Source organism: Spea bombifrons, chromosome 3 (assembly GCF_027358695.1).
Source record: "Spea bombifrons isolate aSpeBom1 chromosome 3, aSpeBom1.2.pri, whole genome shotgun sequence".
NCBI classification, from domain to species: Eukaryota; Metazoa; Chordata; class Amphibia; order Anura; family Pelobatidae; genus Spea; species Spea bombifrons.
The window spans coordinates 96353730-96425818 of record NC_071089.1 but is presented as its reverse complement, the minus strand read 5'-3'; the positions used below and the strand labels follow the sequence as shown (position 1 = coordinate 96425818).

The 72089-nt window shown below is 38.4% G+C and overlaps 1 protein-coding gene and 1 long non-coding RNA gene across 2 annotated transcripts; one reads left to right on the top strand and one right to left on the bottom strand.

The window, feature by feature from the left end:
* The first annotated feature begins 37526 nt into the window (after positions 1-37526).
* LOC128482715 (uncharacterized) lies at positions 37527-37718 on the top strand. Its single transcript, XR_008351010.1, has 2 exons — positions 37527-37617; positions 37649-37718. It is a non-coding gene; the product is annotated as an uncharacterized LOC128482715 (long non-coding RNA).
* Positions 37719-39108: 1390 nt separating this feature from the next.
* Positions 39109-70842, bottom strand: DIPK2A (divergent protein kinase domain 2A). Its single transcript, XM_053458594.1, has 3 exons — positions 69968-70842; positions 41616-41919; positions 39109-40151 (listed from the first exon to the last, which is right to left on the bottom strand). The coding sequence occupies exons 1-3, from the start codon at positions 70619-70621 to the stop codon at positions 39820-39822; spliced, it is 1290 nt and encodes a 429-aa protein (XP_053314569.1). The 5' UTR covers positions 70622-70842; the 3' UTR covers positions 39109-39819.
* Positions 70843-72089: the final 1247 nt, after the last annotated feature.

The window sequence follows — 72089 nt, the reverse complement described above, 5'->3', positions numbered from 1 at the left end:
CAGTAGCTGACACTTTTACAATTTTGATATCATACAATCTTTTGTTCTTGTATATAATCTTTATTTTTGTATTATATTTTTAAACACATTCTCTACTTCTATTTTTACATTTTAAAAATTTATATTTTGCATTGCATTTATTCTCAGAATTATCTTAACTATAATGAATATTGCAAAGAAAAACATTGCTAATACTTGAACCGAACTCACATTATTGGATCATGCATCTACACACACGTTTGCGTGCATTATAATACTATGATATTACTTGCATTACATGGGTCATGGCAGAGATGAGGTATAGTTAACATCCTAAAACATGCATTGTTTGGATCCAAAACAGGGAAACAGTTTTATATACAGTGCCATGAAAAAGGGTATTCACTCCTTTCCAGTTTCTTCTATTTTTGTACAACTGTCACACGTAAGTGTTTCAGATCATCAAACTAATTTTAATATTAAACAAAGATAAACCGATAAAAATAAAATGCAGGTTTTTTTCATGCATAGAAGGAAAGTTATTCAATCCCACTTGGCCCCTATGTGAAAAAGTAATTAACCCCTTAGTTACTAAATCAACTAATTAACCAAATGTTATTGATAATTTGGTCCAATCCAGGCATGATTACTGCCAGTCCTGTTTGAATTTAAATATTAAATAAATTGAACCTTGCCAAGTGAAGTAGGCTAAAAGGTCTCAAAAAGCAGCACACAATGCTGTGATCTAATGAAATTCAAGAACAAAGTCATTGACATCTATCAATCTGGAAAGGGTTACAAAGCCATTTCTAAGGACCTGGGACCTCAGCAAACCATGTTGACAGCCATTATCTACAAATGGAGAAAGCTTAGAACAGTGGTGAGCCTTCTTAGGAGTGGCTGGCCGACCAAAGTTCCTCCAAGAGCGCATCAATGACTAATTCAGGAGGTCACAAATGCAACCAGACTAGCAAGTTAAGAACTACAGGACTCACTTTCCTCAGTTAAGGTCAGTGTTTATGATCCCACATTTTGCTTCAATCCATTCCTGGATTTCCTTTTGCTCTGTTCTGATTTTCCATTCCTTGCTTCTTCTTCAGCTCTGTTTCCTTTATAAGGTGTGCCCCACCCGTGTGTTCTGTTTGTCTCAGTCTGCACTCTAAAGGTATGTCTCAGTGCTATGTGTTTGGTTTGCATGTTTGGTTTGTTTCGTACCACTGTCAGCAGGGATTAGCGTTAGGACCCACCGTCATTGGAGTACTTTGGCGTAGTGGTGGGCTAAGCATGCTATGGCCATATCATGTGACGGAATCTCCATATCATGTGACGGAATCTCACATCACAGACTGACACACATAAATACAGGAACTAGCCTAGGATGTGTCCTGTATCCCCAGTAGAGGGGTGTCCTGTCTTGTATCTCAGGCAGTGGGGTGTCCTGTCCTGTATCCCCAGTAGAAGGGTGTCCTGTCTTGTATCTCAGGCAGTGGGGTGTCCTGTCCTGTATCCCCGGTAGAGGGGTGTTCTGTCTTGTTCCATGTAGTGCCCTGTATTATGCATATCTTGTCTGGTTATGTTTATTCCTTGTCTTGTGCCCTGTATCATGTATATCTTATATGTTATGTTTCTTGCCTGGTCTCCCTATCCCTTGCTTGTTATGTTTCTTTTATAAACTCTGCTTAGCTTCCACTCTCCCAGCCTGCAGCATCCCGCACATGAGTCTTGTGCAATGTCTCATGCCTGTTCTAGGGTGCTTGCAGGATTTATCTTCGCTCTGGACTACATCCGCTGCTAAAGCAGGGCGCTGGTATCTGGCTGCGCAATCCTAGATGCTCAACACCTGGGTGAGTGCAGTCGTCCCGCACCATGCCCTGTCCTGAGACTCCGCTACTGCATGCCGAACTCCTGAACTCCATCATTGGGCGCACTGGGTCATTACAGTCGTCCGTATGGACCCAGTTTCCTGACACACAACTACCTAGCATGAGTGAATTTGTGCTTTAAGGCACATTTGTACTCCTTTCAGAGATGAGTAAGTGGCAATTTCTAAGAGCCAAGCAGTACTTACACCAAATTAGTGAACTTTGCTAGGATTTGCAGGACCAGAAACATGCATGGGGTAGTTTGTGCTACGCAACAATGTTTATTTTATTTATTGTACTAACTTGCAGTAAAGAATACATTTTCCCACATATATTTTATTGAAGCGAGAGATGCACTTGGTTGGAATTTATTTACTAAACAGTTAGCTGTACATAAAGTAACATTTGTTCAAAAGTTAAAGAAAGAAAAACTTAGTTAACGTTAACTGAATGCTTAGCTTTTATTAAACATATCGTCTACCGAGGGGAGATTTTGGTTTAAATGGATTCTCCCCATGTATCTCATAATACATATAAAAATAAATATATACCCCTTAGTTACAGAGAGAATTAACAAAAGAAAACAAAATAAAAAAAGGCAATCCAATGTAGAATAAAATAAACTGATCCAAAAAATATATAAAATGCATGCAATAAAAACAGGCAGCACAATATGTTCATTTTTATTCTATTTATCTCTGGGGTAAAGCTGACCCATATAAATGTCTCATCGAAGATATTTCACTTTCATTATGGTCATTTATTTTGTTTGCTTAACCACATTGTGAAAAGCTGATTCAGACTTATAAACTGTTTCATAATGCATAAACTACAAAGAATGAAAGATTTATAACTCTTTCACTGAATATTTTTTTAACACATCCAGTACCAATATGACATCCAGTGCATTGACACGCCAGATTTTAAGGCGTTCTATGGAAGCATAATGATTTTTTGTCTTGACATTCATGTATCGTACACAATTCTGTAACAAATGGACAACAGGCACCCCTTGTTATAATTTTAAATATCTGTTAGGTTTCTTTTTTCTTGGAAGTAGTAGGCAAACAAATTTTGCAAGTCTGCACAATTTAAATGGATATAGAAGCTCCTCTTTTGTTCCATATTGGAATCTAGGGAACTGAACTTTCAGACTCATTATAGAAGAAAATGTGTTTTACAGGTTGCATTATAGTGAAAAGAAGATCAGCACTGATCACCTCTTGAATGTTATCACAAATTGCAAACTTTCCTCCTTCTGAATCGGATTGTACCCAGCAGCAGTATCATTTGCATGTTTTATATCTCTGGTTTCTCTAAGTAAGACCTTCCTAGACGGTTGTCATTTGATAAAAGGCATTAAGAAAATGCAACACTCATTACTCCGGTACACAGCTGCTACACTGGCCACATTTAGAATAAGGTCTTCTGCATGTGTATCAGACCATGGCTAATCTCATAAAAAGCCTTGTTAAACAAATTTGCTACAGTATTTCTATCACACTGCATTAAAAGCCTATTGGGACCATAGACTCTAGGGGGCTGTAAGTAAATCAAAGATTAAAAACAGTATAGGATTATAGTGTAGAAAATAGTATGGGCAGATGTTCTGTTTCAAAGCATTTGAGACAAGTACAAATATGCATGCTTCTTTTGATGATTTTAGACAATGTTTTCTTATTGATCCTAGTTTTTCATAAATAGTAGAAAGTTATTATTAAACTATTTCTTATTAGCTTATATTTTAAATCAAAACCCATGAACATTTCCAATGTACGCTTGGCTCAGGTTGCTTCCCAATTATGTTCAGACGAGACGATTGATAGATGTTTGCTTGTAGATTATTGTCATGCCTCATGTTTTGGCAAAAGGGAGTCAACTACACTCGATATTCTGTTTTTAACAAGGGTTACATTCAGATGTTCTGAATGCTACTGAGATGAATGTCACATTGTAGACCATACAACCTCATCCCTGTTTAATCTAGTTACATTAGAAAACACTAACTAACTATGACATAATTGTGCAACATATCTCATAATGCATCAACGTCTTTCTGCATGGTGATAGTTTTATAAATATGAGTTTAAGTGTACTCTGTATATTGGTTTGTATATGCATGCAGTTTTAAGCACAGCATAAAGTAGGAAGTGCAAAGGCTGGTCATTTCATCTACACTGTTTTGACTATTGTTCTATACTGCTAACCAGTGTATGTACAGGGATTTTGTTTTGCTGTTAGTGTGCAAATAATTGTTTCATATTCTCTGTTGGTCAGTAGTATGTAAAATATAAAAGTTCTGGGAAAATGGCAAGTGTGGTCACCCTAGTTGTATTGACCGTCTTGTGGTGGTGTTACACTACTTCAACATACATAGAACGCAAATCTCAAAAGATTTCATAATGCCACATTATCCACAGTTAGACAAATTGTGCAAGATGAATGCAAGGGCACAACACAGGATGCTCAATGGGGTAAAAAAGAACCCTAAAGGCTTGAAGGAATCACTGGAACTGGTTAACATCTCTGTTCATGAATCTGCCATACAAAAACATTGAACAGCCTTCCACGGCAGGACACCAAGGAGGAAGCCGCTGCTCTTGAAGTTTGCCAAAGAGCACCTTGACACTCCACAATGTTACTGGGAAAACTGATGAAAATAACGTTGAATTGTTCGGGAAGAGCACTAAGCACTGCATATGGCATAAAAAGTGCACTTCATACTAACATGAAAATATCATTGCAACGGTAAAGTATGGTGGAGAGAGAATAATGATTTATGGCTGATTTGCTGGCACAGGGCCTGAACAGCTTGCCATCATCGAGGGGACATCCTAGGGATATGGCTGAACTTAAGCAGTTCTGTAAGGTAGAATGGTCTAAAATTCCCCTGAACATTGTGCAGATCTGATCTGCAGCTGCTGGAATCGCTTGTTTGAGGTTATTGCTGCCAAACAAAGTTGGACCCGTTATTAAATCTAAGGGTTCACTCACTTTCTCCACCAGCACTGTGAATGTTTAATGAGTGTGTTCAATAAAGACATGAAAGATTATCATTGTCTGTGTGTTATTAGCTTAAGCGCATTTTGTTTGCAACTTGGATGTAGATTAGATCACGTTTTATGAACAATAAATGCAGAAAAACAAATTCTTGTTACTGTATATATTTATGAAGTTGCTAGCTGCCTAAATTTGAGCATTTTGGAAACTATCTTTTTATACTTCACAGGGGAAGCCACAATAGCATCTAGCCTTTCCAAACCGTGTAAAATCATGTATTAAGAAAATCTCCTCTTTTTGTTGTTTTGATGGTTCCTTTCCATTGAAGAAAAGGAAAACAGATGTTAAAAGGCTGAAAAGAAGGTATGTCTGATAAGTGGGTCTGTTTCTCTTTATTTCTCCTTTCTATCTCTCCCCTTTCTTTTTATGTTTCTCTGTTCGCTTTATCTTCTAACCCTTTGCTCTTTCTCTCTCTATCTCTTTACCTCGTGCTTTTCCCTGTCTCTCTCTTCCTATTTCCCTTCATCTCTCCCTTTTCTCTTAAACTCGCTTCTTTCACTATGATTTCTTTATCTCTATCTCTCTTCTTTATCTATCCCTTTTGTCCCCATCTGTTCTCCTTCTCCATATATCTTCCTTTTCTCTCTATTATCGTCCCCCTATTCTCTCTTATTTTGTTTTCACAATCTCTCCTGTTTTATCCCTATCTCCCCTCCTCCTCAATATCTTCTCATTCTCTCTGTCTGCCCCTGTATCTTTCTCCTTATTTATTTTCTTACCATCTATTCTATATCTGTCGCTCCCATTGCTCCTCATCATTAACCTTCCTGTGGCCTCCTCTTTGCAGGCCTCCTCTTTGCAGGCCTCATGCCTCTAATTGGAGCTCCCACCCGAGATATGACATTGTATACCAGCAAACAGCATTAATCACAGGCAGCATCACAAAAGAGTTGCGAAATGCAAAGCCAGTCCCAGTTCTTAGGCTAGGTGTCCTAAAATTCCCTATATCGCATAAAAAGGCAGTGGCTAGTAAATTTAAAAAAAACTGCCCGAAAGGACTGAAAGTGTCTGGTGCAGGTGTGTTTTAAAAAAAACTGTGCCTCTGCTTCACAGTGTAAATTCTCATACACACACGCAGACTCTGGTCAAATTTGGGTACAACCAGAGAAACACCCCGAGGCTTCGTAACACTTTCAGCCATGCACTTGCAGATACACAGTACTACAAATACTGCTTGTGAGCCCCAGAAACAAGCTAATGGTTGGGACAGAGGCCAGTCATATTTTTAAAATACTTGAGGCATTTTCGTTTTTACTGCTCAGACTCTTGGATCATATATGGTCTAAAATGATATCTAAAGTAAAATGTAGCCAGGTGAAAATTTTAAAGAATACTGGATGCTTTCAGTGGGTGTATTAGACAAGAATGGTGTAAAGGATTTTTTACAATCACTCTTTGGGTTAAGCCCATTTATTATTATTTTGAATTATTTCAGGGTTATCCATGAAGAGGAACTGTGGATTCTATGGGTAGCAACGATTGAAGCCTTCATTATTACTGTTTTGCTAGATTATTGGGCCATTTGGAGTCATACTTCATACCCTTCGCATTACAAAGGTGCTTTCTTAGTAGCCTTTTCAGTTCTGTGTTTTAACTGACCAGTTTTGCCATGGAGTTCAAAATGACTTTTGACATTTAATTTTCTTCCGCAACCTCACTTTATTAGTTAATTAGTTAACTGTTTTATTTAATGATTGCGTTTCAACCTAACTATTAAATTGGTGATCATTACCACTTATTTGGTATAATTATTTAGTCATACACCTAACTATATGCCTACAAAATCCCTGACTTTCTGTATTTGTACCTAGAAGAACTGATGCTGTTTTGAAGACAAAGTGGTCACCCCAAATATTAATTTGATTTACATTTTTCTTTTGTACTTTACAAAAAAAATTCACACCTGCCTAAACGTTTGCACAGTACTGTGTGTGTGTATATTGTGTGCATATATATATATATATGTATATGTATATATGTATATGTATATATGTATATGTATATATATATATGTATATGTATATGTATATGTATATATATATATATATATATATATATATATATATATATATATATATATATATATATATATATACACACATCTGTTGGAGGTCAAATGCAAAAAGGACAACACGGAAATAAGTAAGGATAAAATAACTGAATATTTATTTTAGTTAAGTACTCCATTCAAGAGACACATACTGTAAGCACAAGACATACAAAAATTAACAAGAAGAAGCAATTATGGGGGTTTGATAAAAGGGTTTGAGTGGGAGATGGGGGCACATTCAATTATCTCCACATGACTCAAACATTCAATAGTTAGAATCCGTTGGGATTCAGACTCATAAAGCTTCCATTGTTCCACCTTGCAGTGCATTCCTTTGATGTGACGGAATGTTAATAATTATCACCGTGGAAGTAAATAAATAACATTTACGCGCTTCGAGGAAATAATGATACAAGATAAGATAGGCCCTGATTAATTTTAAGATACTTTTGCTGATTATCTGCAGATTTAGAAGCAGTTATCAGTATTTTTATCAAGCTGTGTATTGCAATTAAGCTGCTATCCATTTTCCCCTTAGGCAATAATATGAACCACACTTCATTAGCTACATGACCTGCATTCCATTTCAAAACCTTTAGCACGACAAACCATTCCTTCCTTCAGTACAAGAAGAGTTGCTAATGATAATTAATAAGACTTGGAACTATTTTCCCATATAGATGAAGAGAGGGCCCGCTGTGAGTCTTTGTGTACAGAGGAAGCATGTGTTCCCCGCAACTCAGAACTGACAGATCAGATAATATGGAAAACAATGTTCGTCTGCAAATACCGCTTTTTTCTTTTTTGAACATTTTCAATATGCCCCATGGCGTAATATGTATACAACTTAATAGAGAATAAAGTATTTAACTTTCCTGTGGCATGATATATAATTTATATGCATCTGAAAACAGGTGCTCATTTTACAAGAAATCTGATTTTATTAATTGCAATTAGCACAGCATATGCTGTGATCACTATGTAAGCTATAATGCTCTTTGATTATTATTCAGGGTGCTATTTTAAAGGCCAGAGTAGCCATATGGCACATAAAAATATGCTTCCATGCATATTAATGTGTAAAGACTAAGTTCATAGCAACGGTAAAAACAGTGAAAAATGACATTGGGTTGAGGCATGTATAACTGATGGCATTACCAAAGTAGAGTGGGCGATACAAACCGATGATAGATAGGTAAATGCGTAACCCTTTGAAGTGATACACAGTGCTCACACTTTGTATGCTATCAAACACAGACATTATTCTTTGGCATGCTTAAGGAACCTGTGTGGGAGGTAGAAGGTGTTAATGTGCAAGGGAACATATTGCTTTAATTCATCAGAACCACAACTGGTTCCTATATTTAATCCTACTTTCTTTACAGCATGCACTGCAGGAGTCTTGGACATTTGCAAAATAAAATGGAATTTGCTTATAACAAAGCAGGGGTGTTGATACTCTCGTATTAGATCTAAAGCTTTAGTCTAATGGAAGATTCAACAACGCTGTATCGTGCCAGGTCCTCTATAATGAGCAAATTTGGTGCAAAGTACCAAATGTTTAACTGACAGCAAGAGCACTGCACTTGTTTGCATAGTGATTGCCTTGCATTTCGACATTTGTCTCAACAGTGCTCTTTATACATGATCATATATAGAGTATATTCATGCAATAATTGTAAACCTTGTATAAATGTGCCGCACTTCCCTAAAACGCATACTCTGGACTTACCTCTTCTTCCATATACTTGATCTGCCTACTTCAAGGCTTTTACTTACACTAAAATTTTAATCTTGCCCTCTCCCTGGAAAACACCCTACAAAGTGAATGCAAAGCCCACAACTTGCACAGGCAATAATAATTCTTAGTCCCTGACAGTTTAAAAATCCGAGCTAGAAGAGGCTAGCAGGCCCAACGGCTGGGAGGAAGGGATATCTATGGGTGAAAAGAAAACACAATTTGTGCACAACCAGGTAGACATGGGCCCCTAGCAGTTTTCAGTGCTTTTATTACAGAATGAGAATGTAGGGAAAAACCTATGAGTGGCAAGATTAGCTTAATGTAAATAAAGTGAGTACATATATTTAATTCCTTAGCTTGTGTGTGATTACAGCCATCTGTAAGCGATGTGGCCTCTAAAAACCTAGATACCGATGGATATACCAATATTTCCCTGATCTGTAGAACTTCTTGGACAAAGTGCTGAATGTGGAGAGCAGGTCGCACAAAAGAAAGTGCATGTTACCAATAACAAATACATTCTAGTCCATAACTACAGATATTTTTCAATGGCCATTTTGCATCTAGATTGTAAGCTCATTTGAGCAGGGCCCTCCTCACCTGTTGTCTCTGTAAGTCAATGTGTTATGTTATATACTACTTGTTATGTCCTGTCTATCAATTGTACAGTGCTATGGAATTTGATGGCGCTATACAAAACAATAAATAATAATAATAATTGACTCCATTGCATTTTACATCATGTGTCTGTTTCATTTTCCTCCTGCCCTGCCTGATCCTAGTAATGCACCCCCTAAGCAAATGTATGCTTGCATTAATATACATGATGTAAAATGCATTAGAACCCATGCAACAAAAGAATACAATACCATCTTACATGTCAACAGCTAAAAGGTTCTCCACGGTTGCTAAAAACATATGATTATTGACTATAAATGTTTATAATTGGTTGCATAGTTAAATATTCCATCATTAATCATGTTCCAACTCCCAACACTTATAAAACAAGAATTTCATTAAAAAAATATATTATTTGTCCATTTGTTATCACAACAAAGCAAACAAACATTGCAGTTTGCCGATTCATTGGACTGAGATCTTGTTATACCACTGGACTAACACAGCCATCCTCAACACCATTATGTATTCAAAAGTTTAGGATGCGTTAGTATAGAGTAGTACTATTTCGATTGTTTTTTTTTAGATTATTATTTTTTTTATAAAACTTTAGTAAAATGATCACAGCAATCCACATAAATTGCATTCACTGTCTTTGTTTAACTTTTAAGAGGCATTGTATGAAAACTAAATTATAAAGGTACGGCTGAGCAGCAAGTGGTTCTCAAGTCATTATTCTCAGGTATCTCCGAAGACATCCCAAAAAGTATGACTGAAGCATCAACTGATTGATTAATGCACATGCTGATCAGTTTATGGAGCGCTGTATACATTGAGCACATAATAGAGAGGTGGTAAAACAGTCTGACAGACTAGACATCAACATAATGTATACAACAAACTAGAATTATGGTATGTCAGTAATTTGATATGTTTGAATAATTTGTGCAATCCACCATTCTCCATAGATTAGTTGATTTATTTCTATGGCCACTCACAAGAAACAAAAATAACTCAATTCCTTCTGCAAAGCAAATCCGCCAAGGAACACAGTCTCATATTTGTGGTCTACTAAGTACGTGCATAGACTCGTATATATAAGTCAAAAACTAGATCAGTAATTCTGAAAAAAATACTTACTAGATCACAGTCTTATGAGTTTATGTGTTTAGTCGTTAACACATAAAGCCATTTATTTTCTACTAACACACTGACAAAAACTAACAAACACACAAACATTACACACGCTTACTAACACATACACTGACACACTAACATATTTACATACAGGAACATACACACATACTAGTAAACACACTAATATACTTTCTTACACACAGTAACATGCTTATACATGTATACTAACACACTAACACACATAGTAACATGCTTACTAACACACAGTAACATGCTTACACACATATACTTACACATATACAGTGTAAGGCACTTACCTCTGGGAATCAGGGCTCCCAGCCAGCACAGCCACATCAAGAATAGTTATCAGGCAGACTGCATCCTTGACTTGGCAGCGTGGCTATGGCACCAGGAAGTGATTTTATGTCTTCATGGTGACCTAATGCTTGATGTTTGTTGAGCCCTGACATAAGGAAACAATGATATCCCAAAAATGGATAACCTAGCCCCCACAGAACAATAATATCCACATCAGTATCAGATTGAACACATAATTGAGAACTCCTCCCCCCAAAAAAGGCATTACTAGTATCAGATTAAAAATTAGTCCTAGTTTTTGCATAATATGTTTTTAGGAAGCTGCATATTAGCCATTTGTATGTGTTGTACATATGTTATTCTAGTCCAATCTACTAGACAAACACTGATTCCTAGTCATACTCCCTTGTGGTAATCAATAAAATAGCACAGCCTTAATCAACCAGACACTCTAATTAAAGTCTATGGAGGAATAAACAGACTTCTATAGAAGTCCCTTAAAGAATCAACCCACTATTGTGTTTCAGCAGAAAAAGTCACCAAAACCTAAGGACAGAATTTATTAGGGCAAAATGAAATAAAACCAGATTTTCGTCAGTGCTTACCTACTTTATTTTATACTCAATGAGAAAAATATTTTATTCACTGGAAATTGTCATTTAAGAATCCCCAAGCATTCATTCAACGTTCCTTCGTGGCTCTGTATACACCAGTTGGAAAGCCCTGCTAGAGGATATTTAGTATTAACGAACAAGGGCCTTTTTTTGCCAGGGACTCAGGAGCAGAGACTCAGGAGTCAGATAATAAGACATTTCGTCAGCATACGCTTATTATCTCAGTCTTCAATTTTGTAGACATTTTTGAGAATTGATCACATGCGGCAACCTCTCACCGGAAGATCTTCACTCCCTTACTATTTATTAGGAATAACTATTATATACTTCCCAGTTAAGGTACTGCAGTCATAACTTACCTCAAGACCCCTACAGCCCGATCCAGCGCTGCACTCTCCATAATCGAGTTCCAGTTTTCCCCACTTCCAGCAAGGGGCCTTCATCGTTGCTCACGCCTGGTTGGCGGACATGCATGATGGTGCATTCATCTCATCGGCCTCCCCAGTACTGTCTCTGAAGGGGTTCAGGAAGATATTGGGCAGCAGCTGGTATGCACACGTTACCTGGCTACACTTCTTACAACAAAGGTACAAGGGATTATTGTATTTTTGGCTTCTATATGGTATTCAAGTCTGCCCCTTGCCATCTGACCTCTGCCTTGTATTTTCCATTGACTGCCTTCTGATCTCTCAACAGTTACCAACCACTCTATACCTTGATCCTCCTGCTATCACTCCTACTTGAGTGATCATTTGGGTCAGTGGTGTTTACAAGTTGGCCTACCTATCTACTAGCGCCATCCTTAAACCTTACAACTGATTATGTTGATGTATCCACATATCAATTTGATATCTGTACAAGTGTGAATAAAGAAGAATTCCAGAGAAGGATACAGCACTTCCTATCAGTCTGAGTTTTAAAACTGTCAAATGTAAGTTGCATACTTGTGTGCCTTGATAGTGGTATGATGGAGGTGCTCAGTGTAATCCTAATGAACTAAGAAATTGCAAGTACAGTGCCATGAAAGAGTATTTGCCTCCTTCTTGATTTCTCCTATTTTTACTTATTTGTCACATTTAAATGTTTTGGATCACTCAGCTAACTTTAATATAAGACAAAGACAATATGAATACATAATGCAGCTTTTTGCGATATGTTTGCGATAACTACCAATGAGACTATTACATCAATGTAGAGAAATGTTGGCCCATTCTTCTCGGCAGATTTTTTTTTAAATGTTTTAATTAAGCCACACTTTTTAAAAGTCATGCAACAACATCTCAATCACATTCAAGTCAGGACTTTAAGTAGGCAATTCTTTCTTTTGAGCCATGCAGAGGTGGACTTGCTTGTGTGCTTTGGATCATTGTCCTGCTACCTAACCCAACTGCGTTTGAGCCTTAGGTCACAGACGGATGGCCGGACATTCTACTTCAGAAATTTGCTCTCTTGGATTAATTTTGGCAGGCTGGCCACTCCTGGGAAGGTTCACCACTGTTCCACGTTTTATCCATTTATAGATTATTGCTCTCACCATGGTTCCCTGGTGTCCCACAGCCTTCGAAATGCCTTTATAACCCTTCCCAGACTGATAGATGACTGTGATTTTCTTTCTCATCTGTTCTTGAATTTCTTTAGATTGCAGCATCGTGTGCTGCCTTTTAAGACCTTTTAGCCTACAACACTTTGCAATTTATTTCATTTAGGGCTGCAACTAACAATTATTTTCATAATCGAAGAAAAAAACATTTTTGTTTGTTTATTTAAAATAATTTCATGGGAACCGGGAAAGTTAATGATGGCAACTGGGAACCAAATCAGACCGTAGGGTGGGAGGGGGTTAATGAGAGGAACCGGGAAGCTAATGATGGGATGAGAGAAAGATAGACTGGGAACCTGATCAGACTGAAAGATAAGGGGGAGCTAATACATGCCTCACAGCAGCCATCAGTCTGGTGCATCTTTAAAACATGCATGCTGCACCCAGACCAACTAATTGAACCGCCAACTAATCGATAATGAAAATCGTTAATGACTATTTTCATTATCGATTATTATCAATTTAGTTGATTAGTTTTTTCAGCCCTAATTTCATTGATGCTTAGATTCAACAGGGCTAGAAGTAACCATGCCTGTGTCTAGTGAAATTAAAGCCAATTATCAATTACATTTGGTCAATTGGCTGATTTAGTAACTATGGTGGCTATTTTTTTTCACATGGGGCCAGGCAGGACTGGATAGTTTTTTCTTCTATACATTACATCATGAATTAAAATCTGCCTTTTGGCCTTTTGGGTTATCTTTCTCTAATATTAAAATTAGTTTGATCATCTGAAATATTTAAGTGTGACAAATATGCAGCAATAGAAGAAATTGTGAAAGGGCAAATATTTTTTCACAGCACTGTAGAAAAGAGCATAGGCAAAACAAGAGTGATTCTTGTTAGTATGAAAGCAAGTACAATGTTCCTTTGTGGACATTTACCCCATTCTGAAACAAATATCCCTTCTACTTACAATCTGGTATAATTCAGCGCTCCATGTCAAGAACGCATATAATGGTACCTGCCTTTGCCACCGTAATTCCTAATAAAAAATCCCTAAGAGCCTATGATAAAAATTGTCAATGTACCCTTCTCTTGCTATAGTTGAAAATAAATAATGGTGGCAACCATGTTCTCAAAGACTACAAAGGCCATGGGATTTTAGGATTCATGTAGTAAAAAGCTATATAAGAAAACACAGCTATGCATATCTTTATACATCATTGTTCACTGTCATTTGAGAACTTTGGCCATATTTTGGGGATCACATTTCTCTTTACAATCTGAATCTACATCAGGGAGAAAAGTGTACTTATTATAAAAAGGCATGACTGATGATTGGATATCTCTGAATAGACTCATTACTTTACTATAATGGGTTTGTGAAATGGCTTCCTGTCATTATAATTTAATTGCCGGTTCATAACAGCTGTATCCTCTAAAGAGAAGCACGTCTACAAGCGTAAACTTTTTTTTAACCTTCTTGTTGATAAATACCAGTCTAAATTATTTCATTGGCAGATGTTAAATACTCAAGCTGTCTTAAATAAAGTTAACACTATATCATCGAGTTAGGGACACCTTAAATCAAGCCGGTTTAATAAAATCCATTTTTGAATGGCTGAGATGGTCACATTTTAAAAGCATAGTGTAATACAACTTTTAGGCCTCTTTAAGTTCCATGTTTTAGATTCTGAGCAAGTAAACGTTTTGCCAGGACATTGGGTAAATTCCCCAGGGTCAGCATTTACAAAATTTGGAGCATAGTACTAAAGTGTGATTAATATTATCTTTTATTTATACAGCGCCAACAATTTACGCAGCGCTTAATACAATACATATGTTCAAAGGGTATGACAAGACGAGAATTGATGGACTTAGACAAACCGATACATTAGGTGGAGAGAGCCCCTGATCTTGATTCCTCCTCTTTACCCAGCTTTTCTTTTCAACCGTTTCTTGTTTTCTCAAATCCTATTTATCCCCTCTGCTCCCTTATCATATTCAAGAGTGCCTATGAATTTTATTTACCCTTTGTATCTGCTTGCCATTTCCCCTTCTCACTAATCTTAAATCACAGCAGGTAGAAACATAGGGCAGTGGTCGATTCATTTGTTTTGGTAGCCGGCCAAAAAATGGAGGAGACATTGCTTTCTAATTGAATCATGTTTTTAATTTATTTAAAGATCCGGTCATATCTCCCCTCTCCCTTCTAAGGTGATGCTCCACCATCATATGTCCCCTTAATATAAAATATTAACAATAATATTATACTCTGACATCCACACACACACGCTAACACCAAATACTAACACTCTCATGCTAACACCATACACTTACATAATATAAACACCACACCAGAAGTAACAGACCCATGCTAACATCCTTTGCACAGACGCACAAAAACACACATGCTAACACCATATGTTAATACACATACTCCGACAATATATGCTGACATACACATTGATGCTAATGTCATAGGATAACACAATATGCTTTTACACGCTAACACTACACTGCTATACACAACATTCAGCAGTGTCCTCTGTGGTGCCATGCCATGGACTCCACGCATGTTCAATGTTTTGCTTATGATAGATTCATGAACAGAGATGTTAAACAGTTTCACTATTACTTCAAGCATTTAGCTGTTACTCTAGGGTACTTTTTTACCTAATTGAGCATTCTGCATCATGCCCTTGGAGTAATTTCCTATGGACAGTAGCCACTGAACTAAATCATTTTCATTTAAAAACAATTTGTGGATTGATGAATATGTAAACTCTTTGTAACACTTTATAGCTTTATGCAAAACAACAATTCTTGATTGTAGTTCTTCTGAGATTTCTTTTTTTGAGGCATGATTTACATCAGCAAATGCTTCTTGAGAATAGCAAACTCAAAATGTTTTTTTTTTGTTTGTTTTTTTAAATGGTATCTTAAAGTAGCTCTAAAACATGCCTCCAATCCTGTTTCATTAATTTGACTCCAGGTTTGCTAACTTCTGACTCCAATTAGCTTTTGTTGAAGTTATTAGCCTAGGGGTTCACATACTTTTTCAACCCACACTGAATTTTTGGATAATGTATACAATATGGATAAGAACAATTCAATAATTTGTGTGTTATTAGATGATACAGATTGTGTTTGTTATTGTAACTTAGATGAAAATCATATCAAATGTACACATAAATGCTGGTACTTCCAACTGGTTACTTATTCTTGCCACTTTATACACTGAATCTGGCACTACAATACTGGCACTATACACTTATACACACTGACTCTACCATTATACTTATACAAACTGATTCAGCACTACAGTACAGTACACACATATACATTGTCTTTGACACTTCAGTATACAAATACACTAACACCTCCCCCCTCACCTCGCGGAGACCTGTCTTCTATCTTAGAGTCACATAATGCACGTTGCATAACCAACTGGGTGCCTTGCAGCACCTGCTTCACTGCAGCCAAGCGGAGGGGCAGATTCCCTATGGTGGCTGGCTCTGTTCAGTGCTACCTACTTATCCTGCAATGCCCTGGGGCACCAGGAAGTGATTCCTAGTTGCCATGGCGATCTAGCACCCGGGTAATGTCGAGCCCTGCTGTAGGGGACCGTTTCTCTGCAGTAATATCCCAGTGCCCTACCTGGGAACTTCTCTATATTGGTGGGAAGCTATGGCCACTCATACAAGGGAGCAGAGCTAGTCTATAATTACTGTGAAAGGAGGCAGGGATGGGCAGTTCCTGGGTGTGGAGTGGGTCGGGCCAAACACCAGTTACCTGCTCTGATACCTTCAGACCAAACTTCTTCTAAAGGCCAGTTATTTACAATTATTGGTAGCAGGGCACAAAGTGTAGTGAGTGTTGATGTCAACCCAGGCAATGCAGCAGATCACTACCTGATTTATTCTATGCTACGGTTTTTAAAGCAAAAAATAAAAGCACAGTACTGCCAAGGAAGGTGTGTCTCAGCAATGAAAGTCCTCTGTAAGAGACACCCTTCATTTGAAACCAAATGTACCGCAAACGCCAGGTGCAGATTAGTGAGGCATGGCCCTTGATGCTTCGATTAAGTTGCTAGGGAGGAAAAGTATCCCATAGCAACCACCCAGTTTACACAAAGGAATTGGCCTAATTTAAATAGTCTTTCCTCATGAGTGAAGCACACCAAGGTTTCCTTTGTTATCTCAGTTGGATAAGATCCACACTGCGGCTCCTTCACCAAACTGGTGCCAAGCACACACACACACACTCCCATCCTGTGTAGGTTTTCTTTGTGTGTTTTCAAACTTGGAAGCATCATAAAAGGATATTGCTGTTATAATTTCAATAAACATATTAATGCATCTAATATGTTCCTTGCTATTTGCACTCCAAAACAATTACTTTTTATAGTTCTTTTCAAGCAAATTTAATATGCTTTCCTGAGAGAAGGATATGGTACAATGTGACTTGCCTTTTTAACATTTTGATATACCTTCCCACAATAGCAATGCTTTCCCACACATTGTAATATGGTCTTATATTTATATATATATATATATATATATATATATATTATAGTCTTATTTAATAAGAAAGTGGTTGTACTGATTAAAATAATTTTTGACCATCCTCGCACGGTGCCGTTTCACCGATTTGCTGTGGCAAGGGTTTAGGTTAGGTGGGATATAATGAGATGCCAATGGTTAATATGCATAGGGTGGGATACATTGAAGGAATGAAGAGGGATATGCAATAAACTGTTTTGTTTCATTCAACATTAATTATTCTTTATACGCATTCATGTGGAAAAAATGTTGGGCACACGACAATGCATGTAACACATTCCTTAATGCTAAATCATGAGTTGGTATCTAAAATATAAAGCCTCTGTTCTCACATGGATGGGATCTAGCAAGGTTAAAGCAGCTATCCAACATTTTTTTTACTGAAGTACTGAAACTCAGGAATTAGAAAAATTAAGGTAAAAATCCCTGGCCTATACAATTCCAACTCTGTTCACTCTCAAAGTGACATACTTCCTAGTGTCCCCTAATGTCCATTTTATAAGAGCTCAGATTGCCTGCAATGGATGAATTTATCACAGTGTTCTCCAGCCCTAAAAGTATTTCCATTCTATAAATGTTTTGTTTTTCACAAAGCTACCAGAATGCATCATATTGATATAGTGTAGTACAGTGCAAAACCATATGGTTTATACAGATTAATCTCATGGATTTTATCCATGGTAAATGAATGTTCCATGTGTCATGATTATTGAAAAGTTGTGTTTACACAGAAGAAGGAGAGATCATAATTATTCAAATCAAGATAAAAGATAAGCGATGATGAAAACCACAGATGACATATCGAAAATCCATAGTGACAAGATGACACCTTCTTAGTGCCTGGAGCTGACACATCATTTGCAAGAACTGCAAAATTACAAAAAGTGATGACAGTCTGCAGTCATGTTATTGAGTTTCAGCTGCTTTTTAGTGCAGGTAAAGGGACGATCCTTGCCATCAGTTACAGCTGCCACATATTTTTAGACAATCATTACGACAGCATATATATCACTGGACCTTAGCAATCCATTCTGCATAAGCATGAAATTACCTTATACATAATAGACATTACTTTTTTCAAGCATGCCTAGAACAACAAAATAGTATGTTATGTATCAAGCAGTTCTGGTGCTAACAATAGGAACCTTCCACAGCTGTATTCCTATATTTCTGCAGTTTAAAACAGTAAGCTTTCCCTTACATATTGAAAGCCTGAACATCATTGGGTTCATGGATGGAAATCGGTTAAAGATCAATGTTATCCATAAGGAAACATGCATAGAAAGTGATTGCATTATCTATTGTGCTGTGTTTTATCTTCCAACGTTTATAGATCAGCTTTAAACTGTTCCCAGTAGATTAGAACATTATTATTGAGAATTGAAACAGACAGGTGGTGCAGGGGCTCTGTCTGAGACTTGTTCAGAATACTGCAGAGTTTGCCTACAGCTAAGAATCTCTCAGCGAGTGAGCTAAAAAAAAAACAAAAAAAAAACAGCTATCCATACAAAAGTATTGTGTGCGTAAAACAGGAAAGCAGACATGTTTAACAATGTTGTTTGGACGAAGGATAATTGATATGCTAATTTTCCAACCATGTATATAGAAATTATTCTCTTGTAAATCTGTCAAAGTTTTTAGTCCCCGGTGGATATCAGCGCTAGTAAAGGTTTGGGTAAACTTCAGGGTAAACTCATTAAGATGTGAATGTTCTGCAGCAATAATTCCTTATGTTTCATCAGAACCACTATTTAAACATTTATATTAAATATAATGGCTTTAGATTTTCTATTTCTGATTAGGAGAACCCAAGTTCTATGCTTCCTGTAGCACTATATGATGTTTTATTTTTACCAGGACCAGGCTTCTTACTAGGCAGATTCAACATTTGCCTAGACCACTGTTTTTCTAGAGGGATTTCTGGAGTTAAGGGGCAACTTTACAGTAACCCAGTCCACATCCATCCATACCATGTCGATACTGAATAATATTAAACAGCATCTGTGTGCAATCTCCAACAGAGCTATTTGTTAATAAGCGAGAGTCTTTGTGCCTCTGTAGGTCATATCTGTGGAACATGGTCTTACATGAGAAAAAAACAAAGGATCCTCACCCATGCTCTGGCTGACACAAGGTGGCAAACACTGTAGCCCAACAAAGAAAAGCCAACTAGGTCCTGATGCTGGGTTCATATATTCATCATTTTTGTTTTCAGAAACCACGTTGACCACCTTAGTTTTATTTAAAAGAAACACAACTTTTGTTTGGTTAAATTGCCTGAAAACAGTAAAAATAAAGAGTCCGTTAGCCAATATTACTCTAAGCCCGATTTATGTAACATGCTAAAAACAAACATTTTTTGCTGTCCCTTCAGGTATGGGAAAGGTTAATACATCCTAAAAGTGTATGTTGCTAAACTTAATCCATGCATGAAGAAATAGTTTGTTGTGCCCATTGATAGTTAAAACTGGAGCATTGACGAATTGAAACTGTGTAACCAAACTCTAAACTGTCGTTTCCGACGCCTGAATGTTTTTATATAGCAGGCATGAAATTTATATTATATATAAATTTCTCTCATTACCCACCATCTCTATTAGGGTCTAGCAGACCATGAAATAGACTTTGTAAGATCAAGAAATATTCAGTTTTAAAAGGCTTGGAAAACATTATTCAGGCTTCCGGCTTTTGAAATTCTGGAAGGAACGAAGCACTGTATCAGAGTTTGAAGAATAAACTCTATAAAGTGCTCCAGCTCTGAGCATCACTCGTTTGAAGCTCTTATTAGGTAGAATATGCTCTGTATTGTGCATGATGCCTTTTTAACATCTTATTGTACTAAGCTTAGCTCTCTATAGAACATTTCTCAACATGAAAAGATATAACTTGAGGATTCTTTGGAGGTAGAATAGCGACACGGCTCCTTGTCATATACCTGTTACTGAATATCTTCTTGTTTGGCAAAACTGGAATATAACAGAGTTTGAACTAGATATTCTCACTATGTAAATGACCCAGTTTTGAGGGCCCGGGAGGATTTGCTATGTAAGAAAATGAGTCAGTCATCTTTAAATAGTCCCCAGTGGAATCCCATTAATGGATTAAAAAAAAAAGAAGATCAGTGCAGTGGATATTCACTGCTGACCAGTGCATAATATCCAGCAGGATGCTTTGAATTCCTGTGAAGCATAGCAGAGCTGTCAATCTGGACCCCCGGTTCTGGATTTCCCATTCAAATTTTTTAATGAGTGCACCATTTGTATACAATGCAGGGATAACAAAACACAATGCTAAATAGAATGCTAATGAAGACTGTTGTATCAAAGGTGCGTTAATGCAGATGATTGAATTAAATGTGTTACATCACATAATCCAGTACATTTAAAGCAAAGGCCATTTCTTTTAACATAATCCAGATATACTGCACATTACCTTATCTAACACATAAACATCTGTACCCACGGATTTAAAGGGGACCTGTAATTAAGTCATAACAGAATCCAGCATAAAAAATTTTTGTGCTATTACATGTTTAAATTATCCAGATTTATATTTTCCTGCTGCGACATCACATCAGCCTCCTACCAAAGGCATAGCTAGACAATTTAATACAAATTTCACCCCTCATTTCCCATTATTCTTCAGAGAAGACTGCAGAGGAATTAAATCATGTAATTTTACCCCCTTAAGGATGACAAATTTTTCTATACTTGAGGACTCGAGCATTCTATGAATGTTTTTGTCTTGAGAGAGAGACCTTTTGAAGTCTCATCACCCATTAAGTTATGCATCATGCAGGGCCAATTCAACCCTTCTAGCTGGGGGGGTCTGCCAGTGTTTGCCCCTTGTAATGAATAGTGAAGTGAATAGGATAGCTGCACTTGTTTAGGCAATGCCCTTTTGCACAGGCTTTGTTGAGAGCCCTGGAGCTTGAACTCTAGGACTCTAACGAGAGAAAGAACCAGTCCTACTGCTCTGTACTTTATAGACATTTTTGAAGAATACACAGGGACCACCACTGAGGGAGCCTGGTGCCTAATGTGCTGTGTAAACATTTATGGTTTGCCAGGAAAAGCCTGGTGTTGAAGAGCAAGCAAGTTTCAGTCCAAGACTGTCACAGGCTCATCCAGACCCTACTGAAGAACTTCTTTATTATGGACAGCCTAGAGGAGGAGGGCTAGTCGCACTACTCTCCTGGACCACACTGCTCATTCGTCTTATTTAGTGCCACCCTGCCCCAAACCCACACCCTGCACCTATCCGAGTCACACCACCACCATTTCCGCAGGTCCTTTTCCAGTGAGTTGAACCATATGTAACATTTCTGGAATTGTGGTTGTCAACTGCTGAGCTTTCTGTAAATTTGAGTTTGTGCTTTACCTGAGTGCTTAAAAATGTATGTTCTTATGTTCTACTGATTTAATGTCTTGTTTGATAAACATATATATGATTTATAATTGAAATGAATAAATCAAACATAGTTTAGCTAAGTGACATTTACAAATCCATCGCAGCACTTTCTCCAGCTCATCAACTAGACAGGCAAATGTTGACCCTCACAAAGGAATTATCAGTTGCCACCTAAAGTGCATGTGATTTGCTCTGAGAGAAGACATGCGCATGTTGAAGTGACCTTGTAATCAACAACAAAAAAACACCATGGTACTTAATATTTACATTTAAATACTTATCAACAAATTCAAGATCCAAAACAGCATTTTAAAACAGCAGAGACAGATTGTACTTGTGTTGATGGCAATTTGACTATGCTATTCACATTTATTCAGTGACTTTGCTCCCGGAGGTGTCTTCACTATTGTATCATGCATTGCGTTATACAATAATAAATGGTTCTATACTAGAAATCACTACATCTATTTTGTTAAAGTACCTACATTATACCAGCAGATTGGCGGATACAGACAATATACACAGTACTTTCTGGTGCTGAAAAGGAATATTAAAAGCACAAAGCAAAATGGCCAATAGTTTAGACAGCTTTGAATTTCTAGGGGAAGCAGCAGTACAGAAAAAAACTTACCTTTTTGTTGGACTTATAAATTGGCAAATGATCAACTAACCAAATGTAAGTAAGTTTCTACCAGTATGAACATTGCAGAATTCGCGAGGGAAGAGGAAGCAAAAGCAATTTGGAGAAATGCTGGTAAGATTTTCTTTTACGGTGAAAGAAAACTGCGAACGCTTTGAAGTTTAATCTCAAATATTGGCAGCCCACATAAATGAAACAGGGGCTGTATTTGAATTCAGATGAGAACATAAAACACAGTTTTTTTCAAGGTAATATTTAGAGTTCAGCCAAGGAAAATTGTAATTCCTATTGATAGAAAGCATGTGCAACAAAAAAAAACTGGGTGATAAAACAAAGTTTATTAGAATATAAAAAGAAGGCAATAAAAGTAATTGAACATTTAATGGTATTATATATTTAGGTTCCTCAGCTTGGTACTTCATTAAACAAAAGGGACAGAGAAATTCAGTAGAACATTGTGACTAGGGATGGGGACACGGGGCACAGGGCCCAGGACAGACAGAAAAATAAATGCGGCTAATAATAGATCTATTCCTAAGTGTATTATTTTCTTGAACAAGGTCTTTAAATGTCAGTATTAACCAGCATCAGTAAGCAATGAAGTCACTTTAACGAATCCTGCACTTCTAATGAATTAGCCCAATCTAGAGTAAGTACATAAGGGAGAAGCCTCCTGATGGACTTGTCCTGATTAGCTGCTTTCCTTTACTAAAAGTAGGTCACACATATGTCTATTAAACAACTATTTTATTAATTGGGATATATTTAATGGAGCTTCCTCTTTTTTAGATCCCTTTATCTTATCATTGGGGTATTAAGAAAGGAGTCTGCAGAGTAGAACAGAAAACAAAGTTTTTTTAAATACAGGCAAGCAAGCACATAATTTTGGGTAGTCCATCATGTGCGAATGCAGGTTTGGAACCAATTGTGTTTGAGCAAAATATACACAAATTCATGTATCTTGATGGCCCATCAGTTCATCATCTATGATTTAGATACCGAAGCAGAGCTTTATTACAGAGGCTGCCTCTTAGCCCAAGAAATGGGGGTACAAAATATAGATCAGTATAATGTGGCCAGTCATGTATGCTCCATTGGATATCTCATCTTTTTCTGTTAGTCATTTTATGTAGATAAGCCAGTTCCATTTTTAGTTTTTTAAGGACTCTGTAGAAGAGCAGGGACATTGGTAAAGTAATAAAGATACGGTATATGATGATGGTGAAACAGACATCATGGACGTATCTATCCAATGAAGCCAGGTAAGATTTACTTTGCAGAGAGCTAAAACTGGCTTGTTCAAGAAATACATGTTAACTTAGGGAGGCAGCAGGGAAATGAAAGAAATGCATGCCCTAAACTGGGGGAATTTAGACAGATGCAATGTTTCATCTTAACTATCGTTGTGAAAAAGCTTAGAGGGCTGGGCAGGCAACATTCAATGTTATCTTTTCACCAGGATAAATCTGAATGAGACTTGAACAGTTCAAAGCTCCTCTGCAGGAAGGGATAGCTAAATCAGTGAGGAGAGTTTTAAGAATTCTCCCATTTCACATGGCCAAGTCCTGCCCAAGTCCTGCAGGAGATGCTTACTGGGGTTTGCACTTTAGAATGAACAAGAAGCTGAGTTTGTGAGCTTATAGTCTACTTGGAGGTCGAGAGGTAACGAGACAGAAGGTGAGAGACTCCTTGGGTTATTTGATTGTAACAAGAGTCATGTAGAAAGGTCATTGGTGGTGGTGGGGACAACATATGGTTCATTTCAGAATGCAGGTTGTGGATACCAGAGGAGAAAGATTGGTTGTATGCTACTCTAAATAATGGTGAGCATTTAAAATTAGAATAGGTAGAGGAGGTTTGGACAGAACACGGTATGTAATTCCAGAAAATGGTAACAGCACTTTCAAAATTCTGGAGACACCACTGAGAGGGGAGATATCAGATATAATGGTTAGGAGAGTATTGGGGTTTTCTTGTCCAACACATAGTGAAGACCTACATAGTTAACTTATAGAGTAAGCACAGAAAAATGCTGTCTGAACTCCTTGGTGCTCTAGATCCACAGAGCCCCTGAGGAAGTTAAGTTTTAACAAAATATTACACTATTTTTGGTTTTTTTGTCTTTTCTTGCATATGTCCACCCATTCCGGCTTTACAAAGAGAACTATTTTTGTTGAGATATTCTGGTTTTTACAGGCTATATTTCTTGGAATTTGAGAAGTCTTGCAGATATCCATTTTAACCCCTTAACGACAATCCCCGTACATGTACGGGGTTGCTGTGCAACGTGTTAACGACAATGCCCGTACATGTACGGGCTGCCGTTAAATAGCTGCATCGCCGGGAAGGGCACCCCTCGGCAGCCCTCCCCGGAAGAAAAATGGACGCCGCCATTTTTCTTCCGGCTAAAACTGCTTAGGAAGCAATCGGAATCAGTATCGAGGCATGTAGCAACACAACCCCCCCGACCCCCGATCGCCTTGTGATTGCTCCGAGGAGCAACCACAAGTGCCATCCTGTAAATGACATTGCCGTCATTCACAGGATGGCATTAACAATAGATCTGAGTTCACAGAGGGTCTATCCAGACCCTCTTGAGAACTCTCGAGCTCCTCCTGCAGGTTGAATGCAGGTACTGCATCCAACCATGCAAGGTCAATGGAGCCCAGCTCACTAATGAGAGTGACTAGTAAAAAAAAATAAAAAAAAAAAAATGGTCAAAAACGTTTAAAACAAATGTAAAAAAAAAATATGGTAACATGTAAAAATCCCCACTGTCACCAAAAAAAAAAAGTTTTTAATAAGCAAGTCCTAAAAATTTTTATCTTTACAAAAATTCCATCATGGAAAGAGTTAAAATATTGGCATTACAAATGCCAATAGGGTGTCTAGTATTAAAAAATATATGATTTGATGGGGTAAATTGAATTGGCCGGGTTCAAAGATGTCCCAAATATGGGACATGGGGCAGATGTGTAAATGGCAAAAAAATACACACCTCACAAAGGCGGCCTTTTACCTCCCAAATAACCCTACAAACCCATGCATGGGGGGTATTGCTGCGCTCAGGAGATATTACTGAACACATATTGGGGTGCTGTGTGACATGGACATATACCAGGAGCGATAAATTTATACCTGAAGCACAACATGTGTGAAAAAAATACAAAAAGAATTACTACCATAAAGTTTCACAAAGGGTGGTGGTAAAATTAGTGCATTGAAAGGGTTAAAATACCAGCATTTCAAATACCTTGGGGTGTCTAGTTTTTAAAAATATATGATTTGATGGGGTGAATTTCATTGGCCAGCTTCAAAGATACCCGAAATGGCACATGGGGGGAAGAATTACCAGATTTGGAAAAAAAGGTTTTGAAATGGCAAAACGCTACCTGTACTTATTGCCCCATAACGTGCAGAAAAAAGCAAAAAAACATAAAAACATTGGGTATTTCTAAACTCTGGACAAATAGTAGAATCTATTTAGCAGTTTTTTCATTAGTTTTTGCAGATGAGTAAAAGTTTCTGTTTAAAAAGTGAGAAAAAGTAATTTTTTAACAAAAAATTCCCATATTTTATCATTTTTTTTTATAGTAAATTAGATGATATGATAAAATGAATGGTATCTAAAGAAAGTCCTGTTTGTCCTGAAAAAAACAATATATAATATGTGTGGGAGCATGAAATGAGAGAGAAGAAAATCACAGCTAAACAGTAACACTGAAAAACGTTAAAAGAGCCATTGTCCCGCAATATACTACGAGTAATAACCCCTATTGTCCTTAAGGGGTTAAGGAGAGCATCTTGGTCTATTTTTTGCATATACTAAATGCCTAGATTCTCCTACAATCTGGTTATTAAATAATAACTCCCACTAGGGTTGCAATTTACCATGAATTTATACGAGAACATCTATTTTATGGGTGGAGGCCTCTCCCGATTTCATGAAAAGCTGAAATGCCTGTAAGTCTTTTTTTAATGGTTAAGAACACATTTTATGAAATATCTGATAGTCTTAGCTGTCTAATTGAGCTTAGTACCCTGAAGTAATTTTCTTAATGCTTCTAGGAAATGTCTGTGCTTTGTTGGGTTTCACAGTCAATTTTTTGTATTGGCCTCTTAGGTTTTAATCTTTTCAAGAAATATTAGTGACAAGAAGGGTGTGATACCATATTTCACCAAACTGGACACTGAAAGAATACATTTACTTGAAGTTTTAAGAAGCATGTGTGTAGGGGTTTATTACATTACACATAAGCTTGCTTGAGAGCTTTAGTTTCAATTCTCTCACTTCACCATGCATTATAAACAGGCAGCACCAAGGGACATGTTTCACATGGAAACTGCCCCTACATAAGTCATAACCCAAAGAGGAGCCTTTCAAGAAATCTTACTAGGATAACTGCATTATACAGAGCTAATAAAGCTCTTCTTGCAGAAGAAGCTCACTTGGACTGATCCTTCATAACACAGCGAGTTAACAACAATAACTGTCCTTGAAATCCCCACATTCATGTACCTATGTACCTAGTCTAGTAGGTAGGCAAGGTAACAAGCAGGCAAGGTAATCAACTGTGTCAAGACCATTGCCTTAAACTAGGAACATAGTTTGCAGTTATTGGGAACTAGCCACTTTACATTAAAATCATCAAGCAGCCAAACATTTATATAATTTTTAATGTTATTTTGGGTAGTAGTTTTTTTTTTTTTTTTTTTTTTTTTTAAACGGGTTATGTCTGGTGGAGGCTGTGCAGGTAGACTAGGTGGACGATAGATGCCTGCGATGACTGGTTTTGAAAATGGATTTTAACAGTAATACGTTCTTGGGTGGAGGAGGCAGGAAAGCAATTTGAGCATGCTGTTTATCGATTCTATGTAGATGGATCATGCCTCAACCTTTCTTTCCCGGACAAAAGTATATCTGAGATTGCAATGGCAGCATCTGGTATTTCATCACTGTTTTATATCAGCTCTACCCTAACATTTCAATCTAATTTTATAATCAATGATTCAAGGACAAGTGTTGAATGCAACCAAACAACCCAAATTAATTTTGTAGCAGTAAAATTCCTAGTGCAAGATACTTAGCCCCTTATGTACTTTAGAAAAGTATCTTCTACAGCAATTCTGTCCCTATGGTGGTCCCCTACTAGATCAGCACATTAAAATGCTAGACATTAGCATATGCATCATTAGTAAAGTAACTTAAAAGGGGAATATTGCGGGACTGCAATTTTCAAGACCAGTTTAAAGCACAGTCGGCAAAAAAGTTGAAAAAAGTGCCAGCAAGCAGTGATATAGGAGTCATACTATAACATTTTAAAATGCAATTAGTGCTGCATGCAAATAAATAGCTCTATTATGAATGTAATATGTAAATGTTAATAAAGATCCATGCGTAAGCACTATACTGCTATCAGATAAGTACACGTTGAATGGTTATAGAAATTCAAGCCAGACACATAAACCGAGAATGCAGTGTATTTTGGGGGCTCTATCATACATTTATGGGCAAACCAGGAGACACTCTGATTTCACCCAGCAGCTTTCAACTTCAGAGCTGATACCTGGGCCTCCAGGTCAGTGTGTTTAATCTCTGCAGTGTTTGCCAAAGCCCACTCTCAATCAATAGGAGTATGTTACTGTCACTGACTGGCGGCTTGAGCAGCCAATCAGTGGCAGTATTGCGACCCCACTAAAATCAACGGGAAGACTTTACACATTCACACAGTAGTCAGCGCCGGGAACTGACCGGAGGGGAATACATCATATGCAGGAGCCGCATCGGCCGACTACATCTTCAGCAGGGCATTTAGCTTGGGGGGTGGGTAAGTGGCCAAATGCATTTTGGAGGACTCTGCAGATACATTAAGGTGCATATGATGGAAACAAAGTGTCAAAATTGAGTATGGTTACACTGCAAAATAAGTATATTCAATGCTCTTATATTGTAGTAGAATGCGGGGAAGGTTCTTCCACTTTACAGATCACTGGCCAAATCTCACCTAGAGTACTGTGTACACTTTTGGAGGCCCCATCTTCAGAATGGGATACCAGTGTCATAATGTCACATAACACGACACTTACGTCACAACAATTTAGGAAATAAATGTGCAGTGTTGATTTCTCACTTTGTAACCCATATGTACATCAAGTTCACAGCCAAAATAAGGACATTGGTTAAAGTGCAATTAAACTTTAAAAATGTTAAGGTTTTACGTGGCATCTTTTAATCGGAGGCAAAAACAGGTGAACGGCATTACATGGGCAGTGAGAGGAAAAGGTGCTTGCGTTACTTCCTGTTTCAGCTGATTGGTCGGAGCATGCATTGGCCAATAGTTTCAGTTCGGAGGAAATGAGAGCCCTTCGGGAAAAGCCAAGTTATTCTTAAAGTTTAATGTCACATTAAGGTTATAGCAAAAGAGATTTCCTGTTCAGAGTACCATGGATTTTGCAGCAGGAACGTAGAATGTGGAAGGCTCTCTAAAATGATTTTGTTTTGGTAGATTAAGTCTATATATATATATATATATATATATATATATATACATACATACATATATATATATATATATATACATATATATATACATATACATATATATTGTAGCAGGATGGCCCGATCAAAACAAGAAACTTTTTATAAAGTCTGAGGGCCTCTGGCTTGACTGCCTCTCTCCCTGTTTCCAGACAACTAATGCCTCTAACGGCCGCCCTTTAAACACCTGAGTGCAGGTTAATTGGCTCCACCTTGCTGACCTCCAGCAATTAACCCCCTCATGCTGGGAATAATGAGCGTTCCACTTATGTAGACAGACTCCATTACCTTGCCACATATATATATATATATATATTTACAGAAAATATTAAGGATTAGACACAATAGCATTTAACACATAGAATGCTGATCACCAGGCAAAAAAAACATTTACAGCAATTTCCCTTTAATTATTCCTAACACTAGTTTATTGCATTTGGCTTGCTTGCTTCTTCAGCCCACGTTTTACAGGTTAAAATAATGTTAGTGGGAAACAGAAAAAATACATTCCAGATATTTTGAACCACAATTGCTGGGAGCATGAATTCAAGGTTTGGCAGATGGCTTACTTTTCGAAAAATGATGTGTTCAAAAGTTCAGTTACATAAAAAATAGCATGTCAATTTAGAATTGGGCAGATGGCATTTCTAAAGAAATTGATCCCAGGCCAAGGCCAATTAAGAGAGCAGTCTCTCTACCAAAAAAGGCTATGCATGTATACCATGAATGCAAAAAACAACATGAAGGAAAAATTGTAAGCCCAAGACTAAAATTACATGCCAGGAAATAGAAATATTCTAAGAAATATGATCAGTATTACAAGAAACACACACGTTTTAGTATTTATATGCAATATGAAAAAAAGAAGCTAGGATACGTAAAAGTGCTAGAAATTAAAGGGACAGTAAAAACTGACATAAGGCCAGTATTGAATGGTTATATTGTTACACATACAATTAGTCATTTTTGAGATTTGGGGAAACTAAATACTAGAAAGTATACTATAATATATACATATAGTAAAAATACTACAATTAAACAAGGGATTTTGCACTTTTTAAACCGCATTGTCGATTGGTTAAGTAAATACCTTTTTAAACAAGGTGTTATGATAATAAAGGTCCAAATTATTGATCTATATCACATATTGATGCTCTTTGAAGTTAAAATGCCCAGGAAATAAATATATATATATACATATATATATATATACATATATATATATATATATATATATATATATATATATACACACACACATACTTTATATGCTCATAATGTACATGCATACACACACTAGCGTTGAAACTTTTGGTAGCTTTGCTGTCTTCATGGAAAACAAGGAGATTTCTAGCTGTGTAACATAATTGCAAATGTTTTTCTAATGAACATTTAGCCTTTAAACTTGGATTAGAGAACACAATGTGCCATTGGAACACAGGAGTGATTGGAGTTATAAAGGACCTCTGTACGTCTATGAAGATATTCCATTAAAAATCAGCCATTTGCAGCTACACTAGTCTTTTGCAACATTAACAATGTCTACACTATATTTGTTATGCAATCAATGTTGTTTTAATGGACATTTGCTTTTCTATAGAATGGAAAATTTGATTCAAACTGCATTAAAAGTTGCAATGTAAAAATGTGATATGAATATGAATTGTGAATGTCATTCTTATTGCTATAGACATGGCCATGAATGATCAGGAAACATGTCTAGATTTATAACTAGTGGGAGCAAACTAGCCTGTGTGTACTAACAATGGGGAAAGAAAGAAGATGTGAGTGTGATGGTGACAAATGCATTGTCAGGGTTACATATATTAAAACGTTTTAAACCAGTATTAGCATTTCAAAAACCTTTCCAATAGACCAGAAGGTCCCTGCACAGCAAACATTAATTATGAAATAAAAAGTACATTCAAGTAGAAGGTGACCAAGCTTAATCCACCATATGGAGCCCTGCAGGAGTAGAGACAGTAAATTGGGTAGTCCTGCAGCATAAATTTGTATAATGCAACTATCTTATTTTTTTATATAGAATTAATACTAGTCAGAAACCATCAATATACACCTCATCAAATATTCACAAAAAATGTATAGAAAAAAGAATGTATATTAAAGTCACTTGGGTCCAAAAACAGTTTATAGTCAAATTGCCTATAACAGAAAAAAAAAAGTGAAGTGAAGAATTCCACACGAACATTCTAATTGTTAAACAGCTGATGAAGTATTGTTCTAAACGACATATGAAGTATTGTTCTATCTCAATGCTGTTACTTTCCTTAAATCAGACCCTGTGATTATACAGCATTAAAAAAAAAAAACGCTCCAATGATTTAATGATGGTTTGGCACTACCATGAAGTTTATTGGGCCAACAGATGACCCATAAGTATTACGAGCTTGGTTAAGCAGGAGCAATATAATTAAGGGTTTTACTCTTGATTACCGTCACAAATTTAACACTCAGGTGATAATGTAAGGAGTGCGTTTCTGTTTATAACTCCAATTTTAAACAAGCATATCATGTCTCACAAAAAGAGAGAACTCGGTAGAAATATCACATTATGTAAAAAATTGATTGTATCAAACATTTAGTAGGAAAGCTAATGTTAAAGGGTAGGCTCAATATGATTTCATATGGGATTTATCCATAAAAAAAAATAATGTGAGCTCCTGTCAGACTCTCGGCATCCTCAAATTGGCTTTTAAAATAGGACATTCACAGCTTATTTACCGTAATAGATTACAACTGACCGGAATGTTACATATAGGGTTCCTACCCATCATAGATTTCATGGGACAAAGAGGGGCAAACCCGTTTCAAGTTAGACAATACTTAAATCATAATATCCACCCATTCAAGTGTATAACACTCATTTATGGTGAGTTAGGAGAGGGCTTCAAGTCACAGTTAATTGTTTTTATAGTTTTATTTGGCTACATGAAGTTTCAGGACTCACCATAGGTCATCTGCACTGATTGTAGGGGACATTATGCAGTCACAGTGACCAAGTGGTGCCTCCCCTTATTATGCTCCCTGAGTGATCACACACTCATGGATGACTCTGTCATCTGTGTGGCTCGTGTACGAGTGTCTTTGGTAATTTAGTGTGGTTCTTCTGACACATCAATAAGCCACAGCAAACATCAAGTATAAATAATAATGTCTATGAACAATTCTGTGTACCCATACATCAATGTTTGGACAGGCAGCAGCATTTTAATAACAGACTCAATAACTGGACTAGATATGGGAAGTTCTCCAGCCCAATTATTTTTTTTATAAATAATGTTTAACGTCTTTAAATGTTTTACTTTGCTTACCTTTGCATTTAACATGCATATTCACCTACCCTCAATCCTTTGGATCTCTCCTACCTCTGCCCTCATGACCTAGAAGCCTCTTGGAGCTCAGGAACACTGCAGTGTTGGTATAACACGCAACATAGCATGCAATGTAATAGGGTAAATACAAAGGCTGCAAAGATATCCCATATGCAACGACATATTGTAAAAAAATGCCTTATTTTCAGTGAGATTTAGCTTCATGCATTGGTCATCTGTCCTGTATGGCCCAAATTGTGGTGGGGTAGGTACCAACTAACTGCTTTACCTAATACCTACCTACTAAGAACACACTACTAGGTACCCTACTGACTACACAACTATACATAAAAAAAAAAAAAAGTTAAAAGTGAGAGTTGTCCTTTAAGATAAGTGCAGCGTGCCTTCTCCAAGAAACAGGAGACAACCAAGTCACGATGTAATAACTTTTTAAGACACTGTTAAAATGACAGACATGATGAGGACATTTTTAAGATGTATATCTACTTTGCAATATTGATCCAGTTTTTTCTGCTAAAGGCAATGCTCTTACAAAATGCTGCTTTGGCCACTTTCTAACTGAGCGTGTCAGTTGGGACAATTGGGTATCATTGATGGCTCTACAAAGCACCGCTGGAGTACCATTTCCAGCCATCCCGGCCAGACCAAGCACCAGAGAAAGGCCCTTATGTGGCCCGGGTGTGTCCATGGGACCCAGGTGGCACTTTGACATGGCAACAATTTGTATTAGCATGGCTGGATCTAGGGGGGTGGCAACTGGCAAACCCCCAAAAAAGTGAACTCCTTACCTGGGATTGTTTTACCTTGCTTATCATCCGGTAGCACACAGGGAGATATAGCTTCCCCCTCTACCTAGGCAGGGCAGAAACAACACTTAAATACCCCTTACATTCCCTTTGAAATAACAAAGCCTGACAATTGCAAGGGAAAGTTTATTGCATGGAAACCAATTTATATATTTATGGTACCAGATGATAAGCAAGGACACATAGGTAGAGATATAGAAAAGATTAGGGAGAGTAAGAAACAGTCTGAATTTTCAGAGGACAGGGATGACAACTGGTAATGTCTGGTTAAGGGCCTGAAACTATTCCACATTGCAGTGTTACAAATAGTACTAGGCAGATGTCTGCCAATTCAGCCCAGGAAGTGGAAACAGTGGAGTGAGCCTTGAGACCAAGGAGAGGATCAAGACCAGCTGATATATACGCCTCTCTTATAGCAAAGACAATGGTAACTTTAGAGACCTGTAGACCTCTTCTGGCAACCAAGAAAGAAACAAACAGGACAGAAGATCTACTACAGGAATTGGATCTCTCTTGACATCCAAAAAACACATTCTTCCTTACTGTTAGCCAGATGAGGGCAGAAGGTGAGCAAATAATTATCTTGATTCAGGTCAAATGAAGACAACATCTTTGGTCTAACGTAGGGAAACACTATCATCATGAAACCCCAGAATCCGCTAGGACATTGAAAGAGCCGTCTCTATGGGTGGCGGCCAAGAATGGCGTCTTCAAGGTGAGGAAGCAAAGGGAGACATCCTGGAGAGGTTTAAACAGAGCAAACATCATCTGGGACAAAACATACAGATCTCAAGCAACAAAGCTCAGCAACCTCTGAGGCCAAATAATCGTGACTAGAATAAATAGGCAATGCTTCTTAAATATACTCAGGTCAAGTCCTACCTTGGCAGTGGAGCCATTCCGGACACCATAAAGGAAAGATCTCAGGGTTCTTGGTGTACTTAATAGAAGTCAATCTTACATCTCTGTAGAAGGGTGTTAATTACACTGGAAGAAAAACTATGACCAGTTAAGCAATCTCCACTCAGCATCCAAAAAAGCGTAGATCTCTCCTAACTGGTAGTTTAAACGGTTTGGCCACTGACATTCTTATCAGATCAGAACACAAGAGTTATCTGGGCCAATCTGGGGTAATAAGCCACTAGGTCTCCCACTGGAAGCAAGGAGATAAAACAAGGAACTTTTCTGTTTGAGCTGGAAGCCATCAGGTCTGAACTGCTGAGTTATCAGAAGAAAGACTTCCAGATTTAAATTCTGTGATGACTGCTAAAACGTGCCTGGATGTTGAAAAACCTTTTTTCATCATTGTCACCTATGTAACTAAGGTAACATGCTAAGGAATCTGTTGGTGTTACCTATACACACATTTGTAAGTTTGTATGGAATGGCAGAGTTAAAAAGTACGAAAGAGACTGAATATAAAAAAAGAAGAAGAAAAAAAGCGTTCACTGGGTTCCTCACATTGATGCCAGGTTCAGTATCAAGCCCGGTGAATCTATAAAGTGCTGTGGGAGACTTAAGAGTGCTTAGCGTAAACACAGTGGTACCTCTATATCATCATGGCACGTGTTCATGCACACATTAGTTTTTTTTATATAGTGTCATTATGTTCTGCATCTCTATACAATCTTCAGTCTTTTTCAATTTGTAGTTTCCAACTCTTTATTTTTGACAATGTAAATTTAAGTAAGAATAAAAAAAACCCCACTGCTCTCCATACTATAAGTTTGGTTCATTTGCATACTTAGAGCAGGATCTGGCATGCAAAACCAATTTTTTATGCATGAAAATTTTCCATGAAGAAACAGAAAAAATGATGCGAAATACATGGCAATCCAACTGCTCTGGAAGGCACTTGGCTGCAAACAAAACAGGGCAATAACTCGACAAACCATGCAACCCATAATCATATCAGTTAGAAACTCAAGCCCTTCACAACCAATAATGCACCAGGTACATCATAAAAAGATGATCATTCAGGATCTATGACGTACATGGTATGTCATCTGTTAAACGGATACAATCAGATGGTACAATCTGATGGATACAATCAGCTGGTGAAGGCATGGTAAAGGCATTGTCTGTTCTCCACCTCTCTCCTGCTCACTGGGATTGTGAAAGAATGAGAGCAGCAAGAAAACCGTTTCCCTTGACTCAAAGGTTTTTTTTTTTTTTTTTTGTTTTTTTTTTTAAGAGTTTTTTTAATATTTACAATTTTAGTTTGTGTGGTGAAAGTAACCGAGGGATTATTAAGATCAGGTTTAGAGTTAGTGTGTGTGTGGGGGGGATTTGGTTTACAACAAAAAATACCTAAATAATGGTTGAAGAAAAAGACCATAGAAAATATTGCCCTGAAAGGTTGCATTTCCATGACTACACAACTCAACAATCATATGGACCAGTTCACACAAAACAAAATTACAAAGAAAGGATTCTCAAAGTATTCTTTCTTTATTAAATCAACTGCATTAGGGGCTGCAGAAACAGCTTTCTGTTCATATAAAGGCACAGGAAGGCAGGTCTGATAAAATATTGAAATTAAAACAAAATAATTTACATCACAAAAAGACAATGTTCCAGCACATACACATCCTCAAACTGGTCACTGAAAAACTAAAAAAATGAATATATTTGCCTTATACAATAAACTAGACATAATTCTGGAGCAAACCTGAACAAAATACTTATTGCTCTTCCGTAAAAGTTTCTCCATTTGTTCTGCTTTTATTACAATGCTTGAATGTACAGTATGGCGTACAAATGGAATCCAGCAGGAGAGTTGTGGGGCTTGGAACAGTAATAAGAGCTGGCAGCGTTTCCTCTTCTGTGGTTTAGCCATCATAAAAAAAATGTCAAACCTGCTCAGAAAAGGCGCATGTAATTTCCAATCAACTCCTGTGATAAAACAAGACCTTCCAAGCATGATCACATTAGGAGACCAGACTTGCAATACATTTTGCAACAAGAATATTCAGCTGCACTTGCTTTTTTTTTGGTTTAATATATATTTTTTATTTCATCAAAAGAACACAGCTGTGATATTTCCAAAAGATTAATTGCCACAAAAACTGTGGCAAGCAATACAAAAAGCTACGTGTTGCCACGGCAACTAATTTGACATCCTGCATTCAAGGCTAATTAAGTCAATTAAAATGGTTAACCCCATTTTAGAGCTTAAAGATTTAAGCTTGTTGGCTCTTTGAGCACCATCCTGTTCACTGGAGCCTCTTGCATGCAACACAAAAAAAAAACGATAAGATGTCAAACATAAAATGCGTGCGTGACTATAATGCGGCAATTAGAGCCATATACACTTCCCGCCTGATCGCAAGACCTTGTTGTAAGAGCCTTATGATCGTTTTACATTTTTTTCACGCACAAAGCATAGCTACGTAGAAAACCATGCTCAAGGAAACTACGAAGCTGTACCTGGTACCAGTGGAATGCTGTAGCAGGTTATTTACATAGACGGTTCGAGTTACCTGCTCAGCCGACTAGCTATTCTTTAATATACATTTCATATGGGATGAGCCAGTCCAATACTGCATACATATAAGCGTGTGTGTGTGTGTGTGTGTGTATATAATGATACATACTAGCATTCAAAAGTTTTGGGTCACACAGCTGTTTTCATGGAAAACAAGGAACTATGTAGCTGTGCCACCCCAATTGCTAAAAAGTGTAATGATCAATTAGCATTTTAAACTTAAATTACTGAACACAACAAGCCATTGGAATACAGGATGGGAGTACAGGAAAGGGCTTCTGTACACCTATTAAAAAAAAAAAGAAAAAAAAAGACTGCTTTACAATCAGCCGTTTACAGCTACAAATAGTCATTTACCACATTAACAAGGTCTATACTGATCCAATTTTGTCCACCAACAAAGTTTAGGGTTTGTGACTCCAAACTTTTGAACTGTAGTGTGTGTGTGTGTGTTCACGTAAACAGATTTAAGGAGATTTTACTGCATTAAGTGTAATTAATTGTATTTATTGTAATTTGCATTTATTGTATAGCATCACAGCCTCACACGAGGTGTGAGAAAAAAAAAAACAGTAATGTAAGGATCATAGTTTTTCCAGCTGTAGTCAGAGATGCTACTGGAATTAAAAAAAAAAAATGTATAGCCTTAGATTTGTGAAAGCATGGTTTGTAGAATATCACAAAATCTAAGGAGGAACACATTAGTTTTTTTTTTGTTTTTTTTTTTAATTTAGCAGCAAATATCAAAAGCTGGAAGTGAAAAAAGGTTTATTAGGAACATTTAACAACGATAATTATGTCAAATTGACCACCGGAAGAAAACAAAAAATGCTACATTAAAATGTAAATCTGAAGTATCAAGTACAATGTACTTTAAAAACCAGGCTATTGATATTGTATAGAATCACAGCTATCATCATTGTATAGCATGAATATGAGAATTATTGGTATCACACATACCAGGTGCATTTGTGCCCCCCTTCTGTTAAGATGGTTAAGGTGAAAATAAACCAAACCCGTGATTTTGTAAGTGCCATGTTATCCTGATGAATGCTACTTTCATATATTAAACTATCCTTTAGCAGCTGGAAGGGGAACAACCACCATTTTTCTGTACGTGGCATATTATGTGCATATTTATACATTGCATTTTGTACCAAGTATGTTTTTGTTATTTGAGGCAGAAGTTCAGGAAAACTGACAATTTTATAGCGGTTTCCTTGTAATTCCCAGCGTTACTCCAGTGCCTTTTACAGTTCAGGGTCACCTTTCTAGTGTTTATCTTTGGCCACTAAGGGGTGGTACAAGCCTGAGCGGGCATGTTGCTTTGCAACAATATGTAGCTTGTGTAAGGATGATAAACGTCATCTGTGGAATAAATATTTACACAACTGCATACAATATAGTGTCATCGGATCACGTGACCAGTGCGGTGTTCCAATCTCCAAGGGGCTTCCATGCCACAAGAACTAGCTTCACATATAGCAGAGCACCATGGGTGGGAAAGTACTCATGTGAAACAGAGAAATAAGTTCGATACATAACTAGTTAATTAACCTAATCGGCAGCTGAATAATAGACGTTATTACTCAAGCGATAGTACCAATTTATCGACCTCTGAAGCAAAATTTGGACCAGAGACCCTGAGGTGTGAACTAGCTCTGCATGCATTTACCAACTGAGCTTTCTCACCGGCACAGTTATTTATGAGACTTTTCCCCCCACAAGTATTTCACATATTTCTCACAATCATCTGACAACAACATTAGGGGTATGGTGGGAGCTCCCCTTTAAGCCTGTCAGTAGTATTAACTAAGGCCAATAATATAACGCGCTTTAAGACTATATAGACATTGAAAATACTCCCCATAATGCGCATGTAGAAGGTAGAAGGAAAATACCCAATTCCGCCTTTAAGAATTGTAGTCCGTATGCATTTTAGAGAACACATTTATAAGTTTTTTTTTTACATTTTTCTATATATAAAATACAATAAAATCAAGAAACTTTAGATGAACACTTCTGTATTTTGTACATTATTAATTATTAGTGTTTAAGCTTGACATGCAACAACAACAACAAAAAAAAAAAAAGAAAAGAAAAATGGCTGTATGAACCATGTGGTTGTATGTCCTGATTGCAATAGCTCTCTCGCAGCCTCCACAGCTTATGCCAATGTGAATTTTATATGACGCCCTTCATATTTTTTTCTTCTTTGGTGTGTACTTTACTGCTGTAAACACAATCTTCCACATGAAAAGAAATAAAACTCCCTGCTGATAACGGAATTACATGTTAATGTAGTGTTCTAAAACAGGAAAGCATTGGTGGTGGTGGAGGGGCAGGCAAAAAACGCACTGGAGGCTAAATCAAATGAACACTTCGGATGATACCAAAAAATGACCAATATTTAATTGAAATTTGGATAATTAAAAGATATTTACAATGCATCAAGGTTTAGAACATGAGAGGAAATAAGAATTTCGTATTCTTTTCAGCATCACTTAAGGGGTTACATATTTAGTGTTTTCTGTATGATGAACAAGAACAAAATAAAAATAGACCCAAAATATATACCAAGATCCGAGAATTTTTATATATCAACATACAAATATGAAATGACTTATGAAAAAAGAAAAAAGCCTTTAAAACAGGCCGGAGGTTGTAACTTGAACTTTCCAAGTAAAGGCATCAGCTTCACAAAAATTGTGATACTAATGTAAAGTCATGTCAACTATTATTGACACACGAAGAGCCTATTATGCCATCAAAGTCTATTTAATCACCAGACACCTGGAGATCCTCATCTGATCTACCTCTTAGGTAATCAGCGAGCAAAAGTAAATAGTTTCAGTAGTTTTAATTAGATCAGAACACGTACCCGGCATGATTGCAAAGGATCATATATCATCCTGTCAGTGCCATGTAAGCTCAACAACATGGCATCCACAAAGCATCTAGTTAAAACCTCAGCATATACACTGCAGTAGTATGTATAGTAAAAAAAATACGTACGTGCTCTAACTAATTAAACCTATAATTTGCTAAATGGATCCTTACAAAGAAAAGAAAAAAAAAGACGAAGAAGACTGCGTGGACTACCTCACATTATTACTCAGCTGTGCAAGGTATTCTCTTAATTCTTTAGCAGCTTTGAATCTGCCATATCTTTTCTTTGGGTTAGCACATTCATCCAGCAATGCCTCGAGACGGCCATCTTTGGCGATTTCTGCTGGAGGGTCATGAAGAAGCCCTCCAGAAGTCCCACGCCAGGTGGCATGTCTGGATAAGAGGTTCTGACAAATAGCATAATAATTATGGTCCACAGTGACACGGGAGCAAAGGATCTCCTTTGAGAAAGACAGGCATGCTTCTTTGTCACAGTCATCAAACTTGCTTTCGTACCACACATCCCAATTTTCTGGTTTATCTGAAAAACATAAAAGTATACCTTAGTTAATCGGAAACCATCCAGAACAATTAACTACTGCGAAGTTTTGTGGTTTTTTTTTTGCTTACTTCAGCATTGTTGTATTATCTACTTAAAATATATCAACTTCTATCAATAATTGCTTTTCATCCTAATCAAAGTAACATCACAATCTATGTTGATGCGCCATTTTCCTGCCTACTACATGCTACACTCTCCATCTGCTTAAATACAAGCTCCCAAAAAAGGACCTTATTTCAAATATCAATTATCGAGCTACTGGATTCTGCGGCTTCTCCGTAATGTAAGCAATATTTCCCCCTCTTATCTTAAATACTTCTGATATAAATGATTATACTTGTATATGCTTTACGCCATAATCATTTAGTATGCTTAACGTTAAGCAGTCACACGTTTAACCTTCACCTACTTTCTCAGGAAATCCGAAACATTCAAGTTCTCTACAGACACAATATGGATCGTTTGAAGGCCTTATATACCGTGTGGCTACAAAAATCATAGCAAGGGCAGGGCAGGAATAACGCCGTCATTTTACACTTACAATGTGTCAGCTTTTGCAACATCCACACTAATAAAATTATAATAGTTTGTATAATGTCTCAATTTATGTTGCAGCATTGGTTGTTGTTTTTTTCCTCCTCGGAGTTTCCCCCGAGATTGTTGTGGCAATGATTACAAGTAATGGAGACATTTTATCATTCTTGACATACGGGATTATGATTGAGAGATTAATACGCTCAGTGGCACCAATCAATCACGTCTGCCTCACAAAGGAACAGATGTTGAACTTGCAGGACAAGATTAATACGGTTCCCCTGTAGCAGCAAGCCAACATTTTCAAGATATCTGCTCGGACATTTTCATTCGTACAGAATGCAGCTTCACCCACATGGACCCAGCACATGTTCTTTATATAATAAAAAAATGGGGGGCACACACACGAAGTTCTGCATATTAATACCTTACTAAATTTTTTCCTACACTATCCAATAGCGATAAAAAAATACATCTTTGTAAAGCGTTGCTGTTAACTAACTTTTGATCCAAATTTTTTTTTTTTAGCAAGAATAAAACATTTTGCACCAACCTCATTTTAAATACCAAGTTTGTTTATAAAATGTAAGGAGGTTTCAATGCAGATATCAGAGTGTTTTATTGCAAGTGACTTTGCCTCTTTAAGAGTAATATATTTTTAAGTTACTAGAGCTGTGCTCGAGCTGGGATATCCCAAAATATGTTGCTTTTTTGCAGCCTGGGGACTGATGTTGTTAAGTCCTGATTTAAACTAAGACCCCATTCCTCTAAAAAATACCAGATTACAAATATCCTTACAATATAGATGAACCAGAGACTTTGTGGTTAAAGCGGCTTTTTAGTGGTGTTTCACAGACTTTCTAATAAGCTATTGCAACAATTAAGAGGGCTCTATAGGAGGTGACTTACTTTGTTTTATCATCTTTTTATCCGCCACCAGCACATTCTCTGCATCAACTAATATTACTTTTCCATCCCGAGGTCCAACTGCAAAGTTGTCAAAGCTGACATCCAAGAGGTAAAGTGCAAATTCAAAGTCATTGTTCGTAAGCTGTTCTGCAATCTCCATCAATTGCCACGCAAGGTCCACACGTTTCTCCCATGGGGAGTTGAAGAAGCTCCAAAGTTCTTCTCCAACATAGTTTACAGCCACCATCCTGCCACAAGCTCCCAGATATTTTGCAAAAGGCCAGCCTTCATCTGATGGGAAACTCTGTCAAAAGAAAAAGATGTATTGATTTATATAGCTTCACAATAGGTAAACAGCACGTAACAAGTAGTCCACCACATAACAGTTTGGACTTGTAGGAAGAAAAGGTGAGGAAGGTCCTGCCTAAACAAGCTTACAGATTTGTAAAGATTTTATACACAGAAAACAGGATCATTGGAGGCACGTAGAAAGGAGTAAATGCTTCTGAACCAATCTCCATCAATTGCCACGCAAAGTCCACCCGTTTCTCCCATGCGGAGTTGAAGAAGCTCCAAAGTTCTTCTCCAACATAGTTTACAGCCACCATCCTGCCACAAGCTCCCAGATATTTTGTACTTCTTGCCAGCTTTACACCGATTTTGAAGTACCTGGGAATTTCCTAATACTTTACACTGGTTAAGAGGGACATGAGGAAAGTCATCTGAGCTGCTCCTTTTCCTGCAGCATGCCGCGTGTTACGTATCAGTTATCACACCTCCCATACCCGGCTTTTTTGAGGCATGCTTATTGGAAACACAAGGTGGCTACCCTGGGAAAAACAAAGGACTGCAACTGCAAGTATCAAAAAGCCTAATGGTACCACACTTTTCATTTTATTCGAAGGCTGTTTGATTTAATCAAAGAAGCAATTTCTCGCCGTGTCTTTTTCATGTTCTGTTGGCTCTGGCTGCATAGGGCAGTGGAAATCAAAAGTGCTTCATCAAGTCAGATAAGTAGACCATAATTAAGGCGTTTTCCCAAGATAATATTACTTGGAAATAACGTACCTTGTTACACATTTTTATTTCATCTAATGCAAGGGTCGGTAGTTTTGCTGGTATATTAAATAAATGCTAGGTCTCTGCAAACAGCAACCTTCCTCTTAAGGCATGTTAGCGACTGAAGCAGTGAGACAACTATTTTGTAAATGAACTAAAAAATGAATTATTCGGATCAAAAGCTGAGCTTAATCTTGACCATTTTTATCCTCGTATTGTCAATCTTCAGAAGGTGGGACTGTGAGCAAGAATATAAATATAGTCTGTAATGTATAAAGTAAAAGATCAGCTTTAATTTTGTATAATGTATGTATTAAAAACACAATTTAACACGTTTGGAGGTAGCTGGTAAAAAGTCATTTTATACACCTCTTCACCCCATAATTTAGTGATGCTCGTTATTGTGCCTGGATAATTAAAGTGAGCACCTTTTATTCAAAAGTCTGAAACCACACAAATCCTGTGTCTCTAAAGTAGGTATTTATAATAGGTTTCAGGAGACATTTACTGTAACCTAAGAATGTGCTTGCAGTGTTACAACCGCACTTTTAAATTGTTTTGGGTCTTATTTTTAATAACACTTTTATTGCATTTATGACCTTTTACTTTCTTTTTGGCTATTTTTAGTAATTTGAAGACGCTTGGTTTGCTTACTCTAAATGGAGCAAACATTTATAAAGGAGTCATTGCATTCACAAACAATTTCAACACCTTTAATTTGGTTTGTATCATAGGATGGAAGTATCAGAATACCAACGATACAAGCAAAACTGTTAATGAGTTTAAGGAACGGAATGAGAAGAGTACAAGCACACGCTAGGGGAAGCAGCTCTGCAGTTACAATTAAGGGTTATGAGCACACATGGTTACAAGAACAAGTCAGAATAGCCCCAGAACTGCTGTTAGAAAGATGTTTAAGAGATGCGGACGTGCTCAGAAGGAAGACCAAAGTCAGCAGCTGCACTCTGTCATGCTGCCTAATTCAACCAAACCAGTGAATCGTTAAATAATGAATAAATTAGATGCCTAGGTACTTAAACAAAAATGGGGTAGGATTGCCAGTGGGGCACTTTCCCCACCGGAGCGGTCTAAATTTTTCAAGCTTGGCCGATCCGTTCTGGGAGGCGACACTAAACACAAGGTCACAAATATATAACTTATCTTTAGTAGCCTTGTAGTTAGTACAGCGTATGAGCAATGGGAAGTGAGCCATGGCCATGCAGGTAATCCTGAAGAGAGCGAGTGGTTTTGTGTGTGATTTCTAACAGGCCAGGAGGCCACTTGTCTGTACCCCATGCCAAAATGTGCCACTCTTACCCTGAATAAAATGTAAGAGCAACCAAATACCTTGGAAATCAGCTGGGGGTAACAGAACTGGCATCTACAGTTAAAAGAACATGAAGTCTGCTACCTTAGAAATAGGTATCATTTACTGGAAATGAAAGAATTCAGAATAAAATACTTCTATGTTCTGTGAACGTTTGCGTAAACCTGTTTTTCATGAACCCCACATACTATGTCTTCTGCAATCAATTTTAATGCTATGGCATTCAGAACAAAATGGTATGTCTGCATGGTTTTCATTGATTTTGGTAAGACGAGCTTGTAGGTTGTAATAATATATAAGAGGTCTGAGAGAACAAGAAACACTAATCATAGTTTGGGAATGCTTGGTGTATCAGGACCTTGAAAAACAGTTTTTGCTTTGTATTAAGGAATTGTACAAAAACAAGCAGGTCTACATCAAGATATAAGAGGAACAAGAATGTTTTGGAATAGCCTAGTCATACCTAAACTCCACTGAGTCGCTGCACTAGCACACGCACAAATGTTAAAGCAGCTCAACTGCACCGTGAGAGACTGATCAACTACAGAATCATCTATTGCTGATAAGTAGTCCCACTCTTAGGATGCAATTACGTTTGCACATAGGGATACTTGTTGAATATTATGTTTCGGTTATCCTAAAAACCTGCAGCACCGGCCACATATTTGTCAAACAAACTCTGTGTGTAGTAGGAACCTGTTACATTTACAAATGATGCGACAAAATACAGTACTGTGCTTCTCAACCTCTTAATGTAATCCCAGACTCAATGTTGAGATCAGGGAATTGTGGATCCGTATCATCACTTCCAGGACTCCGTGTTCCTACTTATGCTGAAGATAGCTCTTAATGACTTCAGCTGTATGTTTGGGTTGTTGTGCTGCAGAATAAATTTGCAGCCAATCAGATGCCTCCCTGATGGTATTTCATGGTGGATAATTATCTGCCTTTACTACTCAGGACTGAGGAGTCCATTCATTCTGACCAAATCCCCAACTCAATTTGCAGAAATGAAGCCCCAAACCAGCAAGGAACCTCCACTATACTTCACAGTGCTGGACATCTTCCAATTGTGAAAGGAATGCATGATGAGTCTTTCATCTGTTTAAATTTCCATCCCCAACCTTGCCCCTTACTTATGCTTTTTCAAGAGAGCTTGGACAGAACATCTGGAAACCACTGTCTGCCTTGAAATTTCTGCTTAGGAGCACCTCACTGACAGTATAAATACCTTGTGTCTTGTTGCCGAGTTCAGTCTTGCCATGGTGTATGACTTGACTTATGTTAAGGAGCTTGGCTTTTCCTCATCCAGTTTATGCCTCTTACACAGCTGCTTCTGTTAGAGATTGGGTTTCAATCTACATATTAAACTGATGATTATTAGCACCTGTTTGGTATAATTGTTTAGTCATACACCTCACTATATGCCTACAAAATCCCTGACTTAGTGCAGGTGTACCTAGAAGAATTTATGCCGTTTTGAAGGCAAAAGGTGGTCACACCAAATATGCATTTGATTTACATGTTTCTTTTGTCTACTCACTTTGCATTTAGTTAAACAAAACCAAAATACTAACATGCAACGAAAGCATTCTTGCTTCACACTATTTTTCCACACTTGCCTAAATCTTTTGCACTGTACAAAAGTTCAACCGTTTATACATTACTACAACACATATATACACACTGCCTTCTCATTGAATGATGGAAACTAATTAACACTAAAGGTGGGTGAGCGGTAAAATGTGTGTGACTACAGTTTAAACCCGAGTTTCTATGGAATACAGCAATATTACACACTAGTTATATGGATGTTTTTAATGTAAAAGGTCAAGGAAAAGGTTTTATACGAATGCACTTCAATAAAGACACTTAAAGCTTTTGCCTCAACAGGCATGAGCAGTAACATATGAGAGTACAAAATACTGTATTCATGTCTGTTAACATACATTACTGGGCTTAGAAATGGATTTCAGTGGAGTCATGTTGAAATGGATAATCGTAGCACCTGTTCTACAGACACTGAAAACCAGGTACTATGGGACAGCTTAGAAATTACCCAAGCTTAAGAAGCTGTGCTACCAACAATAACACATTCAAAAGTGTAATTTTAAGACTGAAGTACAGTGCTTTGGTGAAAATGTAAGGATGGGACCTGCTGTGCCATGCTCTTCAAGTTAGAGCCACAGAGGATAACAGAGTTCCCAACCTTCTTCTGAGGTTGCACTTGACCCAAATCCTTCACCTCCTATCTTTCAAACGTTAAAGAAAAATTGAATAGGATAAGTGGAGTAGACTGTATACAGACTGTCAGTTTACTTTTATGGTTCTAGAAAGAACCCCATTGATTATTCTCCCAGTATCGCCTCACAGCAAGAGCCCATTCTACCACGAAAGAGAATGGCTACGTGCTTCCCTGCTGTGACTAAATGTACCCTAAGTAATAGGAGATGTGCATGTTTTTTCTGAATCCCTATTCAACAGCACACAGGCTGTGACCAAGCAGCAATGCAGGGTACTATAATCTCATTCAATGTTAATGGCCCTTGACTTAAATACAAAGTTTATTCCATTGCCCATAACAGTTTTATGGTATTATTGCGAAAGCCAAACAGTGTTTTATGTCCAATCAAGATTTATAGGTATAGTGGAGATATATAGATATGTATGTATGTATGTATGTAGATCGATATAGATAGATCTATATATGATATATACACACACACACACACATATATACATACATCCACCCATTAGTTGTGCAAAAGACGCATTTTTTGCTCATCATGAAGAGACTCCACATTTGCACTGCATAGAGAGGAAAAAAATGAAACAAAAAAACCTATGCAACACAGTGCTACTAAAATCGCAAGGTAATGGGCCATCTAAAAGGACCCACATATACACACGCTAAACATATTAGTACGGAGAGGTGATGGCTTGAAAATTAAAGACTTATTAAAGACCACTTATGTATAGATCTGATTTCAATTCTAGTCTTACACTGTACATTTTTTTCCAGGTACCCGCCCTACACATGCTTTTTACCCTTTTAAGAGCATTATTAGCAAACTTGCTTGTGCGCACCTTTGTATGCATTTCCACAAAAGCCTGGGGACAGTGTGTCAGAAAGCAGCTCAAATGCCTTTCCCTCAAGCATCGACCAACTTTCAAAGCTTGAAGCGCTCAATAAATAAAATACTCTTTGCTCTTACTATAGTCACAGAATAGCTCATGGCATTAAAATGTTTATTCTGCACTATTATCAGTGCAGAATAAAAAGGAAGAAATACTACGGAGCTTGCTTACTTCAAGGCACAAAACATTGTTTATGTAACCTTCCAAAGAAGAGAAGAGACACTGAATTGTACAAAGGCACCGAATGCCATAATTAGAATCACTGGTTGGAGCCACTTAAATCTTACAAATCTGCACATTGTAGAAAGGGGGCATTGATGATCTCTACAGATTCTTCAAGCAACTCTGGGCTGTAACGATCAGACAGCCAGTGGAGAATCCAGAAGGTACAAATTTTGGGGGGAAAACCTGTGAAACAGCATATAGGCAGCAAAGTATATAGGTATAGTGCCAGATATATATATAAAATATACACACACGCGCTTACGTCTAGTCTATATCTCTCCATTTAACATTATCTTATTTATATATAGCGCCAATAATTTACACAGTATTACATATATTGAAAAGGTGTTGTAAAACTAGAAGTGACAGACCAAGAAACATATACATTAGGGAAAGAGGCCACTGCTCGCAAGCTTACAACATTAAGCCCCATCGCGTGTTCTGGGAAAGCTATGGCATTTACTTGAGACTCAAACCACATTAGATGCAGTTGTATATAAATGGAACACTAAAGGAGCATGATCAGTTACCAAGAGATCTGATTATTATATCAAAATGTGAGTCTCAGTGGTCTGGAACGAACAAGAAAACATTCTTGTTATGAGGGCTGAAAAAACAACCAAAGCCAGCCACAAAGAATGGTATTGCTGGCACCAAACTAAATATTTATATATAATAGATGTATTGTTATACCAATTTGTAGCTCGGTAATGATACCAAAGGTTGTCCCTTATTTATATAGCATCAACAATGTATGTAGTGTGGTATTTCAGTTATTTCCAATTCAACGCCTGTGTTAACAAAATGACAATCCAGTTTGCAACATCTCCACCCTACCGGTCTCAAATCAAATCTTACCGTAGAATAAACTGTCAACACATACCTTAATTCTAGAAATGTTAAAAAAAAAAATAATGTAAAAATGGGAAACTAGGGGATTGCATGAAAACCATTGGCGATTGGCAAGAGATAATTATTAAAAAGCTACCGTGTTTTAATCTTCCGGCAATGGAACACACATGGTTTATTTTAAATAACGTCTACAAGAAAACTATCTAGAAAACACTAGCTTTCCTAGCAGTCATGCACACAGTACATTATGATCTCACAATCTAGACGGTTTCATTTTCACGTTTGTGTTTAACTCACATTAATTTATGTGAACGTTTACTAATTAGGTCTATTTCTTCAACATCTATAGCAGTTTTCAGGGCCGACAAGTGCCTTGATTACCAGTCTGGACACTGACGTCCGTACATTAGGCAAGAGTCTTTCATTCTGTGCCTTACCTGGAAAATCAGCGTCAAGCTTATTTTACGCAATGTAATTATTCCCATTCTCACATTTCAGGAAAATCCATACCCAATTTACATCTTATCCCTACGATATGGTATTTATCTGCTTGGATGATTTCCAACGCCAAGAAACATTTGTTCTAAAAGCTGTTCTCGCCATGGATATTCCCTGCTTAGTTTGATAGTATAATTAGGGAACACTACAGTGTGTTAACCTTTCAGAACATAGAAGTCTTGAGAAAGGCCTCATTACTACAATCATTGAGGACTAACCGGTATATAGATTATGCACAACACTACCGTACTTCATCAGAAACAATATAAATGAGACGTACCCAATAAACAGGAAATAACCCATTACTTCTATGTGGCTATGGACAATGGCTACTACGAGCATATGATAGTTGAGTGATGTTCGGATTCAGCAGATATCTCCCACCCCATGCACTTGTCACTGGTATGTCCTTTAATGGAACATCTTAATATGACACCAATTATGCTGCAAAACCAGTTAATAAATTGTATGTATAGCTTTGTCTCACGTAGTTGTTGCTGTAGGCAGCCATTGCATTTGAAACATTTTTGTTTTGTCGGTACATTTTTTTTTTTTTTTTTGCAATGCTGCCCACTCAAGACGTTCTTATGATTTGGAGCCAAAAAGCTCATCTTCCTGATTTTACCTGCCAGCACCATAAATAGAGAAAAGCTCTTAACAGCTAATGGGAACACCTGCTGTTGACCAGCATTAAGCCGTTAAGTTAGTTTATAATGGTTCCCTCACAGTAAAGTTCCAAGCTATTCAGGGAAAGGACAAAGATTCATTAAGGGAAGGTTCTAAGAAGAAGGGAAATGGCTTTATTCACAAAAAAAGTGTTTGCAAGAGAGCTGCAGATTCCAAATCAGTAACTTCACTATGCCTTATGCAAACCTGACATATTCCTCCTGGATAATGGGGCTTGTTTAGTTTAATCAGGGCTGCCTTTAATATTGATTGGACCCTGGACAAGTATTTGCACAGTGCGAGAGCAACGCAGAGGAGTGTGTCATTTTACTGTTCAAAAGACTGCTCATTTATTTTCTTGGAAGGTAGTACTCTATCCATAGAATTAAATATCTCAGTTTTCATTGTTGACTAACTTTGCTGCCATGAAACGCTCTAGTCTACTTCCGACATTGAGAGCTGCCAGTGTTACTGTATTTTGTGGATTGGGATGACAAGAGTGAGAGATACCTTGCTGACTTTAAGAAGCTATAATGCAATCTCTATTAGGGTCAACAGTAAAGGGATAAGTTAATCAAGTGAAAACATATAGAGAGATAAGTAATCAGTATGGTGTAAGAAACAAATAATCAGAAAGGGTCTACAACTGAGATGCCTTGAAGCAGATAGCATAGCGCAATGACCAGGTGTCCCAGTTTCTTTAGTCCTGCAAGTTGTGAGGTGAGGCTTCCAAGGATCAGATGTCCAGCAACATCCCACAGATGCTGGGTTGGATTGAGATATGGGAAAGTTGGAGGCCAAGTCAACACCGTGAACTTGTTGTGTTCCTCAAACATTTCCTGAACTATGAAAAAGGGCCAATCCCATCAGGGAATACTGTGTCCATGAAAGGCTGTAGATGGTCTGCAATAATGCTTTGGTAGGTGGTACATGTCAAAGCAACACCCACATGAATAGCAGGACCAAAGGTTTCCCAGCAGAACATTGACCAAAGCATCACACTGCATCCGCCCGGCTTTCCTTCTTCCCATAGTGCTTCCCATAGTGCATAGTGCATCCATAGTGCCATGTGTTCTCCAGGTGAGCAGTGCACGGTCATCCCTATTAAGCTCACATGCCCATTAAAGGCACCTTCGGCAGTGGACAATGGTCTCGGAGGGCACCATGACTGATCCGCAGCTACACAGCCCCATAGGCAACAAACTGCAATGCACTGTGTATTCTGACACCTTTCTATCAGAACCAGCATTAAAAGAAATAAATTATAAACCATGTTCTTTTAAGTGTGTGTGATTCAGTCAGGTTTAATAATATTTAATTAGAATCTTTGCCATAAGTGCACTCTTCTGATGCTTTGTTAGACTTAAACTGCAATTAGCAGTTTTTAATATGATGGAAATCTAAGAAAAACAGCTTGAAATTATTTATATTTTGTACAAGGGACTGTACCATTGAGAGATTCACACTTTTTGTAAGTTTTCTGTGTTTTATCCTTGTTCATTTCTGTACCGTTATCTATTGTGATTTTTAAAGGCCTTGTTTAACCATTTTTGTATAATCGCTGCGACCATTTTGCTCAGATTAAATATAAATGAATCCGTCCTGTCTTTGTGCTCTAATTTTGAACTGTTAGCTCTTGGAGTTAACATGCTATCGTTTTTAGGGAGGTTTTTTTTTTTTTTTTAATTAATCGTGTTTTTATAGCGTTTTAGCATTTCAGGGGGTTACCAAATCCTCCTTAGGTATTTTTAAAACCTTAAATAGAACTTGGTGGTGGCGGTAAATAACATTTGGGGGTAGTGGAGTGAACAGGTTTGGGATTAAGGTGTAGTTGCTCCAGGCCCTGCGGGGATAGCAGTGAGCAAATTTGCAGGATCCATTAACTCTCTCACGCTCACGTTCCCACTTAATGTCAAGGCTGAGAGCCAGAAGGCAAGAAGCGGCTTCTGCTGTTGTGTTCGGAGATCTGTGACAATGATTACACTGAAAACCTCTTAAATTCCCCCTGTCCAAATTCTCCCAGATATCTAGCATGTATATACATAACATACAGATCAAATATGAAATCTACAGCTGTCAAATCTAACTATGAAATAAACAGAGTACCGGGTAAGGCGATAGAACACTGAAGATTTTTTGACTTTTTTCAATTCATGCTGCTAAGCAGGACTGCACGTCTTAGCTTTGTTGATTAAGCTCTTATAATCCTCATTAATTTCTGTAAAAGCCATGGTGGGTGAATATTGGGATTTTAGACTGAATAAACATTTTAATTATGCTCTCTATGCTCTCTGACCAGTGGGCAGCTAATTAGGTCAGAAACAAGGATAACAAAGCCATAGAGGCTCTTCAAGGACAGGTCCAGAGAGCATAATAAATGCAAACCTAAAAATAAAGCATGGGTCAAAGACATAGAGAGGTCACACTGCACTCTGCCGTAAAGTCTGGGTAATTCTAAAATATATTGGTTTAAATTGGCTCTGATTTTCCTTGAATTTTTCACTATGGGGCCATGAACCGGAAAGCTAGCAATATACAAACCCCCCACCACATCCACCAAGTAACTCAAATTAAATGGTTAGTTACTTTAGACCCAAGATCAATTTACCATTTTACTGCCAGAGTGGTCAGATCCATAATTATTCAATGCAACAACCGCAGATGGCCTCTGAGAAAGGTCAGAGGTTAGAAAAGTAATGTCTATTCCTTGGAAAAACATGATTCAGGTACAGAAGTGTATTCCCACTCAGACATTGCAAGATCAATAGAGACGAGTTTACAGCGCAATACATTCATCAAAGCGGCTCATGAAACTTGTGTTACGCCTCAGACATGTATAAATATTTAAATGGGATTGTAAGAACTTTCATTTTACAGAGAATTTAAGTTGAAAGCATCTAGAAGTAAATTAAAAACCCAATGGATTGATGCATTGATTATTTTATTCTCTCTTAAAATCGAATTTCTAAATCTAAGTTTCATGGGGGGGGATTGAATAAATGTACTTATCGCCTACTCGCGTTTGCTTGAATCCACGACTAAGCTGAAGGTTTAATTTTAAGGCTAAATAGTGAAAGAGCAAGCAAAAAATACTAGATTATAGTAGTTTTACAATGTTAGTATCTGTGTACATGTTCAAATGCGCAAAATTTGAATCCCTTCATAACCAAGGCTGTAGAGGATACAGCACATAAAACTGGTCATACAGAAGGGGCAAAAATATGTGGCCCCGAGCTGTCAGATTGAATGTTACAGTGCTCTATACAGTGTTATTTTCAAACGGGATTTAAATGTCCAAATGGAAGTTCAGGCATCACCCTCTAGCAAAGTTATCAGGGGGAAGCCCTTGAGTGCTGTACAGGGGAACAGTAACAGGCGCTATGAGCATAGACATCACAGGGGCTCACCTGTGCCAACAAAGCTCCACAGAGCAGTTTAAAAAGTGTCAAATATGTCCTAGTAAAATGCTCTTGGTACATATAATTCGTGTGGGTACACCAACTGAGAAAATGGGATATAGTTAAAAATGGAAATTGCTGCTGTCCTGTAGCGTAAAAAAAACCCCTTGGTCCTTAAAAGCTTAAAGAGAAACATTTTATTAATCTGATGCTAGTAACAAAACTAAACAGGACTTCTTTTTGGTAACGCTTCTAGTTTTAGTATAATTTAACCAATAAATGCATACTAGAGTTAGGACACATAAAAACGATGCAACACAGTAACTCCCTTAAAACTGCTGTTGACCCAGAAGGCCAGCCCGTTAAACACTTCCATCTTGACTTCAAATGGAATCTGATTTCTCAGTAGAACACAATAATCATGTCCTTATAACCTGTTTAACCCCTTAATGACAAAGCCTAGTTGCATAGTTTTCAATGGGTTTAGGGACCGCCCATTGTCCTTAAGGAGTTAAATTAAAGATTATTTGCGTGAAAGAAGTATTCAGTCTATAGTGTTAAAAAAAAAAACAAAAAAAAAAACAACAATTGTACAAGCAGGACTTTGTTAGCATTGCCATTAAGAAGACTGCCAAGTTCAATGGTTGAGCAGCGAGTGTCATCCAAGATAATACCTGACAACATTTCTTTAATGTTCACTAACACAGCTTTCTGCTTCACTACAAAAAAAAACTAATATCAATTCTGAATTCATTTTTCAAATGTGAAAAAGCAAAAACCGAAATATTATAAATACGTAAATATTTACTTAATATCAATATCAAAAATCTTTTGAGGTTATCAGAAAAAGATTAAAGATAAAGCAACTAAACCAACTTCCTGTAATTGCCTTGACTTGTGAATTATTGCGGCCACTCGGAATAATGTATGGCGCATAGAAATATTTGGTATTCTTATAGCAGCCTATTCCCCATATATTGATCTCAATATTGGGAGTCCTTTGTTACCGATTGGTTATTTCACAAATATTGATTTACCAAAGGGATTCAAGCCACTAAGTCTTTTCAACACCAGCACAACATGGTTCAATATCACACCAAGGTCATCCCTGAAAGAAAAAAAACAAACACCCTAGCAGGAAACATTTCTTAACGTGCCCTTTTTGGATTATGTTGAAGAGATACAAAACAGGCATGCAAGGGTCATCATTGAGTTGTTGACATAAATACAATGTTAAAAGGGACATGAAGCAAAGATACGGGGCTCCACCACAAAATCCATGAACATGCAGTGACTTTTCTACATTTTTGTAGCGAATAAGATACCTTCATCTGCCATTGAGGTAGACAGATGACAAAGAAAAAGTAGCAGCAAACACAACTCAGTGATTGGCTGTGTGTATCTTTAAACAAAGTTAGGCTAATTTGTCTAGTACTTAGGAGCTGGATAAACTGCTGTAGGACCCCTGAGAGCATACACAGGGAATGATGTCATACAGAACAATACCCGGAAGACAGCTGGAACCTGTTAGGCTACATGGGAGCTACATTGCCACTGTAAAGCTGCTGATAGATCTAAGAGACTAGCCTTTGACAGACCTACCAGAACCCACTTTTGTTACAGCACATAACACATAGCTGCCCTGTTACACATTACAAGGAGGGTCAGAGATGCTTCCAAAGATTAATCACTGTTAATGTTATGATCTCAGTATTCTCTGTCCATGTCCCACATTCACCATGCATCATACAGATAACATGGATGCTATGGATTATCCAAATATGTTTACTGCAATCTTCCTATCCAAACTTTGTTTTTATTTATTGTTTCACATGATATTTTATAAACACATCAAAACGAACTTGCCTCCAAAGCCAATAGCTACTGCAGGGGCCCGCAGTGGGTTCAATATGCAGACTTCCTAAAGAAAAACAATGCCATATGCAGAGACTTGTAATCATCGCAGCTCCGAAGCCAGATGATATCAGTGTTTACACAATTAGCATATTTGCCAGCACATTCCAGCACCTGCAATATGGGGCTTTGTAAACTCATTAATAACCTTCATGATTCCAAATAAGAAAAGTAACACCAACCTGCGAACTAGTTCAACAGCAGGCACAGCGTTAAAAACCACGACGGCTTAGCCTTCATTAGTAAGGCTAAGAAATAAATATTTAGCATGCGTGTTTTGAGCCGCGCTTTGAGTTATGTTCTGAATTTAGCTTTACCGCAAAACCTTTTATACCAACACAAGCTCTTTCCGAATGCTTAGAATTACAAGCAATTATAAAGGATTCCTAGAATGATGATAAATTCTACGTTGAAAATGCTCAAATTTCTCATTATGTTTTAGACACTGACAAAACTCCCTAAAGTGTTAAAATATGACATGAAGGTACAAATGGCACGTCTCCTTAACATGACATAATAGACAAATGCCATTTTAAGATTTTATTGCTTTGCACAGTCCCTTGGAAAATGAATGTTAATCCTGGCAAAATAAGCTAACATACTAGAACAAAAATACACACAGAGAACCCATTTATTAATAGGAAAGGTCTTGCCATGTTTACAATTGAGTGTGAATGGTGGAGGGGGGGCACACCTGTCTGTGGTCCCAGAGTGTTTACATGAGAATCTAATCTCCTCTTAATTTTCCACAATAGCACCTTAGCGTGGCACTATCTGAAAGTTGCTGCCAAGGAATAATTGGCACCAAGGAAAGTTGCTGCCCCTCTAGAAATAAGAATAGCACATGATTGACAGAAGAGACAGCTCTTGGCCAAGAAGAGCAACAACACTAAGTGGAATATTGTGGCAACTATCTTACAGTAGAGAGGGAAAAACTAATACTCACAAGTCTATTGAACTTGAATCCACCTGCTAAGCCGACAAGCTGCTTTCGCCTACCTGCCCCAAGAGAAGTCTTGCTGGTTTTGCACTACATATAACACTTCAGTTAAAGATAGATGTCTTGTGTCAAACCAACTCCCTCCACTGCAATTATTTTAAATCTGCATCCTCCCAATAAAAAAAGAGGAATTTTACAGCATTATTTTAAACAAACCACCTGAAAAAATATTACTTATTAGTAATATCACAAATGAATTTAAAAAATGTGTACAAACAAGCCTTAATTAAAAAAAGGCCTGCCAAAACAAGCTAAGCACTTTGATGGTGCATCGTCCAACTTGTCATTACAGTTTAATGCCTTTTTAACAAATAAGTAATGAAGTTTGTCATACCATGATCGTAACTGCAATCAATTCACGTAACATCATTTGCGTAACAAGTAACGCAGGAAATATGTAATCTTTAATCTCCGAAACATCTGATCAGTGTAAGTGGCGCTCTCATCATGCCGTTTGGTTGTTTGCCAACGTTCCAATGAGCTGCTGCTCTCCACTGCCTCCCATCATGTGCAGGAGGTGTCATGGGTCTCTTTAATAGACTACCTTAAATCTTCCTACATTAGATGTCGTTTAATTTGACCTCAAATGACTTTGAATAAAATTTCATTACCTTGTTATTTAGACTTAGTGGAGCAGCAGTTTATTACAAGAGATACATCTCAAACTAATCAGGTTAACTGAAGAGGAAAAGAAAAATCTTAGGTGAAATTGCGATGGCATTTAACAAACCTGAACATCTCATTCTACCATGTTTAGAATGACAAACACATTAGGAGGGATTGGGGCTCATTAGATGGCTATTAGATCTGTTTCCCATTTAGCGACCTACTGACAAGAAATGTCCAAAACCCAGAAGTGCTTTCTGCTCATGGGGGTCTAAATAGACCCATGCCCGCAAAGCAAGCAGTGCTGCCGACTGAAGGTACCCAATATCATGTACATGGAAATGCTTGGCTGGACACATTTGCACAGAAAAAACCTTGGAGTGGGGAAAGGGGCAAACTCATATGGGGAGGTTCTGCAGAATCCTATACCATTTGCATGGAGGGACACCACAGAGTACATTTGATTGCTGGAGTAACAAAGTAAAAGAGGGGGAAACCCTCATTTTGAGCTTGGACCAAGTTGAACATCCCTAAGTTCAGAAGCCAAGTTGGGGGTATCTTTACTTTAAACAAGTTCCTACTTAAAAGGGAGGATCTGGACTTTCAAGACTTAAAATGTTTAGGACATCAGGGCTATTTATTCCTCGGTATGGAAACTAGTCAAGCACCAACTAAACATTGTTTGTTCTATATATTATATAATATATACACACACACACACACACACACACACACACACACATGGCTGAGTTTCAATCATTGTTGCCACATTTTATGGACTACCTAAAGAAAACATGCAGTGCCAAAAAATTTCCTTCTTTAGGGCTGTGAACAGCAAATTCAGTAGGCAAATTACTTATTTTTGCCGGATAGGGAAGGAGATTCAAATTCACTAGAGATCTATCTCCCTTCAGCAGGAATCTGGCATTTACACTCAGAACAGTGCGAAAAGCTTCTAAAGGTTATTTAAGCCCAGAGGGAATAAATTGCAAAGTAACTTAATTTGCTGAATAGTAACATTTAGGACATTATGAAGACAACTACCTATCACCTCAGCAATCGTTGCTTTGAGTTTACAGATGCCACAGTTACAATTAGATGTGTGTGTGTGTGTGTGTGTGTGTGTGTGTGTGTTTATATACATACACTAATTATATATATATATACACATTTTAATATTCAAGTCTAATGATGCAATTACACAAACAAAATGTTCCTTATTTGGTTATTTCACATCACGTAAATCTTCAGTGTTAGCTGGTGATTTTCCACTGATTCTTTTGGAATAACTATTACTAGGGAAAATATCATGGGGGGGGCTTATACTGGGCATGACTAAACTGCATGAAAACTCCCTTGTCTCAACAAAAAAAAACCCACTAAATTACCTTGTGATATTCCTTTTGGATCAATGTAGCTCCCCCAATCAATTCTGAACACCTCTGCCAGACCAATGTATTACCCCACTGCACCAGTTACTCAACACTGTGACCCAATATCTTTGCTCTTATCTCCAAATATGCTCCAAAACTTGGCTATTCCCTCAACTTGCTTTTCTTCTTAGCCATTACCCAGGATTTTCTGTAATGACCTTAATCTCTGGAATTTCCTTCCTCTTTTTGTGAAACTCTCCCACATATTCCAGCTTTAAACACTAATGGCCAACCTATTCAAAGAAGCATACAATGTGTCTCTATACCTGAAATCGTTACTACTCTACCATGAACATGAGAGAGCCAACAGCCAGATTTTGTACAAGATGCAAACATAAGGTCGGCAAATGTTGCTCTACGTGAGATGGAAAAATTCTTAAAATGTACATTACTTGGACAGAATGGGTTCATGTTCATCGTGTTGAGCAGAGCATGAGATCTTTATCTCTACAGCGTGTTAAGCATGGAGACACGCGTGCAGTGACTTAATTAGGAATTTGAAAAGGTTATCAGAAAGTCCCAGTTTAAAAACCATCTTCATATCAGACGCTGTATTTGCCTGACAAGCATGTAGCATCGTCTTTACACATTATTTAACAGATGCTTAAAGCCCAGAGAGCAGACGTAGCAGCTTGGTCTCCTCTTGTGAAAGTAAAGCCCTGACTGCAGTAGTATCTGACCTCGCCACTTTGTTACTATATCCAGTAGGAGTATTTATGACTTTAATGGCAGAATTAAGCTAGCTGGCATGCATAAACTGTAGGCTGACAGGCTGCTGCATAAAATGGTTATAAGGCACAGATTTCTTTAACTGCTCAGATTAAAAGCACGATGATCACTTTGCTTTAGTCACACTTTGAAGTCTAGCGCAAAATAACCCCACCTTATGTCAGCAGAAATGTCTGTCTATTTAGAATGAGAAACTCATCTAGTAACTGCCAGGAACTGGCTTTTCTCCAGAACAACCAGAACCTAACTTCTGCATTTTATAGATTCTGTTATTTTTCATTAAAATGAACTAAAATACAAACATTTGTATGATATACATTATACACACACATACAAATTCTAATATATATTAGAAGATATACATTCAGAAGCAAATAAAAATGCTAATTATGCAACAAATCCCGAAGCAAACTTTGTCAACATATGTGACAGTAACACAGCCAGTCACAACAAAACATACATCAAGGATTCATACTCATGTACATCTGCAAACGTGGTATACATGATACAGTGTTCATTATGTGACAAAGGGGGGCTACATTGGAGAAACAGGACTTAAGCTGCCCCTCAGAATGAACCTACACAGAAGCTCCATCACAGACCACGCAGAAGACAAATATTGCACCCCGGTAGGACATCTCAAGACCAGTAACCTGTATAATTGTATAAGTGAGCTGGTCGCACTGCCAATTGTTTGTTAGTCGATTGTATTCTGATTTTTAAATTTGAAACACTATACGGGAGTCTTTTCCCCTCTTCTTCCAAATATCCAGCTGAGTCTTATGAAGACTATCAGTCCTACCATCCAATAGCATTGTGGATATCTTCAGTTTTCTACTACATTGTGCTCAGGTCCCCCCCCCCCCATAGATCTCTGAAAATATTTAGCATTCTTCTAAAGGAGCATATAATGAAGAACGACCTGGTTCACAGATATAAGGCCAGGAATAAGATGATGCATGGCACGGTGAAACACAGAGGACTATTCTGTCAGCAAAGCAGATGTGACCCAATAAACCTGTCTGAGCTGCTCACTTCTCAAAGACTCCCTATTCACAGCACAGACACTTCACTTAAATTATTAGGTGTTTGTTCTGGAGACGTGTTGACAGTCTTCTTCCAAGCAGTCTCACACCTCAAAGCTCTGCTAAGAAGCAGCTTTCCACCCATGCTGTTTTGTTTATGTGAAACTTTGTCTCATGCATCGAGCATAACACTTGCGTACAAAAGCAATGACATTTTAAGCAATTTCCTTAGCAACGGTTAAAAATACAAAGCAACTCACATGCCTTGTCTTAGCTGGGTCAGTTGTAATGGAGGCCGAGTTAAAATGAGACACTCCATTACAAAGCTTTATTTACTTAGTCGCTAAATGCAAAGCGCCCTTCAGGGTTACATAGGATAGGAATTAAAAAAAAAAAGTCAACTACTGCACTCCATGTTCTTATGGTCTTCGGCAGATTTTAACACGTGAAAACAGGAACCTATATCAGGAAGTTAATTAGCCTAGAACTTGTTACCAATCTAATAATAAATAATAAAAAAAGTTATAGTTTTAATAGATTGATTATAATACACACAACACAAGAACCTCTCTTAACCCTTCCATTACAAAATCAACACCACTGTATAAAAAAAAAATAAAAAAAAAAAATCACTTAATCATGAAGCTACCAAATTACTACTATTATGTGTTGCTAGTTACTTGAGGACATGAGGAAAAAAAAAATTAAAAAAAAGAATAATGAATTATGCACACTTGTGGGCAATTAAAAAGTTTCAGACTTTGGTTAAAATCAGTAATACCTGAAAGAACCCAACTATTTATCATGCATGTTTAACAAAAGGATTAAAAGGAGAACGTTCGGAAAATCACCGCATTACAGAAAGAAGCCATTAAATTAGCAATGTACACAGTGAATTACGGAAGGGGTGAAGCTCCCTTTGGAAAGTCTCTTGAAATAATCTAGTGTAAGAGTACGCCAAATCAAACAAAAATTAGTACATTGACTTTTGGGATATATTTTAAGTCTTGGCCAATGATAGTCCAATAAGATAACTGGCACTGCACTATATGCTGTAGTGAAATCTTGAAAGTGTTAAACAAAAAAAAAAACAGATCTAGATACAGTTTTAAGATATTATAAATCACTTTAAGGGGTTCAACATTCACAAGAATCACATAAGCCTTTAGGACCTCAAAAAGGTTCATCACATTGGCAGGTACCCATGAAGAATGGCCTGCTTCACAGAGAAGTAAAAAGACCTGCACACACGGGTACATGCAGGTACGCGCACAACATAACATGCCACACCATCCCAGCACCTTATAGACCATGTATAGTGCCAGATTTAGGCAGTGAACTGTTGACCATAAAAAAAAACGATCACGTTAAACAAACGAGGCTTGGTAAACAATCTGAGTGTCTCGCGATACTGGGTGATACAATCTATCACTCTCTCTCTCTGCTTCAGGACCAGCTCTCTCTCTCTCTGCTTCAGGACCAGTGTGAAGCGGGGAGATGGACGGAGCTGGAGACACATCCAGTGTCTAAACATCAGCTATGCCTTGCAAGCTGTGATTGGTCATTACACTGATCATAGATCATGACTCCAAACGGATGGGTACCTATCGGGTACGTCCGTTATGGCAAATTTCTGCAGACATTTCCAGTCAAAATTCATACTCATCCTCCAGCAAAGCTCGCTACCACTTTATATACCATGTGAGCTCTGCTGGGCAGTTTTTAAGGGCCTATCAGGTCATTTTATGTTGCGCAAATATGAAAACCCGCATGTGCCCTCCTAATTTTAAATAAAACTTTCACCTTATCATGAATGTGCTGCTATGGCTTTAAGAGGAATGAAGTCACAGCCTAAACTGTATGTATAATTCTTTGTACAATGACATCATGGTATTCCTAATTTGTGCTGCAGAACAAATAAAGGCTTGCACATACCAGAGCTCAGGTTGTAACATGCCTTATAATTCACCAGAATGGTATGAAGGCACAGTAAAAAGGAGGGGGGGGGTTAAGCGTTGAAATAGATTTGCATTATCCTTGTGCCATCAAACCTTGCTGTGTTTCTTAGACCTTTTTGGAAGCAGCAGGAGGAATCATACCCCTCTGCCAGAACAGGCTGATGACTTTATATGCAAGCCATATGACAAATTATTATTACTATATTAGATCTATATATATGTAGACAGAAAAAAAAAACCATATACAAGGTAAAATCCCTCACACTACATAGATATACACCAGGGGTGTCCAACCTGCGGCCCTCAAGCTGCTGCAGGACTACATCTCCCATACTCCTCAGCCAGCCCCTTAGCTGAAAGAGCATTATGGGAGATGTAGTCCTTCAGCAGCTGGAGGGCCGCAGGTTGGACACCCCTGATATACACTGTGAACAGAAAGAAAAAGGCTTTATAAACTAGCAAGAAAACAAAAAAAAAAAAAACATCAGCAATGTTGAATGAGAACGGCAGTAATAAAAAAAACTGAACACAAGCTGCCTAACCCTCTACTGAAGGCACATGAGATGGTCACTGAGCAGATGATATCATCATTCAAGTGAAAAGTAACATCTTCCATAACCATTGTGCAGCCCTTCGTATTAACCCTTTAATGAAGTCCTGGTGAAAAAAGCCGAGAGGCTGCTGTGTTTGTAATCTCACGTCACGAGAGACGCAGAGCTCTAATTTACTTAACACAACAGAAAAAATACCTTTGACAGCTGTGTTTAGTTAGAGCTTCCGTGAAACAATGTAATGCGAATGCAATCTGCATCCCTTCACCGCCAGGATACTAGAAGAATGGGTATTGCAGATGTGCGAGTCTCTTCGACTCTGAAAGGAGCAGGTTCCTTCCCAGCAGACAGAGAAGGGCGCGCCTGGATCACACGGCCCGAAACCGGCATCCCGTCTGCAGGAGTGAAGCCCCGCCACCATGCTATGTTTAAATATTTCCTTGCACTTAGCCTGAACCCCCAAACGGGGAGAGTCATACAACTGGAACTCTCCTGAAAACCTAGCTCGTGTGTAGCTCAACACACCTAGCTGGAAAAAAGAACAAAGCTATATCTACAAAATACATGACTAAGACTGTAAACTGTGCATTCAGAACATAAAAAATACATAGCACATACAATAATATGGAAAAAAGGAAAAAGGATTTCCTATAAGACATAATAGATTGTGGTCCAGTCCCAAGATTTAATTAAAACAGCAGATATATGTCTATCATGATGATATTAACAGCTACGCAGAATCAAGCCATACTTTCAAAAGACAAAGGATATACATATATTTTAACTATCAGTTTTTAGAACGTGGAGAACCTTTAAAGCTGAAAAAATGTATATTCAGCGACGGGGTCCTCGTGAGAAATAGGATAATGAATTGCCTCCTATAGATTAGCACAGACAGATGTACAGTAGAGTACAGAGGTTAGCAAGTAAACCAAAGGCAGGGCACCATGCTTTAATTATTTCAGTCTGTCAAATATACGGAGGATAATCTCTTCTTAGGATGGGAGAACTCAGACAGCAGATGTCAAAGATTTGTACATTAGCCATAAAAGCTGAATCAATCATTTCCTCATGCTGCAGAATTGTCAAGAGCTAACAATTATAGGCAATAAACTTCACGAAATTATGCAGATTGGAGATATTTAAATATCAGGGTATACAAGATAGAAAAATATTTTTTTTAACAGATTTTTTTTTTTCTTGTTTCAAACAGAGAAGCAAAATATATATATATATATATAAAATATAAATATATATATATATATTTATTAACATGGAGATCACTCTCTCCGCAATTTATTGCATCATATTATGTAACCTTAAATTAATTTCAGCTATGCTAATAATTCTAAAGAAAGAAAGAAAAAAAATCAAACAGCAACTTTTAAAATGTTCAAAATATCACACTGTGGTAAAGGATGTAAAAGGCAGATAAGTTTTTCAACAAATTATCCCTGCATGGATTTTGTACAATTAGATTTAACAGCTTTGCAAACAGATTAGAACTAAAAGGAGGAAGAAAAAAGACCGAGATGATTATTTGTTAATATAGCGGAATGTGGAAACTCATCCAATCTCCAATTTATCCTCAGCACTGACCAAGAAGCTTACACTTCCATGCAGGTATAGAGTCATACCGTGTTTGCCATAGAAAGAGAAAGCAAATTTGGTAAAGATGATACATTAATTGGCAAACTCATGCATAATGGATGAGCAACGTCTGTTTGAAACACCTGAAGAAGAGACCTAGATGGTCTGGAAAAGTAAGAATTCATTATGCATCAGTTAGCCAATAAAAAGGTATCATCTTCAGCAAATTTGCTTTCACTTCCATATCTACAAGTCATACTATGGCATTCATTCCCCCCTTCTTGCTAAAGATGTGACTGTTTCCCTTCTAGAATCCATCACGTGTCCTTATTTTATGGCTTTGCACATGCAAAGCCTCCACACAGAGGTCAATTAGTTGATGACCAACAACATAATGCACTAGATAGCGGTCACTGGTAAAAGCAATGCATATCCAACCATGAACAAGCCTATAACGCCTACAGCTGCAGTACTAATCCAGTGACCTCTGCTCGATATCCCAACAGGGCCAACCGCCCTCCAGAGGGATTAAATTAACCGACAATCATTAGTGATTGGGACAGTTTTATTAGAAATGCTGCTTTACAGTAATCCACACGACAAATAACCTCCAAGATCAGATTCAAATCCCTAAGTATCGTAATCCAAACACTGCATTTAGTTACCACCGCGTTCCGACACCAATAAAAAACCCAGGAACAAGGATCGAGCCTGTAAAAGGGGCTAAAAACGTAACCGCTAATGCATTCTGCTATTTCCACGCGCCGTTTTCATTAGATCAACAATGAGGTATGAAAGTAAAAGCTACTCAGTTGTGTTACGAGGCTGCCCAAGTGAAAGATTTATTTTCATTCAGTGTCAGTAGTCAGAGCCACATAGCTTGCTGCACCGCTCCAATTTCTGGGTAATTCTGGATATGGATTAACATATAAATGCAGAGAGGAACAACTCCCGGGAGGTCGGCTCCTAAAACGCTACTACTGGAGAAGAGTTTTGTTCCATTTTACACTGATCTCTGGGCACGCATCCACCCTGGGCTCCTAAATTATTCATTCATTTGTCACAAAAAAGCTGCATGTTGCCTTCCCCTCCTGTAATATACCAATCGCATTCATGAGAACAGAAAACCACATGAGAGCAAGAAATGCCATGAAAAACACACAGTGCCAGAGCAGTGTCTTGTTGGCCTGGAGGCTACTGGGAGGAATAGCCACCTTGCTCCAACCACGATTACTAAGAAGTGTTTAAGTAACTGGGCTGAGACGGACGCTGAAGAGCTGCAGGGTAAGGTGGCTTCAGAGTCGCCATTTCAACTGTTTTGCATCATATTGGAAGCGCTTATCAGTATTAGCACTTTATGATGCATAGTGAAGGGCTGACCTGGCCTTGTATGATGCATAATTCTATGGGCGAGGAGACTGAAATGTCACAGGGCTAGTCAAGCTCTCACTGAAGCAGAAGCTTTCTGTGGTAGGCCCTTCCTAATGAATAGTAAAGCTGTGTAGTTGAAACACCCCCCATAGTGAATAGACCCCTACGATGAACCTAGCTCAAATGGTTTAAATATCAGCGGTCCTCTGGGTTCTAACCTAGCAGATAAACCACACATAAAATAGCAGGACTGAGCATATACAGGCGCCAAATTAGTTTATAAAATTAAAAGGAAAGGTCAAGTGACATCATTTATTTCTCATAACTGTATGCAGTCATAAAAGCTAATGGGCTCTAAACTCGCAAGTAGTTTATGCTACTACACCTGAACGTGCGCAACGTTTGCCAAGTTTGGTTATCGTGACTTTTAGGGTTATTGCTTATCTTGATTATCCCTATTGTAATAGCGCTACAGAATCTGCTGGTGCTCTATAAAAACAATGTTACTATTAATAGAAAGTAAATATTACTAAGCCTGGCTACTATTGTTCCAAAGCAAGCAGTGTGTTGGGTTGTATAGCCGGTGGCATTAGTAGCAGGAAGAAGGACGTCTCGCCTAGACTATTGTGTACAGTTCTGGAGACCTCCTATTGAGAAGGATATTGACACATTGAGAGTTCGGGGGGGGGGCTGCCAAAATGGCAAATGGTCTGCTAGATACAAAATCATCAGGAAAGACTAGGGGATCTAAATATGTATTGCTTGGAGGAGATGAGGGAGGGGGTGATAAACCCCTTAAAATACTTCAATGTTTCCAACTAAGTACAGGAATGAAGCTAATTTGAAAAGAGGTGAAATGTCAGAACGAGAGGTCATAATCGAAAACTAGAGGGTAAGAAGTCTAGATGTAATGTAAGGAAGTTTTACTTCACCAAGATGGCAAAGGTTATTACAGTGATGGAATTTAAACATGCACGGGATAGGCATACGGCTATCCGCTATCTAAGACCTAGGATTGGTTAAGACCATCAGGAAAAGAGGGCAGAGCAGACGGGTTGATCGGTTCTCATCGGCTGTGAACTTCTATGGTTTTATCAATGCAGATCCACACAATCTTCAGGGGGCAAACTAAGCAATCCAGAGATTTTTTGGTTGATGAAACTTATAAAGCATCATTTTCCGCCGCACTGTACATTTAGTGGATATAAAAAGTCAAGCATTAGATTGAAACTAACATTTTGCACCCTGCAATATATGTATGATACAAAGGGTAAGATAGGACGGACAGCTACATTTAAGATAAATCAGACACATCTGATAGTAAAAAGTCTACTTCTTTCAGATAGAGAAAGCAGCAACTCCAGCTCTCAGAAGAGCGGCACAGAAAATATTCTTTAAACTGAAGCAAAGATTAACAAAATAAATTGTAAAAATGTTTTTGTTTTTTTTAAAGTACACATAAAATGGGGTTTAATTGTGAAAGAAAAACATAAATAGCCATTACTGGACAATTTTTTTTTTTATTTATCATTCAAGAAAAATCTGGCCAAATAGCTTTTTGCTCTTACTGTGAGAACAAAATCATATTATGGCTTTCTTTTAACCCAATAATTATAGGTCTGTTTGAAATCAAAGAATTTCATTTGGCAATTATGCTATAAAATCATCATTCCGTACCGAGCTTTATACCACCCATTCCAGGATGCTCAACGGTCTTTCATGAAAAGTATGACCCATCAAGTGGCACAAGTGTGCATTGAGCATGTAAGAGCGCAGACTACATACATCATTCAGCACGGAAAAGCTTCCAAGTGTCATAAATGATTCACAGTTCACAGAAACAACTTGCACCACGTTAAGTAATAACATTCGCTGTCAATTTGAACTGCAGGCAGAAGATGGAACCTGACATAACAAGTAGTAAGGATTTGCGAGTTGTGGCATTAATCTGCTGCAGAGAGAAACCGGTGCCTATAATAGAGTTTGACCATTTAGACGCAGACACAAGAAATCCGTATGCCGTGGTCACTGCCGCCCAGCACATTTTTTGATAATAAACCATTCCCCGGTTTTCCTCCAATGAGAAAATGTTAATACATTGTTATATATTCAAAGAAATATATAAAAAAATATGGTCATTCAATGGAGCCTTACACATATTGGCATAATTGGTGTAAGATCCCTCACTTCTTATTACTTATTATTAGCTTGGCCAGTGCCATCAGCAGTAAGAGTGCAAGGCTGGGACAGTGACGTAATCGGCTTGAATGTCCCTTTAAACATTCGCCTCCAGAAAACTTTAGAAAACGTTTACAGTTCAAAAAAAAAAAAAAAAAAAGGAGAGCTTTACAAGGCTTCATAAGAACAAAAGCTAAAAATACTTCTAAGAAGCCATGAGCTACAAAGCGGCTCACAATACCTTTCTGGATAAAATCTCAACCTATGGCAAGGTGTGTTGAACAGGTACTTTGTTTCTGCTCGGTTAAGGCGTTTTAAGGGGAGACGTATTCAGCCATAAAAAAAGCCTAGCTAGATCGAGCACAAGGGTTAAAGAAGCCATAAAGTGTTTAGATGAGTAGTAAACAGCTGGAAAGGGATCTGGAAGCAGAAGAACCAGGCTGTGCTTTATCACGCAACAGATCTTCTGGAAACTAATACTAATGTATGTGTGTGTGTTTATGTGTATGTATGTACGTGTGTGTACGTGTGTGTGTGTGTGTGTGTGTACGTGTGTGTGTGTACGTGTGTGTGTGTACGTGTGTATCAGTCAACATACAAGAGCAGCTTCTAGAAACAATGCATCAAGTGTCCGGTTTAGCAACAGCCTTTACACATTGTGACGGATTTACACCAGAAAGTCTCCCGTATAAAATCAGGTGACCGTACGGTACAGACACCTCTGTAGACTCATTTGTAGCCGCAAGGCTTACGCGTGAAAAAAATGCGTGCCATTAACGTTCAATGTTTTTGGAGCAAACATACCTTCCAGCTACTTTCGGTATACATTTTATAAAAGGCATTGAGTGGCATCAGAATCTCCGGAAAAACAGTTTTCCTCCAGCGCGTCCCGGCGTTAGGATTTTGAGTTAAGATGTATGAACACACGGGACTTTCTACAAATCACCGCGTTGGTTTTATAGCGACATTTAGGTCCGACATCAAAGTATTGTAAAGGGCAGCTAAACACACAAGGTGTACAACACGATGCGGACAGAAACATCGCACGCTACAACTTCTCAGGGCACCTGGAAACCACAAGGAGTCCCGTTATCTGAACGGCCGCAGACGGGCATCTGGTGGCCACATTCTTGCTCTTCTTCAATATTCTTCTAGCTCGATGACTCTGTATTAGTTCAGAGAAATATTTCTACGGACAGAGGTAAAGACAATCTTTCATCCCAATAACCTAAAGGACCAGGACTGCCCCCGTAAATCGAATGCCACCAGGTTATCATAAGGCGCGGATTGTACAATAAAAAAAAAAAAAAAACAGCATTGCCGGCACTGCCATCTACAGCACTCACTCCACACATTTCTTTCACAGACAAGAAATTCAGAGTTTCTGCACGCCGAGCGATGTTAAAATAAGCAACCGGCGACAAAATTATGCAACCCGACAAATATTAACAACAAAGCATCAATGGATTTTATTCTTCAGAAACAGACAAACGTTCTATTATGTCGCCCCCACGTTCCGCTTGCCTGACGGCTCATCCACAAACTACATGAGCAACTACTTGATTGTGCGACTAAACGTATACTTTTTATGTAAAAGTGGCGGAGCGCCCGGCTCCAGCTCAGTTACTCACAAACGTGACTCAACCTCGGCGACCAGAAAAGAAATTGAATCCCCCTTTAGAATCGAACACGTAATTCTTTAGCGTTACGCAGGGACTTAAAGCCCCCAACATTTACAGTTTGATTACCTGTCAATCAACCAGTCGTAGGCTTCTGTAGAATAAGTATTGATGGCCAACTAGTCTCCTATAAGAAATACCAAGTCATGGCAGCACCAAGCAACTGTTACTAACATGCGCCAACCAGCACTGCCAACTACACAAGGGATGAACCGAACATCCACATTCATATACCAATAATAACAGCTACAAACGCCAAAAGGAGAAAACAATAAGAAACGCAGCTGGTTAAAGATAATCTGGAACAGAAACTACAGCCAGTAGCGATCCATCCAGAAGTTATATCAGGAAGGGTGTGAATGGAATACAAGCTTATAGAGGGTGCACGGTTGTTAAAAATCATTCGCCCGTCTGGTCTGCCCGCTTTTCCGGATGTAAAGACCCAAACCTTAATCAGTAGTTGGTCTGGTCTTAGATTCAGGACAGCTTTATGTCAACCCTATGCATGTTTAAATTCCTTCACTGCATTAGCCCTTACCCAGATTTACCAGCTATATTACGATGAAGCATACAAAACCATACAGAATCATTAGATGGGACACACAGATGTAGTTAGCAGGCTGATTGTCTTCTTCTCTGGATCTCAGACAAACACTAGACTTGCTATAAACTCCTAGCCCACAGAGCAAAGAATGTGCCCAGAGACAGAGCGGACCAGGGGCGACTCTGAACAGTAAATAGCAACAAGAGCACAGGAGAAGAACACACGGAAGCCACCTGCTGCCACCTCAACCATCAAGTGAAGAGCAGCTGGGCTCGTCCAACACACCGAGAGGATTCATCCCACCCCCGCCTCGTGTTTACCCCGAGCATCGCTTCCATACTCACCCAGAGCCACGGAACTTCTGCCGACTACAATCCCCAGCATGCGCAAAAGCATTAAGGGGATTGCAGTCCACAGCAGGTTTTCCGGGAAGAGCAGGGGTCGGCTCATCAGGAGCCCCAAATACCCCGTGCGGGTACAGCAGGCGTTACAGGTGCCAAGAGGTGGACAGGTAGTTGAATTAGAGTTACCAACACAGCCTTACCTCCAGCTTGGTAATGGCTGAGAGTGATGAGATTTGGCAGGGACAGAGGGGCCATTGGGTCACTCACCTGCAGCACCAGCGGCTCGGGGTTGAATGCCAGGGTGAGCAGCAGCTGCATGCGCTCCGTGTCCTTGAGGTTCTTGAGTAAGAAGCTGCCGGAGTCCTTGATCTCGGCGTATCTCCGGACCACTCTGTCCAGTAGCCGCTGCGAGGGGCAGTGCACCAGGTCCGACCAGCCCTCCACCACGTCCGGGGTCAGCAGCCTGACATCCCCGTTTAGGCGGGCGAAGTTCGTTTTGTACATGGCCTGGATGAGATCGCAGCGGGGCCGACCGGTGGCTCTCTTACAGATCCGCTGGTCCAGCTCGGCCAGCTCTTGGTTGGAGCCCAGGCGCTTGAGCACCACCCGGCGGCTACCCTCCCGGGGCTCCCCGTACTGGGCGAAGTGCACGTTCTTGACGTTGAAGAAGTCGAGGAGCCGGAGCCTGGCCCAGCCTTCGAAGCTCAGCTGCCCGTTCATGAACTTCCGGCACCAGCTGGTCCCGAAGCACGCCGGGCACTTATTGAAACTGAGGAAGCGGCGGTCGGTGAGCTCGTTCCGCTGGAAAGAGGCGAACAACGAGTGCGTGTTGAGCAGCATCACCACCAGCAGGCTGGCCACAAACAACAGCTTCACGTAGCGGTATAAGCGGCCGAACTTCAGCGAGACGAGGCGCAACATGGTCCCGCTCTCACCTCAGCCACCCTCCCTGGGAAGGGGAGCGGCGGCTTCGCCTCCCCACGGCGGCTGCTTGATCGTCGGCGGGGCCAGCGCGTACCCCCGATCCGATAGCGGGTTGCGCTCAGGTTGAGTTTTCCTCTGTCCCCGTCTCGCTCTCTGTAGACCCCACTGTCGGACAGCTATGAACTTACTGAGAGGCGGCTTGGGAGCTCCGGATCCAACTGCCGAGGGGGGAGGAGGCGTGGTCAGGATCTGGGGGCGCTACACCTACCCAGGCTTGTTGTGTCACCTGACGCTACAAAAGGGGGCGGGACGAGATGACGCGCGGTTTCATGTCGCCATCTTTGCACAGGCGAGGTATGGCATTAAAGGATGTGGTGATGCTGGCGGCGCGATTTTTGCGCGCTTGGGTTTCCACGTGAATTCGCGACGGTGTTGGCGTTGATTGGCGCTCAGGGAATTTATACTTATTGCTTCGCGTAACCGTTTCAGGAGGCTGCCGTGCGCATTGAGACTGGAATTTGAGTAAATAAAATAATCTGTGTTGGTACACGTAGTGGCGGGATGTGCAGAAGAACGTGGGGGTCACCCCTTCAGGCTTGGAAGTAGTTTTCCGTTAAATCCGCTGGAGGGGCTCTTTACAGTCGGAACAATAAAAATGGGGAATTCGCTATCTGCAGACAGTGCTGTCAAATCCAATTGATGCTCTTAAACATGGGGTTGTTACTTGTTAATGTAAAATAATATACAGGTATATGACTGGCTATAAGGACAAGATTAGTGATGGTTTATTGTCATTTTTATGCATTCTTATGTATTGTAATAGCACTAGTGATTCTGCTGATGCTGTAAAATGGGGTGTTTTCCACGTTGCCATAGTTTTTTGAGGTTACCCACACATACCCGGGGGGGGGGTGGCAACTTTCTCCCCAGGGGGCCGAGCCTGGCCAAAAAGAGGCAAACACAGGTAAATCCTTGCAGATGCTCTGCTGTAAGGATCTTCTAGTTTACTAAAAGAGTGGTAGAGAAATGGAACAGCCTCCCAGGAGAAATGCTAGATGTGAATACAGTGAGGGAATTTAAACATGCATGGGATAAATATTCTGAGGAGTGATTAAGGTCTAAGTTGCTACATCAGGTAAACCGGCAGACCAGATGAGCCGAATGGTTATCTGCTGTCTCATTTGATGTTTCTCTGCCTCCTTGCTGGCTCTCCTCTTCATGCCACTGTGTCTAATGTTAGGACGTGTGCCCCAGTAATGCCCCATCTCCAGCCTTTTTTTTTTTTTTTTTTTTTTTTTTTTTTTTTTTTGAAAATTGAAATACAGTCAGTGAAACAAAACCAATTTTTGGTAACATGTAAGCAGATACAGTGTCAGAATATGGCCTATTCACCAACGTCGCCTCCCTAAACATTACAACTGTATCTGGTGTACTTTAGCTGGGCCTCGGGTACAAGGATAGTGTG

Bases quoted from the DNA above. Each gene is read 5' to 3' on its own strand.
- DIPK2A (XM_053458594.1), bottom strand. From the start codon at position 70,621: ATGTTGCGCCTCGTCTCGCTGAAGTTCGGCCGCTTATACCGCTACGTG. The intron at 41,920-69,967 runs GTGAGTGACCCA...TTCTTTTGACAG, and splicing joins CCGAGCCGCTGGTGCTGCAG to AGTTTCCCATCAGATGAAGG. The intron at 40,152-41,615 runs GTAAGTCACCTC...TATGTTTTTCAG, and splicing joins TAAAAAGATGATAAAACAAA to ATAAACCAGAAAATTGGGAT.